Source organism: Arachis hypogaea, chromosome 15, assembly GCF_003086295.3.
Source record: "Arachis hypogaea cultivar Tifrunner chromosome 15, arahy.Tifrunner.gnm2.J5K5, whole genome shotgun sequence".
NCBI classification, from domain to species: Eukaryota; Viridiplantae; Streptophyta; class Magnoliopsida; order Fabales; family Fabaceae; genus Arachis; species Arachis hypogaea.
Genome location: NC_092050.1, coordinates 31696446 through 31768534, shown reverse-complemented (window position 1 = coordinate 31768534; position 72089 = coordinate 31696446). Strand labels below are relative to the sequence as shown.

General features: G+C 32.2%; 3 protein-coding genes, 1 long non-coding RNA gene and 1 other non-coding gene across 6 annotated transcripts in view; 2 read left to right on the top strand and 3 right to left on the bottom strand.

Moving 5' to 3' along the window:
* Window positions 1-3862: 3862 nt before the first annotated feature.
* On the top strand, window positions 3863-10807 carry LOC112750126 (UPF0481 protein At3g47200-like). Its single transcript, XM_029293203.2, has 2 exons — window positions 3863-3998; window positions 9164-10807. The coding sequence occupies exon 2, from the start codon at window positions 9218-9220 to the stop codon at window positions 10562-10564; it is 1347 nt and encodes a 448-aa protein (XP_029149036.1). The 5' UTR covers window positions 3863-3998; window positions 9164-9217; the 3' UTR covers window positions 10565-10807.
* Window positions 10808-19349: 8542 nt separating this feature from the next.
* Window positions 19350-19457, bottom strand: LOC112752453 (small nucleolar RNA R71). The gene has a single exon (XR_003176889.1). It is a non-coding gene; the product is annotated as a small nucleolar RNA R71 (small nucleolar RNA).
* A 6498-nt stretch (window positions 19458-25955) lies between these two features.
* Window positions 25956-26506, bottom strand: LOC140179494 (uncharacterized). Its single transcript, XR_011872976.1, has 3 exons — window positions 26236-26506; window positions 26100-26152; window positions 25956-26022 (listed from the first exon to the last, which is right to left on the bottom strand). It is a non-coding gene; the product is annotated as an uncharacterized lncRNA (long non-coding RNA).
* A 15373-nt stretch (window positions 26507-41879) lies between these two features.
* LOC140179188 (uncharacterized) lies at window positions 41880-42404 on the top strand. Its single transcript, XM_072217850.1, has one exon. The coding sequence runs from the start codon at window positions 41880-41882 to the stop codon at window positions 42402-42404; it is 525 nt and encodes a 174-aa protein (XP_072073951.1).
* A 29099-nt stretch (window positions 42405-71503) lies between these two features.
* The window catches only part of LOC112750125 (5-formyltetrahydrofolate cyclo-ligase, mitochondrial), a 4330-nt gene continuing 3744 nt past the window's right edge, over window positions 71504-72089 (bottom strand). For both annotated transcript variants that reach the window (XM_025798686.3, XM_072218995.1), the window contains exon 7: window positions 71504-72082. In XM_025798686.3, coding sequence (XP_025654471.1) covers window positions 71946-72082 — 137 coding nt within the window. In that variant the 3' untranslated portion in view covers window positions 71504-71945. The remainder of the gene's footprint in view (window positions 72083-72089) is intronic.

Below are 72089 nucleotides of genomic sequence, written 5' to 3'. Positions count from 1 at the left end.
CTGTGTTGTAAAGTGTTATTTTTTAATTTTATTTTTTATGTTCTCTTACATTTTTATTTTATTTTAAAAGAATTAAACTGGTATATTTTTAACTCAAAATATTAATAGTCTGTTTGAGAAGTTTTAAAAATAATTTTTTTGAATTTTTGACTTATGAAAAGTAATAGTATTAATATTTGGTGTAATTTTTAAAATCAAATTACAGCTTTTTAAAAAGCTATTTAAGAATTTATAGAGAAATTTAAAAAAATGACTTTTCTCATAATACTACTATTTTTTTTATTATATTTCTATAAAAAAGAGTATTTTTAAAACTAAAAACTCAAACATAAAATAACTTATTTATAAACTACTTTTAATATAATTATTTATTATTTAAATTATTTTTTTAAAAATAAATTAATTAAGCTGTTTATTTAAACTTAATCTAAATGAATCTCAAATGACATATGTTCTCCTTTTTTACTAAGAGGTCTTATCTTCAAACTTTATCTAATACAAACTTGACAAAAAAAAAAAAGATATCTTGTATGTGTATGATCTGAGTGAGTGTGTAACCTATGAGAATTCCAATCCAAACCAAAATAATAATAATAATAATAATAATAATAATCTAACTACCAACGCAGTAGCATTGAAATATGTGCAGAGCGGTGCACCATGCTCCCGAGTGAACGACAATGTGTACTGCGTAGAGCCAAGGTCAAAATGGAGGATTTGTTTACTGTGTAATTGCGTTCCAAGATTTACTCGATACCAATAGATTATTCATTGTTAGGTACCATACTTAGATTCCATGAATTTGTCTTGGATTTGTCTATTATGTAAAGCACATGTTAAATTTATAAATTAAAAAAAATATTTATTAAAAATATAAAAAATTTAAATTTTTAATATATTTATTTTAATTTTATTAAATAAAAATATTTAAATTTTTTATTAATAATAAATTTATCATATACTCTTAAATTATATATTAGTTAAACCCTTTTTTCTATGGTTTCGTGCATCGTGCTGCCTGTCGGGCTGTCTCGAGTGGGCTGTCATCAGTTATTGTATTTATTTTATTTTAAACATAATATTTATTTGATATTCATGTGATATATTTGTCTTTTGAATTTAATTATATTTAAAAAATAAAAAAATATTTTCAGACATACATAATATATTTAAATATTATTGTGTATCTGGTATTTATGGTCTTGTGTCTAAAAGAAATTAAAATTAATATATAAACATAAAAAAATTTAAATATTTTTAAAAATATTTAATTATATTACTATAAAAATATTTGGTTATTTTATTATAAAAGTTTTATTATTTCACTACCTGATATTTTCTTCAAAAATATATAAATACGTAATAATTAATTTAATAGCCGATATTTCTTATTCTTAAAACATTTGTGAGTCTTTTTTTTTTTTGGTGACTTGTGAGTCTAATATTCTAATCATTGTTAATAAAAGGATTCTAAAACAAATAAAAAAAATTAATTGATAGATATCTAATAACTTGAATTAAAATCCATTTGACATCCTAAAATTAGAGTTGGTTTTAATTTCAACCTTTAAATTTTAATTTACCCAATCGAACCCTCAAAAAATGCAATTATAATTTAGGAGGCACTCATACAAAGATATTAAAATTTTTTTAAAAATATTTTTTAGTTATTAAAATTTAACAAATATAATTAATTAAAATGTAGTATTTTTATTAAAATTAGACTGGATAAATTAGTTTAATTAAAAAATTGATAAACTAAATTTTAAATTAGTTTAAATTAATATTTTTTTTATAAAAAATAATTACAATACCTCTATTATAAAAAATAACTAAAATACTTTTATTATATATATATATATATATATACACATTGAGAACTCTAAATCTTAATCATTTTTTTTCTCTATATTGTCATAAGGTTAGTATTTAAGATTTTTAAAATTAATATATATGTAATAAAAATATTTTAGTAATTTTTTATAATAAGAGAATTATAACTATTTTTTATAAAAAAATATTAATTTAAATTGATTTAAGATTCAATTTACTGATTTTTCGGTTAAATCAATTTTTTATCTAATTTTGATAAAAATAATACAATTTAATCGATTATATACATTAACTTTTAATTATTAAACAATATTTAAAAAAAAAACGTTTTAAACGTCTTTATCTAAATAATTCCGTTATGATTTACGTCTGTTCTTTGAGTGATCTCTATTAACTAAAAGCTAAGTTATCACGTTAAACTACCATAAAATTTGAATTCAGGTTGCTTTTAAATTGTCAGGTGAAAAGATAACGGCTATATAATATAAGTTGGCAAAGTTTGATTTTACTCAATTTAGTCTTTTTAATCGCTACTAAAACTATAAATTGCAGCTTTATTTCTTCAAAATTGAACATTTGTCTTTGCTGAAAAGATGACGGGTTCAGTAGTTAAAATTGCTAAATACATATAACTAAAAAATTAAAACAGATAATTGCTTTAACTTTTTCGTTTGTCACTTTGGGTTCTCACAACTAAAAAGAGAGGAGGAGGGTTAAGGATATACAGATCTATTACCAACAATATCTATTAGTCTTTGGTTGATATAGACCATAACACTGGTTAATGTTGTTATTGTAAACAAGAAACTAATTTTTTCTTTCAACAATTAACCTTTTTTTTTACTTTTCTTTTTCTTCTACACCAATATTTCAAAATATTTTTTTTGTTCTGGATCCGATCTTCAGCACGGGCCAATAGGGTTCGAATATTTTCGAAGGCCTAACACAAAATAACCGCTAGATCCAAGGTAAACAACGGTCCAGAATTCTCTCAAATTTCCAAAATTAACAACTTTTTAATTGGGGTAGGGAAAATTATTCCAATTCACGAAATCAGGGATTTCCAAAACGATTTCCCAAATCATCATAATTCATAAATAGAAAATCCTAAATTTTTCTAAGAAAATGGAAGGAAAAAAAATAAAAGAAAAGAAAATGAAAAAAAAAATAAGAAAAATTGATTTTTTTATATTATTTAGATGAAGAGAAAATAAATTTAAAAAAATAAAAAAAAATTATAACCAAATAAAATTACATTAATATCTTTTATTTTTTTTTATTTTTTAACATCATGAATAAATTAATAATTTAACTTTCATTTTAGAATTATCATTTATTTTCATGGCAAGTTTGAGAGAAAAATTTGGGAGTGAAACTCACGCTACTGTTTTTCCTTTTCTTTTAATTTCTATTGTCATCCAATCAATAGAAAATAAAATTTTTGATCTGTTTTTTTTCCTTGCATTTTCTATTGATCCAAACAGTGTGTAAATCTTCTCTAATTTAAGCGTCCAAGTGTCATTAAAAGTGTCACATCCTGTCGTCCATCACCTTGTGATCAACGTTGGAGCTGACAATCTCGTTCACCCGCTCACTCGTTCAAGTCAACCCTCGAACATTTTCCTTTTCTCTCTCTCATTTGTTAGCGAATTGTTAGCATAAAAAGTTAATTTCCTATTTTTTTAATAAAATAAAAATAAAAATATCGGTTGTTGTACTAAAAAATAGTTAATTTTTTTTAAAGAACAATTTTTCTTAAACATATGAAGTTTTAAAATTCTACCGAATAAAATGACAAAATATATACGAAGGAATATAAAAAGGGACAAAAATATGCTTCAAAGAATTTAAAATACATCAATTATAATAATTATTTAATCACTATCATTTTCAATAAAAAATAATAAAACCGTTCAAATCTGCAATTAAAATGGCACTTACCCCCACACTGTATATTATTTTATCCATATACTGCACTCAAATTTTCCTTGTGGGATTACTATTACATAGAAGCTACATAGAATAATAATAGTGAGACCAACTGGGTAGTTCAGATTTGCGAAAAGTTGCAACGGCCAAGTGCATTCGCCTTCAAGTTAACACACTCTTTGAGAATCGAAGACAAAATTAAACTACTCAACTCGCCTCGTATAACATTTTACCAGGTGCGTTACTCACCATGACTTGAACTACTGCTATCTGCTCTGCTTTCATTTCATTCAATTCCTTAATCTTGAAGGACAGTATGGTAAGTCAGGAACCCGGTCATATGGCAAATCCCTCTATGCTAGTACTTTAATTTACTTCCTCCCATGTTCATTGATGTTCATGTAGTTTATCTTGATTAGAGTTGGTCTATTATGTCAATTATTTATTTCTAAAAATTTAAACTACTAGATAAAAATGTTAGCAGTATTGAAGTGGAGTATATATATATAGTCCTAACTGTGAACAATCCTATAATAGCTCTAACACCCATAGCAATAGCAACTAACTAATACTTCCAATACTCCTATAGTAGTGCTTCTCGATCAGAGTAGAGTAGCCAGTAATGGATTTTTGGTCATCCAAATCTCCTCCCTAGTCAGCATCTGCGAAAGCTAATATATACCCTATAGTTAGAACACTTTGTAAATCTTAAACCAGAATACACTGTACTCTTAACAACTTTCAAATGTTCTAATATTGGGTTTTGCATGAATTTTGAGACTTGGTTGACTACATCGGAGAGGTATAGTTTGGTGGTTGTCAAGTATTGGACAACACCAACTAAGGACCTATACCATTTATGATCTGCACAAGGCTCAGAATCATTAGAATGAAGCTTCAAAGGGGATATCATTGGTGTTGCCATGGGATTCCAAGTTAGCACTACTCTTGAGAGAGCAGAACACTTCCATTAGCCAAACAAGAAACTTCAAGTCCAAGGAAGTAGTTACACTTTCTAAGATCTTTTAGAGAAAAAATGGTGTTCTGTTATAAAATCAGATCCTCAGTTTCAGAAACATTATTACCGGTAACAACAATGTCATCGACATACACCAATGGGTAAGTTACAAATTTCGAATTATATCTAACAAAAAGAGAGTTATCAGTCTTAGTACTTAAAAAGCTAAATTGCATCAAAGTTGCTTTCAAAGTAAGAAACCAGGTCTTTGGTGTCTGTTTAATTGTGTTTGGATTGTAGCTGGTTTGCATAAAATTGATTTTGTAAAATTGATTTTGATGATAAGTAAGTTTGGATTAACGTGATTTATGTTTGGCAATCTTTATATTAAAATTGATTATAGTAAAATAAATGTTGTTTGGATTATACTATTCAAAATTACTTTTAGATGTAAAATTACTAAAAGAGACATCAATTTAAATAATTTTTTTATATACATGCAAAATCAGAACCTATCAAAAATAATATAAACAATATTTATCATATAAATAAAACAAATACAATAAAAAATAAAAATATAAAAGAGAGTACTATAAAAATAGAGTACATCAAAGAATAAAAAAAAAAATCATACATACAAGAAATAATAAAAATTTCATAAAACCAACAACATATATCATATGAACAAAAAGAATACCATAAAAATAATAAAAATAAAAAAATTCATATGAATAAAATCAAATAAAAAAAATAAAAAACATAAAACCAACAACATATATCATATGAACAAAAAAAATACCATAAAAATAATAAAAAATTATATAAAATTCATATGAATAAAATCAATAAAAAATAAAAGAATTTCATACACAACATAAATGCATTAAGGATAAAAAAAATTCATATAAAAAAGTAATAAAAATATCATAAAAATTAATAAAATACCTGAAAAATCAGAGCATTATAAAAAATAAAAGAAGTCAACAATATTTGTCATATAAATAAAAGAAATACAATAAAATAAATAAAAAATTATATAAACAAAGCCAACCAAAAATTAAAAAAAAGGATTTCATAAAAAATATACATATAAAAAATAATATAATAAATGATAAAAAAATTCATATAAAAACATAATATGAGAAATCAAAACACTATATAAATAATATAAAAATATTTATCATATAAATAAAAAATATAATAAAAAAATAAATAAAAAATATAAATAAAAAATACAATAAAAAAACATAAAAATTAAAATATGAAAATGAGTACTAAAAATAGTAAAAAAATTAAAATATTTAATTTATTATTGATTAAAACAAATCTAAACGATTTTGATAGAAAAAAAAATTGAAACTAAACAACTATGAAAAAGTATAGGAAGAACTACAAAGAACTGTGAAGGTAATAGTTACTGGTATCATTCTTATAGAAGAAAATGAAAGATAGGATTGGTAAAAATGAAATGAATTTTTTACCTAATTTTGTAAGAGTAATCACCAATCATAAATGTGAAACGCAGAAGCTACAAATTTTAACTTCTCCTAAACGTGCATTCAGAGGCAGAATCAATTCTGCGTTCAGAAAGATAAAGATTGCCAAACATCAAAGTGAAACTTTTAAGAAGTTCAAACGGACTTCTCTTCTTTGCAACGTGTTTACCAAACACACTCTAAGTCTATAAAGAGCTTAATTAAGCTTGCATACAAGATTAGGATCTGAATGCTCATGAGAGGTTGTTACATATATACCTGTCCTTCAAGTTTTTCATTTAGAACGGCATTCTTGAAGTTAAATTGTCTCATCACCGAAACCTTGGGTGTGGGCAATCGTTAAAACAATATGGACAAGGGATGGTCTTATCACAGGACTAATGATTTGGTCATAATCCACACCTTTCCATTGATGAAAATCCCTACCGACTAATCTGACTTTATATTTTATAATGTTTTCTTTTGTTTTTCTTGATAGCACAGACCCATTTGCAACCTATGATAGTTGCATTTGATGGAGGAGTAGTAAAAGCCGTGTTAAGCCTCCAAAGTGAATTTTGAAATTGGCGTATATCAAAATTATTTTTGAGATTTTAATTACTTTAATTATGTTTCTAATATTAACAAAAGTATGTCTTATTAGTTCTTTATTCATTTTTCGTTAATTGGTTGATGACATAGATTGTTAGTGACATGTGGCATGTTGATGTGAATGATTGTATCATGTGTTATAATGCTATTTAACCACGTACTGACTTGTATCACGTATCACAACATTATTTGTCCACATGTCATTTGCTATGTCATCATTATAAATGCACTAAATTAGCTCTTCATTTTATATTAAGTGACTCATTTTAGTTTTTGAAATTAAATGTTAGGTACCAAACTAATCATTTCACTAGTTTTTTTCTATTTTTTTTATAAATTCAAAATTTTTAATATTTTTAGATGTACTAATTTTAAATCTATTTTTTCACGGTTTAAGTACAAGAATTTTTATAAAATATTTTTATAATAATTTAATATTGATAAATTTTGTCATATATAAATATGTTATTATAAAAAAATTATATGATTAATTAGACACTTTTTTTTAATCCAAAAATATTCATGGTTTTAATAAGAAATTAAAAATCAAGATTCACGTTTTTTATTTTTTCGGTTACTATAAAATACACATTTTTAAATAACATAATAATGTTGGAAGACATACCTATAACTAATTGTTTGTAAATGGGTTCAACGAAAGAGGTTGGATATGGTGGTTAGGGATATCTGTAGTGAACTTCAATGACGAAATTAACAAGAATTTAAACTGGTTCATGTGAGAATTGGATTGAAAAATATCTAAGTTTATAGGAATATTTACAAAAAAATGATGACTTAGTTATATGAGTTGAGCTAAAGTGAGTGTGTGATTTCTTTTCTTATTATACAGGAAGTTAGTCCACATTGAGTAGTTATTAATATTAAATTATTATGATAAAAAAATTGTACGATTAAAATTAAAATCTTAAAAATATTTATCAAAAATACTTGTATTTAAATATGTGAAAAATTAAAATTAAAATTAATGCATTTAAAGTTATTGAAGATTTTAAATTTATAAAAAATTAGTGAAAAGACTAATTTGGTGCACAGTATTTAATTTTAGAGATTAAAATGAGTTACTTAGTACAAAATAAAAGATCAATTTGGTCTATCCATAATGAAGACATAATTGATGATATATAGATGAATTATATTATGATATATGACACAAACTAACACGTGGTCAAATAGTATTATAACATGTAACACGTGGTACAACTATTCATGTCAATATGATACGTGTCACTAGCGGTCTATATCATTAGTCCATTAACAAAAAATGAGTTAAGAATTAACGTGATACACTTATCAATTTTAGAAATGTAATTTGAGCAATTAGAATATTAAAAAAAAATTGGTGCATAATGCCAATCTCCTTAAATTTTTTTGCACTGTTTAAGGGATCTGAATTCAGTATCCATAAATGTCTTCCAATGTGGACATTGGAGGGCTCGAGAAATAGTTCTAGATATTTCAGTAACTAAATCAGGAGTGTGAGTGGCAGTGCAATTTCTTGGTTTATGAAACATTGACTTTGGGCTAGTGACCATAGAATGGGACATAGAGGAAGATGGAGTTGTAAGAGAGGGTTGAGGTAGAGGTGGTAGGCACATTTCAATGGCAATTGATAGATGTTTGATGAGAAGGTAACTATCGATGAGGTGCAGAATTAGGTAGCTCATTAGAGGTAGAATCTGAAATAGCTGAGGATGTTTTTTAATTTCTATAATAAATGAAGGAGTTGTGTCACAATTATCAGATTTGGAGATTGAGGTTGTGTGGAAGGGATATAAAAGGAACTCTTTGATAAAAGAGGTATCATGCCTTTATTAATTGAATAAACTGATCCACCAGAAATTGAATTTGCAAGATTAGAATTAAAACCAAATAACTCATTGTTATATGAAAAAACACCCTCATCAAATACATGTGTTGACAAATAAATTTTTCCTATTTTAGACATATATTTAAAGACATGATATTCTATATCATGTTCAAGAAAAAGACAATTTTCATATTTGTAATCAAGTTTATGTTTGGTGTATGGTCTAGAAAAGAAAAAGCAAGCACATCCAAAAACTTTTAAAATTTTATAATCTAGTTTCATGCCAAACGCTTTCAAAGGTGATAGAAATTGCAAAATGGCAGTAGGTATAGTCTATTGAATAATATATATACTCTAGTAATAAAGGCAACTTCTTAAGAGTTGGTAGAAAAAAGAGACTGTAGTTAATAAGCAAAGACCTATTTTAGTTGCAAGCTCATTTCTTTTTTTGTTTTTGGAATGGGTTGCAAGCTCATTTGAATCTTGAAAACCTGGGTTCTTAAAGAATCTTACTGTTTACCGTTCTAGATTCGTGAAGTTTTTGTTGCAATTCGAAGGCCGAGAAACGCTGACCGTTGGACAATGGCTGATGAGAAATTGAATGCTCGGATGGCCCAACTTTGGGAGCAAACATTTCAAGAGAATGGTCCATCTTCATCTCCCAACGTCAAGATCCAAAAGATTCCCCCTTTCTTGCGGCAAAACACAAACTTTTTTCAGTACTGCTTACCCAAGATGATTTCATTTGGACCCATCCATTACCGAAGGAAAAATTTGAAATTGGGACAAGAATTCAAAATTCTATGGGCGTCTTTCTATATTCAAAATTTAGAAAAGAAACAAGGGTTTAGCAAGGAACATACGTTCAAGAAGCTGCATGAAAAGGTAGAAAATGACATTGGTTTACTGAGGAATCTGTTTAGCGAAGATGTGACTAGAAGCTACGATGACGAGGAACTAACTTGGATGTTGCTAGTGGACGGATGTGCTTTACTCTATTACATAAACAACGTTGACGATCAGAATCCAAATGTATTGAGGCTAAAGCTTGACCAGTTGATGTACACTTGGAGAGATATTTTGTTGTTGGAAAACCAACTTCCACTAAGGTTGTTGGAGCTTCTAGTCCTTAGAGATGACGTGGCTCACTTGGAGAACATACTGTACAATTTCATATTCATGGGACTAGCAAAGCGAGATCCATTTACAATAAGGGTGAATAGAGCGAAGGCAATCCATCTTCTTGATTATATTCGCTCATTTCATACGTCTACTATCTGCAACGATGATGATGACGACATTACTCCCTTTCCAAAAGAAGGAGAGTCCTGGGAGAGATACAAGAATATCAGGGATCTTATAAAAGCAGGGATTAAAGTGAAGCCAAATGAGACAAATAAATGGGAATGGAATAAAATCTCTTTCACCTCCTACTGGTTTAGCGGAGAATTGAGGCTTCCAGTGATGGTCGTAAATGATGCCACGCCTTATTTCTTTCACAACTTGATTGCGTATGAGATGTCGCCGGATTTCCCTAACAATTTCGAATTCTGCTCGTACTTCTCCATGATGGATTCTTTGATTGATGATGCTGAGGATGTGAAGGAGCTCAGGTTGGCCGGGGTGCTCCGAAACTTGCTCGGAAGTGATGAAGAAGTGGCCAAACTCTTCAACGAATTAGGGCACGAATTGCCGGCTAAAATGTTCAATTACATGGTGAGAACTGATTTGGTGGCATACAGCAAAGAATATATTAAAGTGAAGCATCAAATCAACAAGCATTACGGAAATAAGTGGAAGACTTGGTTGGCTCAAGCACGCAACACTTACTTCAATACCCCCTGGTCTCTCATCGCATTTTTGGCTGCCGTCTTAGCATTGGCTCTCACTTCTATTCAAACCTGGTATGCTATACATCCAAAGTCGTAATACATTTGAACCATATCTAGGTAATTCTCAGTAATTAAGCGAGCTTTGCAGTTTGATACAAGAATGTTAAGAATTATTTTTATATATATTACCTTGCATTTAATAAGTCGTGGACTACTCTAGCCATTGTATTGTGATATGATCTCTTCTTTGCATTGCATGCACGTAAGATTGATCAAACTATTCTTGTTACCTTTGCTGCTTGCGCTGCTTTATATATATGCAAATAGTCATCTAAAGGCATGAATTGTGTGTGTGGCCTTTTTGATATATATATATATATATATATATGAAGGATTGTTTTTATTAGATGAAAAAGAGATAAATGACCGGTCGTAAAGATCAAAACATGCAAGAGAAGGGATATTCCATCTAAATAACAAAAAGGCATTATAACTGTTGCCAAGAAAACTATTGCCACAATTGGCGCGACTTTGGTGTCAAAATCTTTAGTCTAGCTCCCAAGTCATCATAGGTTTGTCCGCCAAGTTCACCACATTTATTTGCAGAGAAAGATCACATTTGTTTGTAAGTGTTTGGGTTTCAAAAGGATAGTACTTTGACGGATTTGTGTTTGATATGGTTGCTAAAACTAAAACGAAATGTACGTAGATGGACAAGTTACAAGAGTTGGAGTTATACAGTCCAATAAATTTGGAAACAATAAAATTTCGAAGTGTTAGGAGCTAGCAGATTTTGTGATTTGTAGCTATCAATTAGTTATCATTAATATTTTTAATGGTGTGAGATTACATCTAATAGTGTGGGATTACTCAATTTCCTTTTGATAGTTAAGTGCGGACCAAATTTTTAATAAAAAATGCTGCCTCCTAGACTTTTTCTAAAGCTTCCTCACAGAAGAAGCACGGCAAGCCATGATTACATGCATCAGTCATCCTCTTGAGATGGCTAAAATACACGAGAAAGGAGATTAAATCATGTTTAGAAACATTTTCTAAACCTACAACTAACTAAGAAAGTTTATCGAGATTTTGAGATTGTGAGCAATGAAAAATACGAATTCTACTTTTAAGAAAGCTAGCTTAAGTTAGATTTCTAAAGGACCAGTGCTTAGGCAAGTAAATATTATTATTTTGGACAAATATTTGGTTAATAATCATTTATACTTATATTTATAGAGATTTGCATATGTAATACATATAATTTATATCTATATTTACAAAATTTTATATATATAAATTAACACAATATACATCTATATTTATTAAAATTTTTACACATGAATCAATATTTAAAATAATATGGCATTTATACAGGCTAATTACTAGCCAAAATTGATAAAATATGTTGATCCTAAAATTGTTTGTTTCTAAAATTTATATATTTTAGGTGTTTAAGCAACTTGAATAGGACAATGTACAAGAGATCATTAAGGTTTATGTAGAAGATATTACACAACAATATATTGATTTGGCCAGCATTTGCCTACATCAAGTTGTCGTAGCTGAGATTTTTAATATAAAACAATATTATAAGGGTGATGAGTTCTATCCAACTTCCTCTAAATCAACATGTAAATTACCTCTCGTGACGTGGCACATTTTAATTGGATGTTTAGTTTTAGTTTGAGTTAATTTAACTCGATAAGAGTTAATATCTTAATTAAAGTAGGACAACTTTATAATTAAATATTTTTATAAGAGGGGTAAAAATATAATTTCTGTAAACATTAAAAAGTAAAGTTATATTTCTTAGAAGCTCAATGCCCCTTTGCCACATTCCTCTCTGAAATTGAAAGAAAAAATAACTCAACCTGTACCCACCCATCGATCCAGCCCCGCAGCCCGCAGCCAGCAGCCACGCCAACCACCGCAGCCATCTCAACCCCGCAGCTCCGTCGCATGTACAGGCATCACGTGTGGAAGATTGGCGCCGTCGCAGGAGCTTGAAGTCCTCTCCTCTGTTTGAGAGCACTCTCTCTGTGTTCACCGTGCCTCTGTCACCGTCACTGTAACCGTCACTGTCAAGAACTTCTTCGTGCTTCCCTCGCCGCCTGACATCTCTGCTCGTTCTGTCTTCATCCGTTAGCCGGAACCTTTCCTCGCCGCTGACATTTCTATTCGCTCTGTTCGTGCTTCAGGTAGGTCTTCTCCTTTTCTCCATTTTGAAAGAGTGATCCTTCTTGGTATTTAATGAACATTTCCTTTTTCATTTATATGGCAATGTGTCCCTTGGATTTGAGAAATTTTCATTTCAAACTTTCTTTGACTATACAATTTTCAGATCACTCTGTAAAATTTTGCTGAAGTCTATATCATGGCATTACTTGAATGTTCAACTGCATTTACTCATAATTTTCTTCAATTATAGCAATTTGAATGCAATAAAAACGGTAATCTAGAGGTAGAACAAGAGGCTTCTACCCTTTTTGATATATGTTTTGGAGTTATAAGTAAATACAAACTCTTAATTAAATAAATTCAGTTCCACTTTGATATGATGCCCAAATTTTCTTCCACTTATAAGTAAATACAAACTCTTAATTTTCTTCCACTTTTACTCATGTTTAAATTCTGTTAAGGAGCAAAGAAGCTCAAATGAAATCAAGTGCAATAAAAATCACCACTGGCTATATAGAAAAACAATTTCTGATGCAGTTGAAGCTTTGGTCGGAGCATTTATAGTTGATAGTGGCTTTAAAGCTGCAATTGTATTTCTTATGTGGCTTGGCATACAAGTTGGTTTTGAAGTCTCACAATTGATTAATGTTTGCCGAGGAAGTGTTGGCTATAGTCCTCTCTCTGCTGATGTATAAACATTCTTTCCCTCGAAGATAAGTTGGGATATCACTTCATTCATAAGGATCTGCTTCTTCAGCCATTTGTGCATCCTTCTAACAATAAGCATGGAGGAAGTTGCTACCAGGCAAGGCTCCTTTACTGTTGATCCCAATGTCTCAGTTATGATAGGAACTATTTCTGTACTCTATAAATCTGAGAACTCCGATAAGACATTGATTATTTATCTGTTGTAACCTGACTTTTCTTTTTTGCAGCGACTGGAGTTTCCTGGAGATGCTGTGCTAGATTTTTTTATTACTTCATACATGTACTCAGCTTATCCCAAGCTAAAGTCTGGTCAATTGACGGATTTGAGATCGTTGTCTGTTAACAATAAGGCATTTGCCTGTGTTGCTGTGGATTGCATTTTTGATAAATTTCTTTTATGTGATTCTAGCAACCTTTATTAGGTAGTAAAAAAGTATGTGGACTATATTAGAAGACCTTTATCAAGTAATGTCAATGAAGGGCCGTAATGTCCAAAGGTACTAAGATCTATTTACATTTACTTGCCATTACTGATCTAAGATGAGACTTCTAAAGTACTATACTTGAAACTTACTTTTGGAAATTTTTTTGGTCTACAGAGGTTAGCTATTATTTTTCAAATTCTTTTTGGGGTATCTTGAATTTGAGTGGCTTTATTAGCAATAATAGATTGAAAGTACCACAACCTTCTATAATTCAATTTCCAAATTCCTTTTGTGATTATCTGTTGTAAACTTGTAATATATTTTCCTTTACTGCGATATTGAATCCAATACGGTTTTATATGCCTTTTGTATTCGTTTCTAGCGATATGGTTCAATCTCTCTAAATAAATTGGTCATTTTTCTTCTCAATTAATTTTATCCCTTTGATTTCTTTCATTATTGTTTCTTTGATTTATAGTTTAATTCCAGTGAGTTCAGTGTATAAGTGAACACTTTTATTGGTGAGTATTTATCATAGTTAATTGCCATTAATTGAAAAATTGATTTTTATTACTATGATGTTGTTATGCCTTGTTGGTATAGGTAATGAAAGATGGGAAGATTACTCAATGTGAAAAGTATGCTGATCTGCTTAACAATGGAATTGATTTTATGGAACTTGTTGGTGCACATAAAAAAGCTTTGTCTACACTTGATTAAATAGATGAAGGAATAATATCCAATGAAATCAGTACCTTGGAACGAGATTCAAATTTTCCTATTTCTCATGGTGGAGAAAAAGAAGAGGAAAAGAAAGATGAGCAAAATGATAAAACTGGTAACAAAGGTGATGAGGCAAAAGGCCAACTTGTTCAAGCAGAAGAAAGAGAGAGTGGTAGAGTTGGATTTTCAGTGTATTGGCAATATATCACTATAGAATATGGAGGTGCTCTTGTTCCTTTCATTCTGTTGGCTCATACTCTCTTCCAAGTTCTCCAAATTGGAAACAACTATTGGATGGCTTAGGCAACACCAATCTCACAAGATGTTGAGCCACCTATTTCTGGAACAACTCTTATAGCAGGCTACGTGATTATTCTTTTTAGCTTCAAAGTAAGTTCATAATAATAGACACCAGATAAGAGCTACAAGAATGTTACTTTTTTCTGGCTATGCTGATCTCCACTTCCAAAGCCACACATGCACATACCATAAAACAATGACTAGAAACTCTTTCCTCTCAAAGATACTCAGCACAAAAAAGCAACAATGAGTGAGAATGCCTAATCAAAACCAGAGAGAACTAACAAAGCAAGCAAAGCACCAATGAAAATATACAAAGAAAAATGGAAAAAAGAAAAGAAAATGATATTACAATACAAAGTGGATCATAAGTATGTCATCTAAAGGTGACAAGAAATTATATTCTGCAACATCTTGGAGGCAATCATAGAAATGAGAGATATTGATATTTTCTTTGCCAGAATAGATAGCTTCTGCAGATCCACCTTGAGCCCCTTGTGCTGCTGATGAGCGGATAATTTATACGCTTTTTGACATTGTTTTTAGTATGTTTTTAGTAGGATCTAGTTACTTTTAGGGATGTTTTTAATAGATTTTGTGTTAAATTCACATTTCTGGACTTTACTATGAGTTTGTATGTTTTTATGTGATTTCAGGTATTTTCTGGCTGAAATTGAGGGACTTGAGCAGAAATCAGATTCAAAGGTTGAAAAAGGACTGCTGATGCTGTTGGATTCTGACCTCCCTGCACTCAAAGTGGATTTTCTAGAGCTACAGAACTCGAAATGGCGCGCTTCCAATTGCGTTGGAAAGTAGACATCCAGGGCTTTCCAAAAATATATAATAGTCCATACTTTGGCCAAGAATTGACGATGTAAACTGGCGTTCAACGCCAGCCTTCTGCCCAAATCTGGCGTCCAGCGCCAGTAAAGGATCCAAAACCAGAGTTGAACGCTCAAACTGGCACAAAAACTGGCGTTCAACTCCACAAATGGCCTCTGCACGTGCAACACTTAGGCTCAGCCCAAACACACACCAAGTGGGTCCCGGAAGTGGATTTATTCATCAATTACTTACTCATGTAAACCCTAGTGACTAGTTTATTATAAATAGGACCTTTTACTAGTCTTTTTGACCATCCCGGATTTTATTTTGATCCTGTGATCTCGTTTAGGGGGCTGGCCATCTCGGCCATGCCTGGACCTTTCACTTATGTATTTTCAACGGTAGAGTTTCTACACTCCATAGATTAAGGTGTGGAGCTCTGCTGTTCCTCAAAGATTAATGCAAAGTACTACTGTTTTCTATTCAATTCATCTTATTTCGCTTCTAAGATATCCATTCGCACCCAAGAACGTGATGAAAGTGATGATTATGTGTGACGCTCATCATCCTTCTCCCTTATGAACGCGTGCCTGACAAACACTTCTGTTCTACATGAATTAAGCTAGAATGAGTATCTCTTAGATCTCCTAACCAGAATCTTCGTGGCGTAAGCTAGAATGATGGCGGCATTCAAGAGAATCCGGAAGGTCTAAACCTTGTCTGTGGTATTCTGAGTAGGATTCAATGATTGAATGACTGTGACGAGCTTCAAACTCGCGATTGTTGGGCGTTAGTGACAGACGCAAAAGGAGGGTGAATCCTATTCCACCATGATCGAGAACCGACAGATGAATAGCCGTGCCGTGACAGGGTGCGTGAGCATATTATTCACTGAGAGGAGGGAATGTAGCCACTGACAACGGTGATGCCCTTGCATACAGCCAGCCATGGAAAGGAGTAAGACAGATTGGATGAAGATAGCAGGAAAGCAGAGGTTCAGAGGAACAAAAAGCATCTCCATTCGCTTATCTGAAATTCCTACCAATGAATTACATAAGTATCTCTATCCCTATTTTATTATATCATATTCGAAAACTCCATTATCACTTTATATCTGCCTGACTGAGATTTACAAGGTGACCATAGCTTGCTTCATACCAACAATCTCCGTGGGATTCGACCCTTACTCACGTAAGGTATTACTTGGACGACCCAGTGCACTTGCTGGTTAGTTGTATCGAAGTTGTGACAATCATGAATTAAGATCAGAGCACCAAGCTTTGGAGCCATTACCAGGATTTGTTCGAGCCTGGAGATCACAATTTCGTGCACCAAGTTTTTGGCGCCGTTGCCGGGGATTGTTTGAGTTTGGACAACTGACGGTTCATCTTGTTGCTCAGATTAGGTAATTTTCTTTTTGTTTTAGTTTTCAAAAAAGTTTTCAAAAACCTTTCAAAATTTTCTTCTTTGTTTTCGAAAAAAAAAATGTTTTCAAAAATATATTTTTCTTCAGGATTTTTAAGAATGAATTCTAGTGTTTCATGAAACATGTTGAATCCTATCTGGCTGTAAAGCCATACCCAAACTGCTTTGGGATTGGTATTCAACTAATCACTCCAGTCCATGTAATTATATGTTGAAGCTTGGCTGGCTATTAAGCCATGCCTGACCCTTTGATTGGAGCTTTAACACTAACATGGCAAGATTCCTGGAATTCATATTAAAAATTTTGGAATCCTTATTTTTTAATTTTCACAATAATTTTCGAAAAAAAAAATTAAAAGAAAATACAAAAGAATTAGAAAATCATAAAAATCAAAAATATTTTTGTGTTTCTTGTTTGAGTCTTGAGTCATATCATAAGTTTGGTGTCACTTGCATATGCATCTTGCATTTTTTCGAAAATATCATGCATTCATAGTGTTCTTCATGATCTTCAAGTTGTTCTTGGTAAGTCTTCTTGTTTGATCTTGATGATTTTTTGTTTTGTTTCTTTTCATGTTTATCATATGCATTCTTGAATTCTTAGTGTCTAAGCATTAAAGAATTCTAAGTTTGGTGTCTTGCATGTTTTCTTTGCATTAAAAAAAAAAATTTTCAAAAATATGTTCTTGATGTTCATCATGACATTCATAGTGTTCTTGGTGTTCATCTTGACATTCATAGCATTCTTGCATGCATTCACTGTTTTGATCTAAAAATTTCATGCATTGCATAATTTTCATGTTTTTCTCTCTCATCATAAAAATTCAAAAAAAAAATATATCTTTCCCTTTTTCTCTCTCATCAAATTCGAAAACTTGAGTTGACTTTTTCAAAAATTTTTAAAAAATCAAGTTGTTGCCAATGAGTCAAATCAAATTTTCAATTTGAAAATCTTATCTTTTTCAAAATCTTTTTCAAAAATCAAATCTTTTTCAAAATTCTTAGTTATTTTCAAAAATTAAAAAAATATTTTTCAAAAATCTTTTTCTTATTTTTATATCAAATTTTCGAAAATAATATAATCAATTAATGTTTTGATTCAAATATTTGAAGTTTGTTACTTGCTTGTTAAGAAAGATTCAAACTTTAAGTTCTAGAATCATATCTTGTGATTTCTTATGAATCAAGTCATTAATTGTGATTTTAAAAATCAAATCTTTTTCAAAAACTAATTTCTATCATATCTTTTCAAAAAAATATCTTCTTATCTTATCTTTTTCAAAATTTGATTCTCTAACTTCCCAACTTCTTATCTTTTCAAATTTGTTTCAACTAACTAACTAACTTTTTGTTTGTTTCTTAACTTTTTCAAAACTACCTAACTAACTCTCTCTCTCTAATTTTCGAAAATATCTTCCCTCTTTTTCAAAAATTTCTTTTTCATTAACTAATTATTTTTATTTTTTATTTAAAAAAAAAATTTCGAAAAAAAATACTAACCTTTTTCAAAAACTATTTTCAAAAATCACTAACTCTTTTTCAAAAATTGTTTTCGAAAATTCACTTCCCCCTCTCATCTTCTTCTATTTGTTTATTGATATACTAACATCTTTCCTTCAACTCTCCAAAAATCCGAACCCCCTCTCTCTCTGAGTTCAGATTTTCTTCCCTTCTTTTCTTCTACTAACACAAGGATCCCTATACTGTGGTATAAAGGATCCATATTATTATTACTATTTTTTCTGTGCCATCTTCTTTGTCATATGAGCAGGAGCAAGGACAAGAACATTCTTGTTAAAGCAGATCCAGAACCTGAAAGGACTCTGAAGAAAAAAATTAAGAGAAGCTAAAATACAACAATCCAGAGATAACCTTTCAGAAATTTTCGAACAGGAAAAGGAGATGGCAGCCAAAAATAATAATAATATAAGGAAGATGCTTGGTGACTTCACTGCACCTAATTCCAATTTACATGGAAGAAGCATCTCCATTCCTGCCATTGGAGCAAACAACTTTGAGCTGAAACCTCAATTAGTTTCTCTGATGCAGCAGAACTGCAAGTTTCATGGACTTCCATCTGAAGATCCTTTTCAGTTCTTAACTTAATTCTTGCAGATATGTGATACTGTTAAGACTAATGGAGTAGATCCTGAAGTCTACAGGCTCATGCTTTTCCCTTTTGCTGTAAGAGACAGAGCTAGATTATGGTTGGATTCTCAACCCAAAGACAGCCTGAACTCTTGGGATAAGCTGGTCACGGCTTTCTTAGCCAATTACTTTCCTCCTCAAAAGCTGAGCAAGCTTAGAGCTGATGTTCAAACCTTCAGACAGAAAGAAGGTGAATCCCTCTATGAAGCTTGGGAAAGATACAAACAGTTGACCAAAAAGTGTCCTTCTGACATGCTTTCAGAATGGACCATCCTGGATATATTCTATGATGGTTTATCTGAGCTATCAAAGATGTCACTGGACACCTCTACAGGTGGATCCATTCACCTAAAGAAAACGCCTGCAGAAGCTCAAGAACTCATTGACATGGTTGCTAATAACCAGTTCATGTACACTTCTGAAAGGAATCCTGTGAGTAATGGGACGCCTATGAAGAAGGGAGTTCTTGAGGTTGATACTCTGAATGCCATATTGGCTCAGAATAAAATATTGACTCAGCAAGTCAATATGATTTCTTAGAGTCTGCATGGAATGCAAGCTGCATCCAACAGTACTCAAGAGGCATCTTCTGAAGAAGAAGCCTATGATCCTGAGAACCCTGCAATAGCAGAGGTAAATTACTTAGGTGAACCTTATGGAAACACCTATAACTCAACATGGAGAAATCATCCAAATTTCTCATGGAAGGATCAAAAGCCCCAACAAGGCTTTAATAATGGTGGAAGAAACAGGTTTAGCAATAGCAAGCCTTTTCCATCATCAACTCAGCAACAGACAGAGAACTCTGAACAAAATGCTTCTAATTTAGCAAATCTAGTCTCTGATCTATCTAAGGCCACTGTAAGTTTCATGAATGAAACAAGGTCTTCCATTAGAAATCTGGAAGCACAAGTGGGCCAGCTGAGTAAAAGGATCACTGAAATCCCTCCTAGTACTCTCCCAAGCAATACAGAAGAGAATCCAAAAGGAGAGTGCAAGGCCATTGACATAAGCGCCATGGCCGAACCTGTGAGGAGAGGAGAGGACGAGAATCCCAAGGAGGAAGACCTCCTGGGACGTCCAGTGATCAATAAGGAGCTTCCCTCTGAGGAACCAAAGGACTCTGAGGCTCATCTAGAGACCATAGAGATTCCATTGAACCTCCTTATGCCCTTCATGAGCTCTGATGAGTATTCCTCTTCTGAAGAGAATGAGGATGTTACTGAAGAGCAAACTGCCAAGTTTCTTGGTGCAATCATGAAGCTGAATGCCAAATTATTTGGCATTGATGCTTGGGAAGTTGAACCTCCCTTGTTCATCAATGAACTAAGTGATCTGGATCAACTGACATTGCCTCAGAAGAGACAGGATCCTGGAAAGTTCATAATACCTTGTACCATAGGCACCATGATCTTTAAGGCTCTGTGTGACCTTGGTTCAGGAATAAACCTCATGCCCCTCTCTGTAATAGAGAAACTGGGAATCTATGGGGTGCAAGCTGCTAAAATCTCACTAGAGATGGCAGACAGCTCAAGAAAACATGCTTATGGACAAGTAGAAGATGTATTAGTAAAGGTTGAGGGCCTTTACATACCTACTGATTTCATAGTCCTGGATACTGGAAAGGAAGAGGATGAATCCATCATCCTAGGAAGACCTTTCCTGGCCATAGCAAAAGCTGTGATTGATGTTGACAGAGGTGAAATAGTCCTTCAATGGAATGAGAACTCCCTTGTATTCAAAACTCAAGGATCTCCCTCTGCAACCATGAAGAGGAAGCATGAAAAGCTTCTCTCAAAGCAGAGTCAACCAGAGCCCCCACAGTCAAACTCTAAGTTTGGTGTTGGGAGGCCACAACCAAACTTAGAGTTTGGATATGGGAGTTCAACACCAAACTTAGAGTTTGGTGTTGGGAGGCCACAACCAAACTCTAAGTTTGGTGTTGAACTCCCATATCCAAACTCTAAGTTTGGTGTTGGAGAGTCTCAACAAAGCTCTGCACATCTGTGAGGCTCCATGAGAGCCCACTATCAAGCTATTGACATTAAAGAAGCGCTTGTTGGGAGGCAACCCAATGTTTATCTAATTCTTATTTTTATTGTTTTTCATGTTTTCTTAGGTTCATGATCATGTGGAGTCACAAAATAAACAAAAAATTCAAAAACGGAATCAAAAACAGCAGAAGAAAAATCACACCCTGGAGGAGCATCTGTGTGGCGTTCAAACGCCAGAACAGAGCATAGTTCTGGCGCTGAACGCCCAGAATGGGAGCATCCTGGCCCTGAATGCCCAGAACAAGCATGGTTCTGGCGTTCAACGCCAGAAATGGCAGCAAATGGGCGTTGAACGCCCAAAATGGGCACCAACCTGGCGATGAACGCCCAGAGTTGTGTGCAAGGGCATTTTGCATGCCTAAATTGGTGCAGGGATGTAAATGCCTTGACACCTCAAGATCTGTGGACCTCACAGGATCACCTCAGGATCTGTGGACCCCACAGGATCCCCACCTACCTCCACTCACTCTCTTCTCTCTTCTCAATCATCCTCTATTCCCAATAAACACTCTTCCCTATTAACTCTTTACCACTCACATCCAAACACCCACTTACCTTCAAAAATTCAACATCTCTTCCCCACCCAATCCCACCCATATGGCCGAATACACACTCCCATCCATCTCCTCCATATCTTCTTCTTATTCTTCTATTCTTTCTTCTTTTGCTCGAGGACGAGCAACATTCTAAGTTTGGTGTGGTAAAAGCATAGCTTTTTTGTTTTTTTCCATAACCATTGATGGCACCTAAGGCCAGAGAAATCTCTAGAAAGAGGAAAGGGAAGACAAAAGCTTCCATCAAGGGTCTATAGCTCAGTGGTAGAACATTTGACTGCAAATCAAGAGATCCCTGAGATACCTCAAGGGATACATTTTCTTCCACACAATTATTGGAAGCAACTAAGGGTGGAACATCAAGAGCATTCCATCATCCTTCATGAAATCAGAGAAGATCTAAAAGCAATGAAGAAGGAGCAACAAAGACAAGGAAGAGACATAGAAGAGCTCAAGGACATCATTGGTTCCTCAAGAAGGAAACGCCACCATCACTAAGGTGGATTCATTCCTTGTTCTTATTTCTTCTGTTTTTCGTTTTCTATGTTATGTGCTTATCTGTGTTTGTGTCTTCATTACATGATCATTAGTAGTTAGTAACTATGTCTTAAAGTTATAAATGTCCTATGAATCCATCACCTCTCTTAAATGAAAAATGTTTTAATTCAAAAGAACAAGAAGTACATGAGTTTCGAATTTATCCTTGAACTTAGTCTAATTATATTGATGTAGTGACAATGCTTCTTGTTTTATGAATGTATGCTTGAACAGTGCATATGTCTTTTGAAGTTGTTGTTTAAGAATGTTAAATATGTTGGATCTTGAAAGAATGATGACTAAGAGACATGTTATTTGATAATCTGAAAAATCATAAAAATGATTCTTGAAGCAAGAAAAAGCAGCAAAGAACAAAGCTTGCAGAAAAAAAAAATAGGCGGAAAAAAAAAATAGAAAGAAAAAGAAAAAGCAAGCAGAAAAAGCCAATAACCCTTAAAACCAAAATGCAAGGGAAAATAAAAAGGATCCCAAGGCTTTGAGCATCAGTGGATAGGAGGGCCTAAAGGAATAAAATCCTGGTCTAAGCGGCTAAACCAAGCTGTCCCTAACCATGTGCTTGTGGCGTGTAGGTGTCAAGTGAAAACTTGAGACTGAGCGGTTAAAGTCAAGGTCCAAAGCAAAAAAAAGAGTGTGCCTAAGAACCCTGGACACCTCTAATTGGGGACTTTAGCAAAGCTGAGTCACAATCTGAAAAGGTTCACCCGATTATGTGTCTGTGGCATTTATGTATCCGGTGGTAATACTGGAAAACAAAGTGCTTAGGGCCACGGCCAAGACTCATAAAATAGCTGTGTTCAAGAATCATCATACTGAACTAGGAGAATCAATAACACCATCTGAACTCTGAGTTCCTATAGATGCCAATCATTCTGAACCTCAATGGATAAAGTGAGATGCCAAAACTATTCAAGAGGCAAAAAGCTATAAGTCCCGCTCATATGATTGAAGCTATGTTTCATTGATAGTTTGGAATTTATAGTATGTTCTATTCTTTTTATCCTATTTTGATTTTCAGTTACTTGGGGACAAGCAACAATTTAAGTTTGGTGTTGTGATGAGCGGATAATTTATACACTTTTTGACATTGTTTTTAGTATGTTTTTAGTAGGATCTAGTTACTTTTAGGGATGTTTTTAATAGATTTTGTGTTAAATTCACATTTCTGGACTTTACTATGAGTTTGTGTGTTTTTCTGTGATTTCAGGTATTTTCTGGCTGAAATTGAGGGACTTGAGCAGAAATCAGATTCAGAGGTTGAAAAAGGACTGCTGATGCTGTTGGATTCTGACCTCCCTGCACTCAAAGTGGATTTTCTGGAGCTACAGAACTCGAAATGGCGCGCTTCCAATTGCGTTGGAAAGTAGACATCTAGGGCTTTCCAGCAATATATAATAGTCCATACTTTGGCCAAGAATTGACGACTTAAACTGGCGTTCAACGCCAGCCTTCTGCCCAAATCTGGCGTCCAGCGCCAGAAAAGGATCCAAAACCAGAGTTGAACGCCCAAACTGGCACAAAAACTGGCGTTCAACTCCACAAATGGCCTCTGAACGTGCAACACTTAGGCTCAGCCCAAACACACACCAAGTGGGCCCCGGAAGTGGATTTATTCATCAATTACTTACTCATGTAAACCCTAGTGACTAGTTTATTATAAATAGGACCTTTTACTAGTCTTTTTTACCATCCCGGATTGTATTTTGATCCTATGATCTCGTTTAGGGGGCTGGCCATCTCGGCCATGCCTGGACCTTTCACTTATGTATTTTCAACGGTAGAGTTTCTACACTCCATAGATTAAGGTGTGGAGCTCTACTGTTCCTCAAAGATTAATGAAAAGTACTACTGTTTTCTATTCAATTCATCTTATTTCGCTTCTAAGATATCCATTCGCACCCAAGAACGTGATGAAGGTGATGATTATGTGTGACGCTCATCATCCTTCTCTCTTATGAACGCGTGCCTGACAAACACTTCTGTTCTACATGAATTAAGCTAGAATGAGTATCTCTTAGATCTCCTAACCAGAATCTTCGTGGCGTAAGCTAGAATGATGGCGGCATTCAAGAGAATCCGGAAGATCTAAACCTTGTCTGTGGTATTCTGAGTAGGATTCAATGATTGAATAACTGTGACGAGCTTCAAACTCGCGATTGTTGGGCGTTAGTGACAGACGCAAAAGGAGGGTGAATCCTATTCCAGCATGATCGAGAACCGACAGATGAATAGCCGTGCCGTGACAGGGTGCGTGAGCATATTATTCACTGAGAGGAGGGAATGTAGCCACTGACAACGGTGATGCCCTTGCATACAGCCAGCCATGGAAAGGAGTAAGACAGATTGGATGAAGATAGCAGGAAAGCAGAGGTTCAGAGGAACAAAAAGCATCTCCATTCGCTTATCTGAAATTCCTACCAATGAATTACATAAGTATCTCTATCCCTATTTTATTATATCATATTCGAAAATTCCATTATCACTTTATATCTGCCTGACTGAGATTTACAAGGTGACCATAGCTTGTTTCATACCAACAATCTCCGTGGGATTCGACCCTTACTCACGTAAGGTATTACTTGGACGACCCAGTGCACTTGCTGGTTAGTTGTATCGAAGTTGTGACAACCATGAATTAAGATCAGAGCACCAAGCTTTGGAGCCATTACCAGGATTTGTTCGAGCCTGGAGATCACAATTTCGTGCACCAGCTGCCATCTCAATCAACATGTAGAGCTTCCTAATAGGCATCTGAAAATCAAAATTTAACGCACAAGAGACCCAGTTAGAATCAGTTCTTTGCAACCACTGGTTTCCCATTGAATAACCAACATATACAAATAAAACGAAGCTTCAACAGACCCTACAACTAGTCAACTAAGCAAATGCAACATGAAATGGGTTACTCACATCATTCATTGCCTCTACAGCAGCATCAATATCTTCATGAGCAAAAACATTCAACTGTTCTAGGACCTGAAAGTTTAAAGAGGACAGAAAATAAGACTTGACAGAAAAGATAGTGTGGTTTGGAATATTGACCTAGAGCAGTGTTATGTTGTTCATGAATCAGAGAAGAGTCGTTCATCGTAATAATCAGGCTATGCATATAGCTTTTGGCTAATGGTAAAGGGTTTGATCTAATGATATGCATTTTAAAAACAAATATACTATTATGTATAAAGCTAACCTTGCAAACAGTTTCAAATGTGTTTGGATAGAAATAGTGATAAGATCCTCTCTGGTATGTATTTATTTTAACAAGCAGCTCCATGTTGGGAACTCTTATAAACCAGAAATGATTCTCTTTGTGATAATACCATCCTTTATTGTGCCTGAAAGCAACAACCACCTACCTTGTTATAAATTATTAATCAGAGGAAAACAATTTAGATTTTAATTTAGGAGTTCCTGCCAATATAAGTTTTGTTGTAGGAATACTTAAAATCAGTGACTGATAAACAAAGAAAGGTTACCAAGTATTGACTGATTTAACCATTAATTGCTCCCAAATTGTAACCATCCCAACATAATTTGGAAATAAGCCCTAACCACAGAAAAATAAAATATAAATAACAAAAAAAAAAAGAAGAATTGGAGGGCATGTGCATACAACTCATTTAATTTGCAGCATATAATTGTGCTTCGTCTTTGGGCATGCTGCAACCAAGGAAAAAACTGGTTAATTATAATACTAAGCAAGCCAATTAGAAATCAAGTAAGATGTAATTGCAAACCTGTAGAATATGTAAAACAATGTTTCCACTGAAAACTTTGAAAGGTAACCTTGCTGCATCATGCAACAAGCAGTAAGCCTAATGAAGGATTTGCAAATAAAGAAATCGATTCTATGGCATAATTAAAAAACCTCACATGTAAAGCAGGGGGCTGCTTTGCGTAATAACATTGTGGCACATTAAACTCTGGATCACCCTTTGCAGGTTCATCGGACCATGGAGACCCAAACGTCTTGTGTAGATTTTCAGATGAATTCAAATTTAATCCAAGTGTAGTAAGATCAATCCAAGTGCAAGAGATGTCAAGTCTGGATCACTCATCCTGATCACACTTAACAAGCCAAGCAAACCAAATGGATCTGGTGTGGATTGTGCAGTTTGCATAGCTTTCATGCCCTGATCCCCAAACAACTAATTTACGGTTGACATTTGAAGGCGGAACTACGACAACTTCTGGTGCTATTGATACTGCTGGAGGATCTGGTCATACTGACCCATACTAGAGACTGTATTTGGAGAATTTAATGGCCTTAATCCAATCCCAAGAGGTCCACTTGCCTAGAACAAATCCAGAAGTGGTTAGGATGTCTGAAATCTTGCTTCAGAATGAATATTAAAGTCAAGCAAACTGCAGAAAGAACGAGGCTTATTCATTACAACAGCAATTTAGAGAGTTTGCAGACCTGCGAATGATAAGTTGAATGCGTAGATGGAAAAATATCTGATCCATGTACCCCCAAAATACAAAGAAATTATGCTTATCATCTATCCATCCATGTATCGATCTTCATAATAATAATATTGGGTGAGAGGGAAGGATACCGTGAGGAAGGCGGCACTGCTTGTGACGACGGCGCCCAATGATAGTAACAAGTGTCCCTTCTTCTATAGCATCAGCATCATCAAAGGTAAAATCAATCTACAATGGAGCAATTGCTAGTGATTATGAACTAAGATTTCAAGTATTAGAGGAATAGAATGAAAAGAAGAAAAAAAATCCACTTTACTTTACACATTTCCACCTTTTACTTAAATTCAAGTTTCAGGCAACCAAGATCCTCTAAAACAAGAAACACTCAACATTAAAGAAAAATGTAGAAGCTAATTATTTTTATGCACACTTGAGTACTGTCTTGGTAGGTATCCAATGGTATCCCAGACTTTGCTGCCTCACTTGCACTTGCAACAGACTTGGAACAACCAATGCATTAAGGTTCAACAGTTCATTGGTTTGATTGAAATTCCCATTGTATAAAGATATTTTCATTGTGGAAAGTGACCAAAATTCAGAATATGGCTAATTCAAATAACTAACATCATTGAAACAACATAGTAATGACTGATAATATAAAAAAGGAAGGGAAGAAGAAATATAAAGTGCCAAAGAGAAAGAACTCACATAGGAATCCCTACTATGTCCTTCAAATTACCGGTACGAAGCTGGCGACCCAAATGCTGAATTGCCATACAAGAAGCGTGACCAAACCCCAATCTTACAGCCATTCCACTTTTCACATATGTGTCTACCTATCAAACAGCATATCTACAAAATCATTCATCTTCCAACAATGTGGAAAATCACTATGCATAAAAAAGGAGTTTTAATCCCAACATAAGCCTAGTAACCCTAAAATCTGGACAACAAAAAGCTGCATACATTACAACACTAGGCATCAACAACAAGAATGCAATACTGTATCAACTAATTCACAGAAAGCAACCCAACAAAAAGAGAAAGGATTTTTGACAAACATTGCTAAGTAAAACATGAAACTAGGGATTATGATAACAAAGCTAGTGAATTCTGAATTGGCATGCATGAAAAACCATACATTGATCACACATAGTAAATTGCAAAGTTGCAAACTTTGAAAGCTGCAGAACTGGGAATTCAAGTTTCATAGGCATACAGTGTATTGAGCTGCTCGGAGAAGTGCTGAACTATCATCGAGACAGGAACGAGTCACCATTCTTAAAAAATCGTGGTTGCTTCTTCTTCTTGTTCTTTTTAGAGGTGTTGAGAAATGAAGAGGAAGCTTTGTTGAGAAGGATGAAGACGATGAACAAGTTAAAAAAGCCATTTGATTAATGTTCATCACACTTGGTGGTTATTGCAGAATGGATAAGGGATTCTGCAACGTAATTTCATGAGAGGGAAGGATACCGTGAGGAAGGCGGCGTTGCTTGTGACGACGGCGGCGGCGATGCTTTCGAGCACGGAGATGGCACGACAGATGGAGAGAATGGGGCACCCAATGAGACGGTTATCCTCGGGTGGCGGCGACGGTGTCGGAACGGGGGAGGAAATACAGAAGATTAAGGTTCATTGTGTGGGAGGCTGATTTGGAAAAGAATAAAAGACTGAATTTTTAACATTTTAATAAATTATATAATTACCCACTTTGGGCTATAATTTAATTACCAATAGTTTAACTATAGTTAACATAGCAACCAATTAAAAGATGACATGTCATAGAGGGTAATATATATATTATTATAGAAAAGGTAGAGTAAAATTTACCTATTAAAAGAGATTATTTATTCAAATTTTCTCAAGTTAATTAAGTTCTCATTTAGAGACAACACAAAATCTAAGTACATTTGGTATATTTTTCATTAGCCTTCTATTTCAAGTAATTAAAGCAATGACTCGGATCAAAATAGATTAAAAAATTTTAGATATTCTTGTCACAAATAATCTTATTAAACTAAACTTTTGATTACTATTGAATTAGGATACAATAAATAAAAAATTTTGTGTATGAGACACATACGAAATCGGATATTTGTTCCAAAACATTATCTAGTTATGTTGTGATATATAATTTCAAGATCTAGATTACAAAAACTAATCTATATATCTTTATAGTAATACAAATGGGGAGCTCATTTGCTGATGTGGCGCTCATACGTTGAGTCTGGGAGTTTATTTGCTTACGTGTCGTCAATAGAAATTTTTAGATTTATATTTATAAATTATTAATTATTATTTGCTTAGGTTGTTATTTTCAAATTTTAAATTTGGGTTGTTTTAGTTACGTTGTTATTTTTTAAATTTTAAATTGTTTTATTTGTTTGGGTTGTTTTACTTAGGTTGTTATTTTTTAAATTTCAAATTATTTTATTTAAGTTGTTATTTTTTAAATTTTATTTAGATTTTACTTAGGTTGTTCTTTTTTATATTTTAACACTATTTTTAAAAAATCTGTTAATTTTTTTAGCATTATTTTTTAAAATTTTGTTGATTTTTTTTTTAAATTGCAGCTACATAAATTCTTTTAAAGAAATTTAGAGTTTTAAAAAAATTTACGTTAATTATTCTTCGGTTGTTACATACTAATATTACTATAAATAAATATTTATGTTAGTTTATAATTTTTAAATTATTATTTGTTTAGGTTATTATTTTCAAATTTTAAGTTTGGGTTGTTTTATTTTTTAAATTTTAAATTAAAGTCAACCAAATTTAAAAAAATTTAGTTATGATACAACTATAAAAGGATAAGTTATGAAAGATGTAAAGCACCACAATTTAAAGTACATCAATTCCTTTCTTTACATATATCCAAAATCTCCCTACTTATTCCAATGGCTGGTATTCACAAAATTGCTGATATCAATCCTACAATCAATAATTTGTGTGTACGTATACGGGTGATACGGTTATGGACACTATCAAGTTACGAAAATTATCCATTGCCATACTCAATTGAGATGGTTTGGCTCGATGAAGACGCGAATTTTCTACTAATATCCTTTTATCCATGACTCCAAGGTTATTTATTTATTTTTTTAAATTAAAGTCCATGTACATTGGATTAAATATTGAATAAGTTTATATTTAACTTTTTTTTATGTTATTTTCTTTTTTAAGTAGGTATCGAATAAAGTTTGGTGTCATTGATGATTCTGACTGTGCATGTTATGTAGTCTTTGACAAGGAGGCAAAACAAGTTTTGGGAAATAGCTGTGTAGAGATACTTGATCCACTCCTATTGGTAAGATCTAACCAATATTTATTTCTAAAAGCATTAGTGAAAATATTTTTATTGGTACTTTTTATATTATTTATTATTAATATATTATGTAATACCCTGCAGAAAGGAGATCTATCGGATACACCTACACTTTTGTTTAACCTAATTGATAAGATATTTCTCTTCATCGTTGAAGTTCAAATATCTGATGATCCACATTTTTCACCTTCTTATAAAGTTAAGAAGATGACTGATAATGTGGATCTCATAAATAAATTCAAAGAGGCTCACCCTATTCAAATTGTGAGTATATAAGTGTACTTTTTATTAAAAATCAATTTATTTTTTACTTCCTTGGTCATTAGTATTATCTAATTTATAAATAATAATTAATTATAATTTTAGGATGTTGACTACACCGGTGGTTTACTTCCAATTTCAAAGACATCCTCAATCATTGAAGGGGAGAAAGTAGAAGGTGCTAAGGTATTTGTTCAAAAAATATTTTTTTTTGTTCTCTCAAAGTTAGATCTTAATTTTATTCAAAAAATATTAGTGAGATAAAATCAAAGGTTAGAAAGAAGTCTTTAATTTAACGTGGTTTTTTGTACAGAATTTATTGCTTGAATTCCAATGAAGTTGCAACCAATGATGAATCCGAATTGTTGAAAAATGCTATTACACCAACTAAGCAACTATCCTCGGAGTCGGAAGATTCGAAGGTGGAAGGAGATACCTCAACTTGCAAGAAAATCAAGATTGAGAAAGAAACTTGAAAATTTGGATGCACATGTTTTGGAATCCCTTTTAGAGTCTATCTAATAGAATAATGCCAAGCATATGTTTGTTTTGGTGGAAACATTATCTTTTCTTGAGTTGTTATTTTTCTTTTGGTTCTTTTCGATTTTTATGTTTGGAATTTAGAATTTTTTTAAATATAAATTGAAGTTATTTGGTTATTACTTGTGGTTTTATTTTTAATTTGATTCTCACCGTTGATGTTCTGATAATTTTTAATTTGATATTTAATGTCATAAAGTTATAAATTTCTTCTTTAAATTATTGTTGATACAATTAAGTTAGTTATTAATTTTAATGTATACTTATTTAAAAAAAATCTAATTATAATTTTTAATTAAAGTATTATTTTAGAATTTTAAATTTAAATTCAAATATACTTTTTTTTTGAATTTTTATGTAAGCAATTGGATTTGAGAATATTTTTTAAAAATTTTGTATAATTTATAAGCTACTATGCTAATTACAAAGGATTATAATAAAGTAAATAGAATTATCAATCTTATTAAGATGTGAAGTTATTTATACTATTTAAAAAAAATATAATATTGTTTAAATTTTAGAAAAAGTATAATAAAGTTAATACTGTTTATGATGAAACTAAAAAAATTTTTTTAAATTAACAAATTTCTATATTCCTAATAGACAACGGACGTTTGATTAGAAAATTTTATTTAAAAATTTAAAATTTATACTAGCTAATTAGAAAATTCTATTTAAAAATTTTAAATTTGAATTTCTAATACTAATTTCTAATTAAGTTTTTAACCATTTCGATTTTTAAATTTAAATTTTTTTACTTGCCACATTTATAAATTTTTATTATTATCTTTTAGATTGTAGAAGTACTTTCATCTTTTTCTCTCTTTTTAAGTATTTTTTTCTAAATTTACGTAATTTATAAGGTTATTAATTTTTAGATTGTATTTAATTTTATTTATTTTTATCGATAAATAATAGGATTGATACTATTTATGACGAAACTAATAAAAATTATTTTTAAATTAACAAATTCCTATATTCTTAATGAATAACAAATGTTTAATTAAAAAAGTTTATTTAAAAATTTTAAATTTGCACTAGCTAATTAGGAACTCTATTTAAAATTTTAAAATTTAAAATTCTAATACTAATTCCTAATTAAGTGGCTTCTTAACCGTTTTGATTTTTAAATTTAAATTTTTTATTTGTCACATTTATAATTTTTTTCTATTTACTTCGTTTACATTGTTATTTTTTAGATTATCTCAACACAACAATAGAGGTACTTTCATCTTTTTCTCTCTTTTTACTTATAAGTTATTCATTTTCAATCTCTTTATTTAAGAAAATGAAAAAAAAATTAACTATAAGTTGAATTTTTTGATCGTGAGATTAAACTTATATTTATTTGAAAAAAGATACGTTTGTAAAAAAATATATATTATTTTTCGTAAAATATGTTTAGGTAACTAAATAAATGAGAATAAAAAAGAAATTAAAGCAGCCATTGAAAATAAAACATGTGCGATTTTACATAGACACAAGAAGACACTAATTTCATATTCTATTTGGTAAGTTAGACATGAGAAAAAATTGTAAAAAAATTAGTGTCTCAAGTTAAAAATTAGTGTTTCAGCATTTTAGAGAGACACAAAATACATGTTTTTAATGGGTGTTTGTGTATGACTAGGTCTTTCATCATTTTTGTCTCAGTAAACAAACACTATACATGTACTCCTGTGTCTATATTTTGATGGACATGTATACCAAAAACAAACGCTGTCATATGTGTACTACTTTATTTTTTTAATAATATAAAAAATTTGATAATAAAAATGTATTATGTATAATGTATATATATTTTTAATTGGTTAAAAAATTTATTTATTTAATATTTTTAGGTATATATTAAAAGATGCAAGAAGTCCAAAGAGAAGCAAGATTATATTGAAGAGAAAATTGATATTAAAAGACAAAGAAAATACAAAGCGAAGCACAATTCAAGGTAGATTTCATATAAAAAAATAAATTAATTATTTTATCATTTTTGTTTTTAGGTTAGAATAATATATTTTGGCCGTATGAAAGCCCATAAAATACAATGTTTTTTATATATTATTTAGCTATTGACAAGTAATAAATTATTAATTTACATTGTCTTTGTAATATGTTACTAAATTTGTTTATGAAAAAATTATAAAAAATTCGAGTGATAGTTCCAATGGTGTGCATTTTCAATTGGTGTTGTCGAACATTACAAATAGCATTAATACAGATTTATTTTTGGATGAATTTTTTTTGGAACTTACTTATGTGAATGTACATGCACTTTATGTATTTTGATTTTTCTACTATTTATTCAATTATAAACTTTAACAGAAAATATGTTCAAAACTAATATCTCGAGTTATCTTATTAGGTAATAACCCAACACTATATCGATCAAGGTCTCCAACTACTAATCTACACTCTCTAGATGAAAAAGAACGATATTCCAATATTAGTGATATTAGTAATTCGGGTATCACACGTGAAGCATATGATAGCCCATGTCATTAGAACAAGTCAGCAACATCTTCAACAAACATCAAACAATATCGACCAGTTACAAAGCCAGCGTATGTTAATATGTTTTTATTACTTAAAGACCAAATATTTGACTTTTCAATTGGTCTATTAAAAACAATCTTTGGTATATGCTAAATAATTATTATAGATTCATTGGAGTACACAAATCGAATTAGATTGCAAAGTGATGCAAGATTGAATGGGAAGACTATACTACTTCAAAAGAGACATGGTAAGATAAGCATGATAGATTGTAATTATCACAAAGCTAAAATTTTACTTCTTTTATCTTTAATACTACCTTCATAATATATATTCATAATTCAGCTTATTCAAACATTTAACATATATTCATTTTTCTTTTTTTATAATATAAAGTACTTGATGTATTATCTCTAATGATTACAGGAGCAAGTACATCTAATTCAAATTTAGATACTAAAGAATTAGAAGAAGTGTGTATAGCTGAAAAAGAAAGACACCTGATACAAAGAAAAATATTTTTGAAGGAATTGACTATAAATCTTTTAAAATTTTTTGAAGAAGTTGAGGATATTACTGAAAACACGACTATATTAGATGATTCTGTGCAAATTGAATACCTAGCCATATTCGATGTTGCTGAGAATACAGGTAATTTAAGAAGTAGCAATATCAGCACTCTATTATTTACTATTGTTATGCTTTTTATAAACAAAAAATTATCGTTTAGTGTTCAAGTTTTAAAATTCAAACTAAAATATGGTTATATATTATAATTTTTGTATTTGAACATTGATTTATTATAATTCTTATTGTTTGATTAACGTGCATGTAAAACTTAAATCTTGAGGTTGGCATAATGAAATTGTATTATATGATCTCATCTTTTTAATCCATAAATTGTATCTTCGGTAATCTTTTATAAATATTATTTTTATACTTAACATCGTGAAAGAAAGGTATATTTTATATAAAGTATTTGTTGCAGATATAACTGAAATAATTTATTATCTTGATAATTATTAGATGTGATAGATATTGGTGACCCAGAATTTTTTTCGGCATTGCGACGCCATGATGTGGTATGAGAAGAGATCAGAGAAGTCCAAAACAGGATCCAATTTTGAGTTCTCAATATGTTGTATGCGAGGGAAGGTACAACTGCCATTTTGAAGCACTTGATCGGACGCTCAGGGATCTTATGTCAGTTACCGATCAACATAAGACACATCAACCATTTGATGGTAAGGTTGTTGTTCTAGGAGGTGATTTCAGACAGATACTTCCGGTGATTCCGAAAGGAAGTAGACACGATATATTGGCATCCGCTATTAACTCATCCCATCTGTGGTCATTTTGTAAGGTTCTGAAACTGCATACGAATATGAGGCTTCTAATGTCTTCTTTGGATCAAGATGAAGGTGAAATGAAGAGATTTGCTAATTGGATACTTGATGTTGGAAATGGAAATATTGGCTCTGTTGTTGGTGATGAATCAGAAGTTGAAATTTCAGATGATCTATTGATTACAACTACTGATGACCCTCTCTCTCATTTGGTAGACTTTTCATATCCAAATTTGTTGCAAAATATGTCAGATTATAGGTATTTTCAGAGTAGGGCAATTCTTGCACCCACGCTTGAGAGTGTCGAGAAGGTAAACAATTTTGTCTTGACAATCTTTCTAGAGATGGAAAAGGAGTATTTGAGTTCTGACACAACATGTCAAGCTGATGAGAATGAAGATGTACAACAAGAGTGGTTCACACCTGAGTTCCTAAATGACATCAAATATTCGGGACTACTCAATCACAAGTTGACTTTGAAGGCAGGAGTCGCTGTAATGCTACTGCGAAACATAGACCAGACTTCAGGTTTATGCAACGGGACAAGATTAATAGTTAACGAACTTGGCAGCAACGTAATTGGAGCGACGGTAGTGACCAGTAGAAATATTGGAGATAAAGTGTACATTCCAAGAATGAACTTGATCCCTTCAGATTCAGGATTACCATTTAAGTTCCAACGGAGACAATTTTCATTAACAGTATGCTTTGCAATGACCATTAACATGAGTCAGGGTCAATCATTATCACATGTACGGCTTTATTTGCCAAAATCAGTGTTCACCCATGGACAACTTTATGTTACTTTGTCAAGAGTTAAGAGTCACAGTGGCCTCAGGGTTTTAATTCTAGACGAAGACGGCAATCCAAAGTCATCAACAAGAAATGTCGTGTTCAAAGAGGTTTTTAATAATATTTAGGTAAGAATAATATTATTTTCATTTTAATAACATGTTATGATTTACACTTTTGTACAAATATTTACTATAGATATAACTAATTTATCTACAACTCTTTTTTCAAATTTGAAATGAAATGTGTAACAAGGAGCACAACATCCTATGCCAATTGCTTTTCTAATGAAGTTAGTAAGATACTAGGTTGTCGATAAATTTTTATTAATTTTTTGATATAAAATTTAGGGTAAAATTAATATGCTATTATTACAGTTATATATGTTCTTATTTTTTTATGTCTCCCTCCTTATGGTTCAAGAATATTATAAACTTCAAACTCTTTTATTTATATTTTACTTTGAATAAAGATAAAACAACATATTTAACACGTTTATTATATAACGACGATGATAGTGTTATACTAAATTTAAAAAATATATGGTTATAAAATATTATTTTTAATTTAACTTATCAAATTTAAATATAAGTCCGTGCATCACACGGGTTTAACACTAGTACTTTTTTTAAATGAGAAGAGTTTTCTCTTAATTAAGAAGAATGAATGAAGAACTTGAAAGATTTTAAATACTTAGAATTTTTGTAGCATTTTTTTTAGTTACGCTTGTTTAGGGTTTTGACTTGCACATATAGTATGATGACGCCATTTGTTCATTGAAAATTCATTCTTCTTTTACTATCACTTGATTCCTTAAACTAGTAAACTGGAAAATTATTTCTTGGAGCTACAATATTTTTTTCCACACGAAACATGCTTTCTTACTATTCCGCATAGTGGCCAGAGAAACTATTTCAAACGGTTAGCTTATTGAACATGCTCATAAATATTTGGAGTTAAACATTTGTTTTGCATGTAACACCAATTTTGAGGTTTATTTTACACGTTATCGATTTCTGAGGTTTTTGAATTGTGACCGGTCTCAATGCCAAAGTTGACTGGTATATATCAAGAGCTCGTTCTGATATTATAACTTTGCCGTAGAGTGCTTTTCAGATTTTAAATTACTATAGCTAACAGTTATTACTTAGAAAAAAGTCTCTAGTAATTTAAAACAATTAAACAAACTGTAATATGTGTATATATTGGTGATTTCACTTATACTTATCTTTGTTAATTATTAAAATTCTATCTAAGATATATGGAGTTAATCTTTATCTTTATAATCTTTATAATAATACAAATGGGGAGTTCATATGTTGACGTGTCGCTTATACGTTAAGTCTGGGAGTTCATTTGTTTAGGTGTCGTCACTAGAAATTTTTAAATTTATATTTATAAATTATAAATTATTATTTGCTTAGGTTGTTATTTTTAAATTTTAAATTATTTATTTGGGTTGTTATATTTTTGTTGTTATTTTTTAAATTTTAAATTTTTTTAATTAGGTTGCTATTTTTTAAATCTTAGATTGTCGTACTTAGATTGTTATTTTTTAAATTTTAAATTGTTTTACTTATGTTATTATTTTTTAAATTTTAATACTATTTTTTAAAAATTTGTTGATTTTTTTAGCACTATTTTTTAAAGTTTTATAGATTTTTTTCAAAAATTGCAGCTAGATACGTAAATTTAAATATATTTACGTTAATTTAGAATTTTAAAAATTGTTAATATATTTATTTACTTTATCTACAAATTTAATTCAAATTTAAATTAAAGTCAATCAAATTTAAAAAATTTTAGCTATGAATCAACTATAAAAGTATAAGTTATGAGATATGTGTAGCACCACAATTCAAAGTACATCAAATCTTTTCTTTACATACATGCAAAATCTAAAATTTCTCTACTTATTCCAATGGATGGTATTCACAAAATCGCAGAAATCAAAGTTACAATCGACAATTTGTGTCTATGTATACGAGTGATACGGTTATAGACACTACCAAGTTACGGTAATTCTTCATTGCCATACTCAATTGAGATGGTTTGGCTCGATGAAGACGTGAGTTTTCTACTAATATTTTTTTTATTTTATTTTAAATTTATATTATTTATATTTTAAATTTATTTGTTTATCCCCATCTAATTGTTCTTTGATTTTTGTTTATCAATTCTAGGGAGGAAAAATACACGCTTCGGTTAAGAGGGTTCTTGTGTCTCGATTCGTGACAAGGAAGCAAAACAAGTTTTGGGAAAGAATTGTGTATAGATACTTGATCCACTCTTATTGGTAAGTTCTAACCAATATTTATTTCTAAAAACATTAGTGAAGACATTTTTAATGTTAATTTTTATATTATTTATTATTAATATATTATGTAATACCCTACAGAAAGGAGATCTATCGGATACACTTACAATTTTGCTCAACCTAATTGATAAGACTTTCCTTTTCACCGTTGAAGTTTAAATATCTGATAATCCACATTTTTCACCTTTTTATAAAGTTATGAAGATGACTGATAATGTGGACCTCATAAATAAATTAAAAAAAGCTCACCCTATTCAAATTGTGAGTACAGTTATAAGTGTACTTTCTATTAAAAAACAGTTTATTTTTCTCTTTCTTGGTCATTAGTAGTATCTAATTTATAAATAAATAATAATTAATAACTAATTATAATTTTAGGATATTGACTACACCAGTGGTTTGCTTCCAACTTCAAAGGCTTCATCAATCATTGAAGGGGAGAAAGTAGAAGGTGCTAAGGTATTTGTTCAAAAAATAAATTTTTTATTTGTTTGTTTTCTCAAAGTTAGATGTTTATTTTATTAAAAAAATATTATTGAGATAAAATCAAAGGTGAGAAGAAAGTCTTTAATTAACGTAGTATTTTGTATAGAATTTGTTGCTTGAATTCTCCAATGAAGTTGCGGACAATGATGAATCTGAAGTGTTGAAAAATGCTATTACACCAACCAAGCGACTATCCTCAGAATCGGAAGATTCGAATGTGCAAGGAGATACCTCAACTTGCAAGAAGATCAAGATTGAGAATGAAACATCAGAATTTGGATGCACATATTTTAGAATCTCTTTTAGAGTATATCTAATAAAATAATGCCAAACATATGTTTGTTTTAGTGGAAAGATTGTCTTTTCTTGAGTTGTTATTTTTCTTTTGGTTCTTTTGGATTTTTATGTTTGGAATTTAGAATTTTTTTAAATATAAATGGAAGTTATTTGGTTATTACTTATGGTTTTATTTTTAATTCGATTCACACTGTTGATATTCTGTTAATTTCTAATTTAGTATTTAATGCTATAAAGTTATAAATTTCTCATATGAATTATTATTAATACAATTAAGTTAGTTATTGATTATTAATGTGTACTTATTTTTAAAAAAATATAATTATAATTTTTAATTAAAGTATTATGTTTAAAATTTTAAATTTAAATTCAAATAAACTTTTATTTTGAATTTTTAAGTAAGCAATTGAGTTTGAGAATATTTTTTAAAATTTTATATAATTTATAAGCTACTATGCTAATTATAAAAGACTATATTAAATTAAATAGAATTACTAGTCTTATTAAAATGTGAGGTTATTTATACTATTCAAAAGAAAATTTTAATTTTTCATTTTTCTATATTTAATTCTGTTTCTAATGTTGTTCTGACAAAATTAAATTAATTAAAAAATTTTATTTAAAAATTTAAAATTTGTACTAACTAATTAGAAAATTCTATTTAAAAATTTAAAATTTGAAATTCTAATACTAATTCCTAATTAAATGACTTCTTAACCGTTTCAATTTTTAAATTTAAATTTTTTTACTTGCCACATTTATAAATTTTCTCTTTACTCAATTTACATTGTTATCTTTTACATTGTTTCTGCACAATAGAAGTACTTTTATTTTTTTTCTCTTTTTAAATATTTTTTCTAAATTTATGTAATTTATAAGGTTATTAATTTTTAGATTGTATTTAATTTTATTTATTTTTATCGACAAATAATAGGATTGACACTATTTATGACAAAACTAATAAAATCATTTTTAAATTAACAAATTCCTATATTCCTGATGAACAACTAACGTTTAATTAGAAAATTTTATTTAAAAATTTAAAATTTACACTAGCTAATTAGTAAACTCTATTTAAAAATTTGAAATTTGAAATTCTAATACTAATTCCTAATTAAGTGACTTCTTAACCGTTTCGATTTTTAAATTTATTTTTTTTATTTGTCACATTTATAAACTTTCTCTTTACTCCATTTACATTATTATTTTTTAGATTGTCTCTAGATGTACTTTCATCTTTTTCTCTCTTTTTAATTATAAGCTATTCATTTTCAATTTATTTATTTAAAGAAATAAAAAAATTTAACTATTAGTTGAATTTATTGACTGTGAGATTAAACTTATATTTATTTGAAAAAAAAAAACTTTTGTGAAAAAATATATATTATTTTTTGTAAAGTATATTTACGTATCTAAATAAATGAGAATGAAAAGAAAATTAAAGCCGCCATTGAAGTTAAACTGACCATTTAGTTATTTATTTATTGAGTAGAGATGCAGAGGAGTGAGGAGGTTGAATTCAAATAGTATAGTTGGTGAAATGGTTGAAAAAAAAATAGAGAGAAAATGAGAACTACATGGATATAAATATATAACAAAACATAATGATTGATTTAGAATTTTTGATGGAATAGGAACAGAGAAGAAGGAGCAAATGTGCGTGGTGGGTCATGGATATTTTAGCCAAATAAAATTTCATAAAATACAATATTTTCTATACATTATTTAGCTATTGACAAGTAATAAATTATTAGTTTATATTGTCTTCATAATATTTTACTAAATTTGTTTATAAAAAAATTACAAAAAATCCGAGTGATAGTTCCAATAGTGTGCATTTTGAATCGGTGTTGTCGGACATTACAAATAGCAGCATCAATACAGGTTGATTTTTGGATGAATTTTTTTAAAACTTGCTTATGTGAATATGCATTCAATTTTGGTGTGTGTGCGTGGTTGGGAGAATTATAAATAATTCCTAGGAATTTTAAGATGGGAATATCATATGCCTATGTTTGGTTCAAAGTTTGAAAAGCTATTTTTAAACAAGTTTGATTCCAGGGAATCAAAATCCCATCATTTCAATTCCCACCTTCCCCTTGAGTATATTTGATTCCCATGGGAATGGAATCTTTGTAACAAAGTAATACTTGAACCACACACACCCTTTATGTATTTTTATTTTCCTACCATTTATTCAATTATAAACTTTAACAGAAAATTTGTTCAAAACTAATGTCTCGAATTATCTTATTAGGTAATAACCCAACACCATATCGATCAAGGTCTCCAACTACTAATCCACACTCTGTAGATAAAAAAGAACAATGTGCCAATATTAATAGTATTAGTAATTCGGGTATCACACGTGGAGCATATGATAGCCCATGTCATCAGACAAGTCAACAACAACTTCAACAAACATCAAACAATATCGACCAGTTACAAAGCCAGCGTATGTTAATATACTTTTATTACTTAAAGACTAAACATTTAATTTTTTAATTGGTCTATTAAAAACAATCTTTGGTATATGCTATATAGTTATTATAGATTCATTAGAGCACACAAATCGAATTAGATTGGCCTTTAGTGATGAGATTAACCTTTCATTTGCCTGGAGAGCAAAATATCATCGTTAAAGACGATGATGATCTTGAGAAAATCGTGGAAGTAGAAGAAGAAAAATGTACGATGTTCTTAGCATGGATGGAGGCCAATAAAAAATTTGAATCAGGTCAAATTTTGACATATACTGAGTTTCCAAATCAATTTGTTTATGATAGAGAAGCAAGGGAACGACATCCACGCAAAAGAGGGTATTATATCGGGAGGTTAAACTATGTTCCATCGGGTACATGTGATATTTATTATATGAGAATTTTGTTAGCTGTTCAGAGAGATTGCACAACATATGAGTCTATTAGGACAGTTAATAGAATTACATATTCTAGCTTCTAAGATGCTTGCTATTCCATGGGACTATTGTGCGATGATAGGGAATTCATTACAGCTATTAATGAGGTAGCTGAACTTGCATCTGGTCATCAATTGAGAAAATTATTTGCGATGCTACTGATATCTAATAGCATTAGCAACCCAGAGCGTGTTTGGAATGCAACTTGGACATTATTAGCTGATGGAATACTATATGAGAGGAGATATTAATAGTTTTATATTGGAATTACTTATTAAATATTTCATAAAACCACCATGTGCTTTTGCTAGGACTAACATGACTGATGACGAATTGAAAAACCTCTGCCTTATTGAGATTGAGAAGATACTCAACAGCAATGTGAGATCTTTAAGAGACTATCAATCAATGCCATGTCCTGAGATGTCTGATGTTCGCCTTTTTCAGAATAAACTAATAGAGGAGGAGTTAGCATATGACACAAATGAGTTGACTCATACAAACTTATATACGGAACAAAAGATGACTCATGAGCAAAGATTAGTATTCGATGAGATACTCAATGCTGTTATTACAGACTTTGGTGGTTTTTACTTCCTTTATGGGCACGGTGGGTGTGGTAAGACATTTATTTGCAATGGAATTTCTTCTACTATTTGTTCTAGAGGAAAGATTGTTTTAAATATCGCATCCAGTAGAATTGTGTCTTTACTCCTACCTGGTGGCAGAACGGCTCATTCTAGACTTTCAATACCCATTACAATTACTGATAAATCTACTTGCAATATCAAGCATGGCAGTTTAAAGGTGGAGTTGCTCATCAAAAGTAGCTTAATAATTTGAGATGAAGCTCCAATACTCAATAAAATGTGCTTTGAAACACTTGATCGGACGCTCAGAGATCTTATGTCAGTTACCAATCAACATAAGACACATCAACCATTTGGTGGTAAGGTTGTTGTTCTAGGAGGTTATTTCAGACAGATACTTTCGATGATTCTGAAAGGGATAGTAGACATGATACATTGACATCAGCTATTAACTCATCCCATCTGTGGTCGTTTTGTAAGGTTCTGAAACTGCATACGAACATGAGGCTTCTAATGTCTTCTTCAGATTAAGATGAAGGTGAAATGAAGAGATTTGCTAATTGGATACTTGATGTTGGAAATGGAAATATTGGTTCTGTTATTGGTGACGAATCAGAAATTGAAATTCCAGATGATCTATTGATTACAACTACTGATGACCCTCTCTTTCATTTGGTAGACTTTGCATATCCAAATTTGTTGCAAAACATGTCAGATTACAAGTATTTTCAGAGTAAGGCAATTCTTGCCCCCACACTTGAGAGTGTCGAGAAGGTAAACGATTTTGTCTTGACAATCTTTCCAGGGATGGAAAAGGAGTATTTGAGTTCTGACACAACATGTCAAGCTGATGAGAATGAAGATGTACAGCAAGAGTGGTTCACACCAGAGTTCCTAAATGACATCAAATGTTCGGGACTACCCAATCACAAGTTGACTTTGAAGGCAGGAGTCGCTGTAATGCTACTGCGAAACATAGACCAGACTTCAGGTTTATGCAACGGGACAAGATTAATAGTTAACGAACTTGGCAGCAACGTAATTGGAGCGACGGTAGTGACCGGTAGAAATATTGGAGATAAAGTGTACATTTCAAGAATGAACTTGATCCCTTCAAATTCAAGGTTGCCATTTAAGTTTCAACAGAGACAATTTCCATTAACAGTATGCTTTGCAATGACCATTAACAAAAGTCAGGGTCAATCATTATCACATGTAGGACTTTACTTGCCAAGGTCAGTGTTCACCCATGGACAACTTTATGTTACTTTGTCAAGAGTTAAGAGTCGCAGTGGCCTCAGGGTTATAATTCTAGACGAAGAAGGCAATCCAAAGTCATCAACAACAAATGTCGTGTTCAAAAAAGTTTTTAATAATATTTAGGTAAGAATAATATTATTTTTATTTTAATAGCATGTTATGATTTACACTTTTGTACAAATATTTACTATAAATATAACAAATTTATCTATAACTCTATTTTCAGATTTGAGATGAAATGTGTAACAAGGAGCACAACATCATATGCCAATTGCTTTTCTAATGAAGTTAGTAAGATACTAGGTTGTCGATAAATTTTTATTAGCCTTTTGATATAAAATTTAGTGTAAAATTGACATGCTATTATTACAGTTATATATGTTCTTATTTTTTTCATGTCTCCCTCCTTATGGTTCAAGAATATTATAGACTTTAAACTCTTCTATTTGCTTTTTACTTTGAATAAAGATAAAACAGCATATTCAGTACGTTTATTATATAATGACGATGATCGTGTTATACTAAACTAAAAAAAATTTATAATTATAAAATATTATTTTTAATTTAACATGTCAAATTTAAATATAAGTTCGTGCATCACACGGGTTTAATGCTAGTAGTAATACAAATGGGAAGCTCATGTGCTGATGTAGCACTCATACGTTGAGTCTGAGAGTTTATTTGCTTCAGTGTCGTCACTAGAAATTTTTAGAATTATATTTATAAATTATAAATTATTATTTGCTTAGGTTGTTATTTTCAAAATTTAAATTATTTGTTTAGGTTGTTTTACTTAGGTTGTTATTTTTTAAATTTTAAATTTTTTTATTTAGGTTGTTGTTTTTTAAATTTTAGATTGTTTTACTTAGGTTGTTATTTTTTAAATTTAACACTATTTTTTAAAAATTTGTTGATTTTTTAGCACTATTTTTTAAAATATTGTTGATTCTTTTAGAAAATTGTAGCTACATACGTCCTTTTATATATATTTACGTTAATTTAGAATTTAAAAAATTGTTAATATATTTATTTACTTTATCTGCAAGTTTAATTCAAATTTAAATTAAAGTCAATTAAATTTAAAAAATTTTAGTTATGAGTCAACTATAAAAATATAAGTTATGAGATATGTATAGCACCACAATTTAAAGTACATCAATCCCTTTCTTTACATGTATCAAAAATCTAAAATTTTTCTATTTATTTCAATGGCTGCTATTCACAAAATTGCAGAAATTAATCTTACAATTGACAATTTGTTTGTACGTATATGAGTGATACGGTTATGGCTGCTATTCATCTAGCTTTGTAAGATTTGAAGAACCTTGGGGTAACATCAGTGGAATTCCAAATGAGGCTGCATTCTTAAAAATTTATCAAGACAAAATTATTGAGTAGTTAAAAGAATTAGATACGGTAATTTTTTTTCTAAAAAAATTGAGAAAAAATAATTTAAATTCGTTGTACATAGATGATTTTTGTTTATTCATCTTATTTATTTAGGTATATCTTTTAGATTTAAAAACTCACCAAATTCAGGGGATTTAAATCATTAAGTTTTTTTTTTAGAATGATGTTTGTGTTGTCTTAAGTACCATAAGTCATATTATGGATACTCCAGACTGGTGGTACGACCAATGTGAATACATCAGATCCACTTATGCTTTTACAAAAATTTTCAAATATTCAAGTTGTGGCTATCTCATTTTATCCATAACTCTAAGGTTATTTATTTATTTTTTTAATTTAAAGTCTAATCACAATTGGATTAGATATTAAATAAGTTTATATTATACTTTTTTATGCTATTTTTTATGAAGCAGGTACCGAATAAAGCTTGGTGTCATTGATGACTCTGATTATGTAAGTTTTGTAGTCTTTGACAAGGAGGCAAAACAAGTTTTAGGAAAGAGCTGTGTAGAGATACTTGATCCACTCCTGTTGGTAAGTTCTAACCAATATTTATTTCTAAAAACATTAGTGAAGATATTTTTAATGGTAATTTTTATATTATTTAATATTAATATATTATATGATACCCTGCAGAAAGGAGATCTATCGGATACACCTACACTTTTGCTCAACCTAATTGATAAGATCTACCTCTTCATCGTTGAAGTTCAAATATCTGATAATCCACATTTTTCACCTTCTTATAAAGTTAAGAAGATAACTGATAATGTGGATCTCATAAATAAATTAAAAAAAACTCACCCTATTCAAATTGTGAGTACAGTTATAAATGTACTTTCTATTAAAAATTAATTTATTTTTTGCTTCCTTGGTAATTAGTAGTATCTAATTTATAAATAATAATTAATAATTTATTATAATTTTAGGATGTTGACTACATCGGTGGTTTGCTTCCAATTTCAAAGGCATCCTCAATTATTGAAGGGGAGGAAGTAGAAGGTCCTAATGTATTTGTTTAAAAAATGAATTTTTTGTTTATTTATTTTTTCAATGTTAGATCTTAATTTTATTCAAAAAAATATTATTGAGATAAAATCAAAGGTGAGAAGGAAGTCTTTAATTTAACGTAGTATTTTTCGCAGATTTTGTTGCTTGTATTCTCCAATGAAGTTGCGGACGATGATGAATCTGAAGTGTTGGAAAATGCTATTACACCAGCCAAGCAACTATCCTCGAAGTTGGAAGATTCGGAGGTGGAAGGAGATACCTCAACTTGCAAGAAGATCAAGATTGAGAATGAAAATTGAGAATTTGGATGCACATGTTTTGGAATCCCTTTTAGAGTCTATCTAATAGAATAATACCAAATATATGTTTGTTTTGGTAGAAACATTGTCTTTCTTGAATTGTTATTTTTCTTTTGGTTCTTTTCGATTTTTAAGTTTAGAATTTAGAATTTTTTTAGATATAAATTGAGGTTATTTGGTTATTATTTGTGGTTTTATTTTCAGTTCGATTCATACCGTTGATATTTTGTTAATTTCTGATTTAGTATATAATGTCATAAAATTATAAATTTCTCATATGAATTATTGTTGATATAATTAAGTTAGTTATTAATTTTTAATGTGTATTTATTTAAAAAAAATCTAATTCTAATTTTTAATTAAAGTATTATGTTTAAAATTTTAAATTTAAATTCAAATATATCTTTTTTTTTTGAATTTTTAAGTAAGCAATTGGGTTTGAGAATATTTTTAAAAAATTTATATAATTTATAAGCAAATATGCTAATTACAAAAAATTATATTAAAGTAAATAGAATTACCAATCTTATTAAAATGTGAGGTTATTTATACTATTTAAAAGAAAATTTTAATTTGACATTTCTCTATACTTAATTCTATTTCTAATATTGTTTCGACAAAATTGAATTAATTTAGTATTTTGAAAAAATTTAAATATTTTTTCTAAATTTACATAATTTATAAGGTTATTAATTTTCAGATTGTATTTAATTTTATTTATTTTTATCAACAAATAATAAGATTGATACTATTTATGATGAAACTAAAAAAATCATTTTTAAATTAACAAATTCCTATATTCCTAATGGACAACGAGCGTTTAATTAGGAAATTTTATTTAAATTTTTAAAATTTGTACTAGCTAATTAGGAAACTCTATTTAAAAATTTGAAATTTAAAATTCTAATACTAATTCCTAATTAAGTGATTTCTTAACCGTTTCGATTGTTAAATTTAAATTTTTTTACTTGTCACATTTACCAATCAACATAAGACACATCAACCATTTGGTGGTAAGGTTGTTGTATAGGAGGTGATTTCAGACAGATATTTTCGATGATTCCAAAAGGGAGTAGACATGATATATTGTCATCAGCTATTAACTCGTCCCATCTGTAGTTGTTTTGTAAGGTTCTGAAACAGCATACGAATATGAATTTTGGTAGACTTTGCATATCCAAATTTGTTACAAAATATGCCAGATTACTGTTATTTTGAGAGTAGCGCAATTCTTGCACCCACGCTTGAGAGTGTCGAGAAGGTAAACGATTTCGTCTTGAGTATTTTGGGAAGGTATAGGAGTATTTGAGTTCTGATGAGGATGAAGATGTACAATAAGAATGGTTCACACCAAAGTTCCTAAATGACATTAAATGTTTGGGAATACCCAATCACAAGTTGACTTTGAAGCCAGGAGTCACTGTAATGCTACTGCGAAACATAGACCAGACTTCGGGTTTATGCAACGGGACACGATTAATAGTTAACGAACTTGGCAACAACATAATTGGAGCGACGGTAGTGACCGGTAGAAATATTGGAGATAAAGTGTACATTCCAATAATGAACTTGATCCCTTTAGATTCAGGATTGCCATTTAAGTTCTAACGGAGACAATTTTCATTAACAGTATGCTTTGCAATGACCATTAACAAGAGTTAGGATCAATCATTATCACATGTAGGACTTTACTTGCCAAAATCAGTGTTTACCCATGGAAAACTTTATGTTGCTTTATCAAGAGTTAAGAGTCGCAGTGTCCACAGGGTTTTAATTCTGGATGAAGATGGCAATCCGAAGTCATCAACAACAAATGTCGTGTTCAAAGAAGTTTTTAATAATATTTAGGTAAGAATAATATTATTTTCATTTTAATAGCATGTTATGATTTACACTTTTGTACAAATATTTACTGTAGATATAACTAATTTATCTATAACTCTGTTTTCATATTTGAGATGAAATGTGTAACAGGGAGCACAACATCATATGCCAATTACTTTTCTAATGAAGTTAGTAAGATACTAGGTTGTCGATAAATTTTTATTAGCCTTCTGATATAAAATTTAGTATAAAATTGACATGTTATTATTACAGTTATATATGTTCTTATTTTTTATGTCTCCCTCCTTATGGTTCAAGAATATTATAGACTTCAGACTTTTCCATTTACATTTTACTTTGAAAAAAGATAAAACAGCATATTTAATACGTTTATTATATAATGACGATGATAGTGTTATACTAAACTTGAAAAATTTATGATTATAAAATATTATTTTTAATTTAACATGTCAAATTTAAATATAAGCCCATGCATCGCACGAGTTTAACACTAGTACTTTAACATATCTTGGCGGATTAGAACTTTTAAACTTTCTATTTTGGCGGGGCAGCTGAGTTTTTGGTGGCACAAGACAGGATGACCTTGCTTCTTTAATTTGGCACCCCTAGAATTAGGAGATTTTTTTTAAATAAATAAAATAAATATAATAATTACTAGAATAAATAATTTAAAAAATATTTACCGATTTGTATTTCTCTTTCATATCTCGTTTACACTGTAAACGAGATGAAATTGCATGTATCTCGTTTACACTGTAAATGAGATATGACACGTCAGCTCAAACGTGGCTACCTCATTTACAGAGTAAACGAGATAAGGCCGAATGACGCCTATAAGTATAAGTCGTTTACAGCCTGTTCCTGGACCCCATTTTGACTTAGTCAAACTATTTCTCCCCTCTTTTTACCATTTTCAACCATATTTGAGACCGATACGGTGAATGCACGCTAGGCGGGGAACGACGGGGACATCAACAGACTAAACGAGACGTCGCATTACGCCGGGGCGGCCGACTTCGAGGTTAGTTGCGTTCTGTTCGGTTAATCTAAGTATGTGGACATTATTAGGGTAGTCTCGTAGTGACAAGTACTGAGTAAAATGCTAATTAGGGTTTGGACTGTATGATGAATTTAGAACAATATTTGCTTGTGTAAGATTGGTATGACTTAATTAGGATTTGCTTACCGACATAAGTAATTTAGAGACATCTGTAGAGTAGAGACATGATAGTATGATCTTAAGTAGTAGTATTACTTTGTTTTTAAGTAGAGTACAAAAATTTATTATTATCTCTTTATAAGTTAAATTTTTTTTAAATTCCTCATACGCCTCGCCTTCTACTGCCCCGACGAGTCAGCCATACCCTTCCTCCACCGGACGCCATCGTTCCGTATCTGGCTGAGGCCGGATTCAGTGACACGGTGCCCCTCACGGACTTCACATTTGACAATTCCCTGATTTCGACACTCGTTGAGCGAAGGCGTCCGGAGACGCACACGTTTCATCTCCCGTGGGGTGAGGTCACTATCACCCTACAGGATGTGGCATACCACCTAGGCATACGCACACACGAGAACCCCGTTGGGGGTGCCTTTGTGACTTTGGTAGGTGGTACGGCACGGAGACGTGGGCCATGGTGGAGCAGCTGCTTGGTGCCAGGCCTCCGTTGGCAGCACAGTAGGCTGCATAGAGGAAGGAGTCGTTCACGCTGAAGCTAGTTTGGTTGCGTGATCGTGTCCGCTAGATGCCCCCGACCGACGATCCTGAGACCCTCCGACAGTATGCCCGATGCTATATTATGTTACTGATCGAAAGGTATCTGTTGACAGACAAGTCTAACAACCTGGTTCACGTACGGTGGCTACCGCTCCTCTGGGACTTTGCAGAGTGTAGGGCGTTAACTTGGGGCTCTGCTGTGCTGGCCTGGACTTACCAGTCACTCTGTCTGGCAGCACAGTGGGGCGTCACGAACATCACCGGTTGCACTCCGCTTTTGATGAGTTGGATTTATCAAAGGTTTCCTCAGTGGTGTCCACCAGATAGAGGAGTCTACCAGTATCCGCTAGCTACGAGGTAACCAAATATTACTTTTTCATTTTGCGTTAAACATAGTTGTTAATTCGTATGGTTTGTTACTTAATGAATCGTATATATCTCTATTACTATCAGGTTGGTTGGATTGCAGCAGCAGAGTAGGGATCAGCATCAGGCCAGGGTCCTGTACTGGAGGGTATCAATCGATCGGTTACGGTTCGATGAGGTTAGTCATGAAATTAAATATTTTATTATTTTAAATACTTGCTGTGTTGTAATACGGTATTTCTTCGATTGTTAGTCACATAGCGTATGGTAACTGACGTGGGACACATTTTTTTATTCAGTTTGCATGGAGTTAAGCACGGCCTTGATAGCCTGAGATCTGTCGGAGATAACCAGCAGGCCGTCTTGTGGGGTGATGTGGCATCTCAGATTAGTTAGAAAGAACGACCATGACTCGGTGCTCTCAGACTCCACAATGGCAAAAGTAATAGGCAGGATGTTGCTATTCCCATCTTGCGCCACCGCAATAAGCAACACACTACCGTACCTGTCATATAGATGCGTACCATCCACAGAGACAAATGGCTTGCAATGCTTGAAAGTCTCGACACATGACGGAAAAGACCAAAATACCTTGTCGAACATACTGCAGTCATGTACCAGGAGGTGTCCATCATATAACAGTTTGACGCGTAGGTCACAAATGGTACCAAGAAAATAGATCTGCAGTGCCTAAAGCAACTTCGGAACCTTATTGTACGACTCTTTTCAATCCCCATAGATTTGTGCAATTGCCTTCTGCTTGGCCATCCACACGTTTCTGTAGGATGGTTTGAAGTGATAGCTTACTTGGACCGCACCTTGCAAAATCGGAATGCTTACAGAGGGGTTGGACTAAATCAACGACAAGATGATCCTGCAGATCAGACTGCTGTCTAACTGACAATGGTCTTGAGACATGATGGGTGCTAGACAATTGTGCACTCCACCCACCCTCCGAACCTCCCTGAACACAACAATACAGGATTGCTTCAACCATGTCGTACACCTACTCAGTATATCGTATAGAAGTAATGAAAAGCACAAGTAAACTTAAGCTTACTAGTATCCGAGGTTCTGCCGAAGGGCCACACGGAGGCTCCATTGACACCCATTCTCAGCTTGACGGCACCGCACATGGTACTTTAACCGGTCCGATTCGATCACCCGGTACTCCGCACTCCTCCGAATACTGTAGTTCTTCACACCCTGAAGCACTGCCCCTCGGCTTCCAAACTTGTGGCCAACCCGAAACTCTACACCGCCGTCTAAGTTGTAATCCTCTTCACCCGTGTCAAGAAATAGAGTCCTCTCATGCATGGCGTCCAGATCCAGACTGTGATAGTGAGACGGAACTGCCGAAAGCACCGGTATTGGAAGAGGCGGAGGCAGGACTTGGCGGGCCACAGTCTGAATAGGTGTCTCCGAAACACACTCATCCTCATGCCCACTATTGGTCAAATCGCTGTCACCACTGTCCGCCACGTAATCCTCGTCCGACTCCTCCTCTTCCTCTTCTACCTCATCCACTGGAACGGCGACATGAATAGGCGGTGGTGCGAGGGGTCGGTCGTCTTACAAGTAGGTCGAGTGTACGGAAGGACCACCACCACTGTGTCCCATCGCAGAAAGCTCCATTACTTGCTCCACCATAATCCTCCCATGGATGTCGAACATCAGTCGGACATGCTCGTCCCCTAGAAGTCGGAATTGTCAAAACCGGAAGACTCCGTTACCCATGGGTGCCAGTAACCTATACACCACCCTTCCGATTTCCCTCGCTTCTGTACCACCGAACTTGCTCAATATCAAACTCCTCAAATTGGACAACGTCTCCACACGCTGAGTGCGAAACAATGTCGGATCCTCACACTCAAATGTCACCCCGTTGTCGCCGTTTCTCATACGACAGTTGGGATAAACAAACACAACTATGTATGGACTATTACTGGCCATTAATGCCTTGTATTTGTGAGAAATATGAGACACAGAAAGAATAGAAAAAATTTGTGAAGAATACAAAGGGTTACACATCCTTTTATAGCTTGTGGGATTCTACTCCATGTATTTCATTTATACTGTAAACGAGATATGAAAAGGAAACGCAAATCGGTAAATATTTTTAAATTATTTATTTCGGTAATTATTACTTTTATTTTATTTATTTAAATAAAAAAATTCTAGAATTAGGTGTCATGAATAAAGAATTTTCTAAAATAAAAAAATTAGTAAAATAAAAAAGTAAGAATTTATTGATCATTAATTTTATAATTTACATCATATGTGAGTTCTATTATTTTAATTTAACTCTGGTTATATTCTTTCTTTCTCATATAAAAGGGAATAACACTTGTCAAGTATCTAATAATAAAATAATTTCCTTCTCTATATATTTATTGTACAATTTAAATAAAGATATTAAACTAATAAGAACAACCACTACATTTTTTCTTAAAATGAAGAGTAAAATCGCACCCACAATCTCTGTCTATTTTATGAAAGGATTACCTACTTCATCACAATTAAAAATAACAATCTGGTTTCTAATGATCAACTTCATAGGGTAATTAGACATTTCTAATCTCTTAATAGTAGAATCCTACGTGGCATGTTAGCTGAAAATATGTCATTCGACCATTGAATTCGAACCAATAATACCATCATCAAACATTAACCTAAAACAAATAGCCCCTTCACTAAAACAACGTCATTACTTCTTATTCTTCCTCTTTATCTTGCAATTCTTACTTTTTCTTCTCCACCAGAAGAAACAAGAGAAACAAAAACAACTTTTTCACTTTTGGGTCCTTCTTAAACGTAGCTACAAATGCCTATAAGTGCGCCACCTACAAATGTCACGAGGCTTCGCGCCTAAAAAATAGTAACTCCCAAATGTCGGATCCTCGTAGATAAAGAAAGAGTCAATCTCATAGAACATTACTCTTGTCTCCATCTGAAGGGGGTGAAAAGGGGTAAGAACTTGGGGTTCTTAGTAAGGTCGAAGTTGTTATTTAAATTCATTATTTCTGTATAATTACTAGTCGATAGTGCTTGATCATAAGATACAAGAACAACAGATAACATAAAACACAGAGTAATAGTAAACAAATAGGAAATACAGGAAGTAAAAACAAGTAAACACACACAAATACAAAAAGTATAACAGGCAAATATGCGACAAACAAGTATGATGCATGTCTAGTCGTAATGTAGGTCATGAGTTCATGTGTCAGTTTCTACCCGCTCCCAGCGTAATTCAGCAGCTGGTTCGGGTAAGATTTTTCGAGAGCAAAACCAAATTAGGCACGTTGGCAATAACTCTGTAAGCAACTCTCTTACAGGAACAACTTTCTGGCTGAGTATTCACGTCATACCTCTGTAAGCGATCACACCTTACAAGAACAGCTTGTCAGGCTGAGTATGTCTAGAAAATCAACTCCAATCCATGGCGTCCCCATCCTTATATTCAATCCAAAGGCTGAAACAACATTCACCGGTTTCTATAAGCTGTAAAACTTGAGAAATTAGTAAATAATTAGTGAATAAATTAATTATTAATTCAAAAAAATTAGAAAATAAAATTTTATAGTTTAATGAGGTAGAGCTAATTAAAATAAGAATTTTGACACTAATTTTAAAGAATTTAGCCCAAAATTGAGCCGAACGGGCCAAATCAGTTGAACCGAGTCAAAATGGGCCCAGAGCCCAACCCAAGCCCACAATTAATAAGAGCTACAACTCTTCTTCCTCTCCAAGCCAAAGAAACACACTGAACTTCAAATCACAAACCTTTGGCTCCAATTTCAATTCCTCATAACTTTTTATCCGGAGCTCTGATTGACGGGTCGTCAGTAGCCACGCATTCATATCAAAATCCTCTATAAAACCCACTAAATAATTTGGTAAGACACTTGATTTTTCTCACTCAGATCTTCTCATCTCATTTTCAAAATTTATTGAGCTTTGGTGTTGAGAATTTGTTAAATTTTGGTATTTATGAGAAAATTAGCTTTGTGGATTTGCTGGGTTCTATCCCTAGCTTCCGTTGGTAAGGTGAAAAACCTCTAACCCTTGTGAAATTATTCATATAGAAAATGGGGTGTTGATTTAGTAATGTATATGTTATATTAGATTAATATATATGTTATGGAGGCAAATTAATGGAATTGGTGGTCAATTGGCGGTGTTAACAGCTTGAGATCGGACAATTGTTGATGAATTTCTATTTGAAAGAGGATTGGAGCTTTGGGTATTTGCGAAACAACGATAATTTGTGGTGTTCCGAGCATTAGGGAAGAATCAGCCAGGGTATGCTTCGGTTTCTCGTAACTAAAATATACTGTATTGTGAAAACGTAGGTTAATTGACCGTAAGATAAGATTTAAATTATTGATCATGTGAATGATTGAGATTAGTTAATATGTATGTTAGTTAGCAATTTTGATGTGGGGATTGATGCTATTATGAATGATGTGTTAAATCTTGTATATGAGGTTGAAAAATGATGATGAAGTATATTATGTTGAATTGAATGGGAATGGTTGAGTTGGTTGTTATTTGGCATGAGGGAGTTATATATATGTATGAGTTGTTGATATGAATTATGTTGTTGTTAGAAATAAATTATTGTGTGGGAGTGATTATATATGTAAAATTGGTGTGTTGAGGAGTGTTTGGACTTGGTTTGATATGGTTTGGTAAGTTTTAAAAAGGGTTGAAATTGAATTGTTGTAAAGATTGAGGTTTAGAAATCTTTGTGAATTTTTTTGGGAAAAGTTAAATTTTGACCGAGTTTCGGTAAGCCATAACTCGGCTTCCGAACCCTCGATTTTTCTAAAATTTATTTTAAATGAAAATTTGGTTTGTGAAGTATATGTCATTCGAAGAACTGGTGAAAAATGTTTTAAAACGACAAAGTTATGCGCGTCGAAAGTTTGATGTATAAAGCTGAAATTTTGCAGCATTCAAGATTTTTGCCAACTTTGCATAACTCGCGTACATGAGTCTCCCATGCGGCGCGGGCATTCAGTTCAGGTTGGCTATCCTGCGCTCGTGCGAGGTTGCGTTCGTATGCGAATAAGCGAATCATAAGTTCAAGAGAAAAATTCTCACCTTGCCAAAACTAGTACGGTTGAAAAGAGAAGAAAGAAAAGAACACTTTAATCGGTTTTAAAATCTTCATTGAAGTTTTTATTTAAATGACCAAGCCTCAAAAGTTTGCTGAATATGGAGGTTTTACTTTTCTCTCTTTCATATTCCCTCTCCGTATTATTACATGCGTAAAAAGAAAGAAAGTGAAAGTTACTCTTGAAGGCTAATCACAAATAACGGATGCAAACAAGAGGTGACAATGTTAGAGGGAGGGGCTGAATGCCTAGGTGATTATTCACCTATGCTAATTATTAAAATATCTTTAAGGAGATGATTACTAAAACTATATATATTAGATCACAGTAATTATATTCCTAGAATAAATAAATGAGCTACTAGTATAAATGACACTAATAACGTGATTATCTCTAATTCAACTATAGCGGGTAAAATAATAATATAATAATATTATATTATTATTTTTGTTCTCTCAGGATTCAAATCCAGCTCGTCAAAATGAGTGAACCACGAAAATCAAAACTCCAAATTCCTAACCGTAGTGACTCGAAAATGAAATCATCGCTAGTTAGTAACTAGTGATGTGGCGATGTGCCTGCTTTAACTAGTCCATTACAGGCAACACCAATAATTTTCTTTCTTTTCTTATCCTTGATAAAACTAACAAGAATACTTTTCTCTTTCAGGAGCAATTGGCCCTTCACATCATTGGAACTAATGGTCTAGAAGATCATATCCTTACAAGAGCAAGATTCTTCCACAATACGGTATTGATGCTGAGGGAGATGCAAGCATTGAAACAGCTAAATACAAGGAGTGAAAAATTGCATGATCATTACTTAATGACATGGTTACTCACTTCCATGGTTTCGTCTTTCAAGAACAAGATGCTAGATTGTAAGGTCGCTTAGGAAGTTTGGGAGAAGTTTTCAAAATTTAGATTACTCAACTCAAGGCACAACTCATCTGATCTATAAAAAAAAAAGTGGCTCCACTACTCAAATATCTTACCAATATTCAAAAGATTGTAGATGCATTATCCTTAATTAGTTATATTCTCTCTAATGACGATCACATTAAAGCAATTTCACAAGGATTGAGAGGAATATGCATTGTTTCTCTCATCTATGATGGGAAAAGCTGAGAGCATCACTTTGGCTGAGGTTGAGTCACTTCTTCCTATATATGAACACATGATAGAGCGCTTCAAGAAAACTGAACAATATTTGATTAAGTCAAACTTTACTCAAGCTTCTTATAATAATGGATGAAATTTAGGATGACGTTTCTTTGGTATAAGAGGACGTAAAGCCGGACGTGGCTATAGTAAAGGTGAAAGATTTAAAAATTCATCATTATCAAAAATCCAATTCCAAGTTTGTCAATTTTGAACATTCTGTCCTCACATGCTTTCATCGGTTCAATCAACAAATTTAGCAACAATCCTTTGTTTCAGTACCTTCTACACTAGCTCAGAATTTATCAGTCCCACCACCATCAATGTATCACAATCCACAAACTTATCTCACATCTACAACCAATATGACAGATAGTTCTTAGTTCCTTGACATAGGCGCTTCACACCACATCATTCCAGATCAATCCAATCTTCTTACAGGTTCTGAATTCTCAAGCATTATCATGTTCTCTTAGACACATACTACTCATGTTGGCCAAAAATATTTAATTTCTCTTGATATTAACAAGAAATTTTTAATACGTAATGTTATCCATGCACCTTATATGTCTCGGAATTCGATAAGTGTGCAAAAATTCGATGAGGTCAATAATTGTTATTTTTAATTCCATGCTAATAAATATTTTTTTTATTTCTCATGCAACTCAAATAATTCTCCTTCGAAGAGCACTTAAAAATGGAATCTATAAGTTTGAAAGGGTGGCTATTGCTTCATCTAATTCATCTGAATCTGAGCCTTATAATGTTTATTCTTTTTTTAATAACAAACTTAATTATGCTATACCAACAACCTTTTACTACCAGATACTCTTCTTTTTCTCTTTAGCATAATAGGTTAGGACATCCCACTTCTATCTTGTCAAGAAGGTTTTCTCTTCATGTAATATTCCTATTTCAAATTCTTCTATCAATAACAAAGTGTGTGAATTTTTTTTGTATGGACAAGATGCATGCTTTACCCTTTAATCTTAATAGTTTTCAATTCAATGCACCACTTGAAATAATTTATATAGATGTATGAGGTCCTATCCCAAATCTGTCTTACCATGGATTTAGGTATTATGTTTCATTGTTAGAAACTTTTACTAGGAATACATGCAATATAAAAATCAAATTGAAAACTATACTGGCTATAAAATAAAGTCCCTCCAATCTGATTATAGAAAAGAATATTTATCAATGTATTTTTTTACTTTTCTTGTATTACAAGACATCTCTCATAGATTTTCATTTTCCCATATTCACCAACAAAATGGTAAAGTGGAGAGGAAGCATAAGCACATAGTAGAAGTAGCACTAGCCATGTTAGCACGATCATATATCCCTTTTCTCCATCGGGATGAAGCTTTCTTGTCTTCAATATATCATTAATTGTCTCCCATCATCAAACACTGATTGTAGATATCTTTTTGAATTTTTGCATTAGCATCCTTCTGATACTCTTTCTTGAAAACATTTGGTTATGCATGTTATTTGATGAATAAAAATTGAAGCTCATGGATACAGGCAAGTGTATCAGATTATTCAATTAATACCTCGGTAAGTGGATATTATTTCTACGAGGATTAAAGGATTGAGCAAACAAATATCATATTAAATACCTAATTAGATTAAAAGAACCAGATTTGAAGAGGGTAAGATTAAGAGCTTTAGAACTTGAATGCTTGAATATTTACGAACAAAAACCTTGAATGTTGATTTTAAAGAAGACAATGATGGTGAGAGTCAAAGGCTTTGGAGATGTTTATGCTTTTAGAGAAATCAAACCTTGTTTACTTATCTTGAATGAAGTTTGCAAAGATCCTTTACGAAAAATCTTTAGTAACTGCTTTCCAATTATTTAGTTCCTCAGTTCTCAAGCATTAATTAGTTGTCAATTAATTAATCAAGAGGATAAGTACAAAAACTGATTTAGTTTTCTAATAAGATTTAAAAGTAGTTCTTAGATCGAAATTATATATCACATATTCAAGCTAGTCCTATCAAGTTAATTCTTTAGAAGAAAAATACAATTTTCATTCTAATCCAAATTATATGTCACTTATTTAAAATTAGAGTGATTGAAAATCATGTATGTGTCGTACAATAATTGAACTACTATTCCAAGCTGAATTCAAAGCGTATTGTGAAAGAGTTTTCAAGTTTTAATTCAAATATCAAAATTTCCAATTATAATAAAAGAATTCAAAAGGGATTAGCATGCCTTCCAATACCACTAATCTGAATGAATTAAGAACGAATAATTCAATCAGGAAATAGATCAATGCAAGACTTCAAAATAAAATAAATGTAGATTAATAATCTATAGAAAATATAAACAGATCTCTTAACCCTTTTGTAGAGGATTAGTTAGCAATGGAAAAGTGAAAGAAAAAAAAAAGAAAAAAACTATGCTGAGGAACGGAATGTCTCATTCTGTGAACTAAGTTTACTTATTTATATCCTAAATTCTAGAATTTAAATTCAAACTATCATAATCTTATCTCTCAGAGAGAAAGATAAGATAACTACTTACTGACTTCAATTTCAAATTCAAAACAATAATTCAAATAAAATCCTAACAACCAAATCTCTTATGTTTCTAAAAAGAATTAATAACTAATCTTCTAAAGTCTTCAATATTTTAGATGTGATTAAGGCTTCTAATGATGTGGATAATTAAGCTTAGGTCTTAATTGTTGCTTTCTGAGAGTTGTAATTAGCTTCAAGTTGGGCTTGTATTAGACATAGGGCAAAAAGCACAAAAATACCTTCCAAGATGCACACGTACATCGGGCATAGAGCATAAACTGCGGAGCATGGATGCAGCTACATGGTATTCCGCCAGGCGTGGGATAAAACCGCTGGGTGTGGGGATCATTCGCGGGAGTTGGGATCATCCGCCGGGCATGGAGCCCATCCGCCAAGCGTACATGTTGTCCATTAGGCATGGGAGTTGGTCCACCAAGCGTGCTCCATTTACTTGTTCCTTAAGGAACGCTTTCTCTTCCTTACGCCACGATTTTTCTATCTTTATGTTTTCCGTATGGAAAAGCTTTGCTTCTTGCTAGTTTTTAGCCAAAAACTCCTAAAAATACAAAAACACAATCCCAACTCCAAATATTTGATTATTTATTAAATTATATTAGAAAACATTAAGAAATTTGATTAAAACCTAAGAAAATGAAATAAAAAAAAGAACTAAAAAATCTCTTAAGATGGCGTGTCATCATCACAACACCAAACTTAAAACTTTACTTGTCCTCAAGCAAAAAAGAAAGATAAGCGGAGTTTAGCTTAATGAAAAAGATTTGAAAAGCTTTTAAGATTGAAAACAAAAGCGGAATTTAGGATAATTCTTGTGGTTACATTCAGCTTCTCTTATCCTTCATAAATCTTGCATACTTAGAATTTAGGAATTTTCAAAACTAAAATTCAAATTATATTATGAGAATCCTTTGAATTTGTATGAATTGAAGGCAATTTACTTATTTGGGTTGGGAGAAAGATCTTTGCGAGCTTTTAACTATTAGTATTTTGTCACAAGACAGTTCTTAACAGACTTTCAATCAATAATTTCGGGCCAGTTGGCCTAAGTTACTAAATGATGAAGCACCCCTTGGATCCAATTATCTAAGCCTCTCCTTGACACAGTCACACCACAAGCACATAATTAGGGTTTTGATCCAAACGTTGATGCCCAGAGCCTCTTTGGACTTATTAATCTTTTGTCTTAAAGCAACTCTTTAAGCAAACTTTCAATCGATAATCCCGTTTCAGTTGGCCCAAGTTATCGCGTGATAAGGTGCCTCTCGAATTTACTAGCCCAAGTCTATCCTTAAAACAGAAACATCACAGGCACATAACTGGACCCTAATCATTGGTGCTCAGAGCCTTGGAACTTTTTATTTCTTTGATCTTTCCACACTTTTTTTTGAAATTGCTTCAAGTAATTGATGATGATTGAATTCTCATAATACTTCTTTAAATCTCCATTCTTGAATATTCTTTTTCCATTTTCTCAAGATTCAAGCATTTCAGATTTCTTCAAATGTGACCATATATATTTAAACACCTCTATTGTTTGCTTTTGAATTATTCAATTCAATCCTTTCATTAAGATATCCTCCATAAAAGTAGTTATTGAAGGAACAAGCATTCAAATTTTAAGTTTTTAGAGAAGAGATAAATAGAATAAGCAAAAAAAGATAGATTATGCAATGCATGCCAAGAAAAAAATAAACAGAAGAGAAAACAAAACAAATATAAAGAAAACTTAAAAGCAGAAGGAAAAAAAACAAAAACAAAAGGAAAGAAATAACTGACCACCATTAGAGAGGATTCATCTTATTCTTGATCTTACCCAAGTTTATTCAATTATCAGCACTACTACTTCTTGTGCCAGTTCTTTATGATCCATGGTGTTACTAACATCAAACTTAAAGGTTTATACCAAACTTAGATATTTATATTAAACTTAAAAATTGACAGAATAATGAGTGTAAATCATGGATAAAAGCATATGTGCATGAAAAGAAAAAGAATAAGATAAAACCATAATCATTGTGATTTTATATGAGGGGTATTTGATTTGAAAATGCCCGGCATCAGTTGAGGACGTCGGGTGTCTTTGCATGCATGTTCCCCTAGGAGCTTTCCTAATTCATGTGAGCATGGCCGTTTGGCATATAACCCAAAAAAAAAAATTTTGACGTAAATCAAAAGAGGGTAAATATATATGCAACAGAGGAGGAAGAGGAAGAAGAAGAAGATGATGGTGATGACTAAGACATCCTAAACAAAAAGAGCGAAAAAAGAACGAAAAAGAAAAACTAACTATAGTTGGGTTGCCTCCTTTCTTTATCATCACTAGCTTGACGTTGATCTTCTAGATTGGTTCAAATTGTTTCATAGCACCCCCCAGTGTTGTGTGTCTTAGTCAGCTCTTTGTGGCTTTCCTTCCTCAAATTGTTTGTTGTAATTGCTATTGCTACTAATACCTCTTCAGATGTCCTTTTTATTAATGAACCTCTTACTAATGAATCAATTATCGTTCTTGAGGTTTGAGATACCCTATCATAAAAGAAGTAGATTATCATCCAATCGGATAGGGCATGATGTGAGCATCCTTTGAACAGTTTTTTATACCTCTCTCATGCTTCAAAGAATGATTCACTCTCCTTTTCAGAAAAAGAAGCGAGGTTCTTCCTTAATCAGATTATATTTTTATTATCAGCCATCCTTTTTTTTTTCTTCCTCTCCTTGCATGTGCAATGAAAACAAAATCAAACTTACCTTGCGGTATAAAGAAGAATAAAGATGCAAAAAAAATTTAAATAAAATAAAAAAACTAAAAGAACGTAAAAAGAACCTAAAAGAAAGGAAAAGAAAAAAAAAGCAAAGAAAAAGGAACGTAAAATAAAAGAAAAAAAAATAAAAAGAAAATGAAAGTATAGAAGAAAAAGAACGTGAAACAAAAGAAACACAGTAAATAAAGATCAAAGTAAAAATTTAAACAGACGTTTATGTTGTCATTCTCAATTAATCCCTGGCAACGGTGCCAAAAATTTGAAGAGCAAAAATTGAAGCTCACGGACACCGGCAAGTGCACCGGATCGCTCAAGTAATACCACGATGAGTGGATATCGTTCCGACAAGGACTAAAGGATTGAGTAAGAAAATATCAGATTAAATACCTAATTAGATTAAAAAAACCTTATTTGAAGAAGGCAAGATTGAGGACTTTAGAACTTGAATGCTTGAATGCTTACGGACAGAGAACTTGAATTCTAATTTTAAAGAAGATAATGATGGTGAGACTTTAATGTAAGACTTCAAAATAAAATAAATATAGATTAATAACTCATAGAAAACATAAACAGAGCTCCTTTTTGTAACACCCTACCACACAAAACTTTACACCTAGGATGTAAAATAGAGGTAACGAGGCGCTACGACTTCTAAAAATAAAAACTTATATATAAAATATAATTGAAGAAGATTTATTCTAGGATCCTTTGAAGAAAAGTTAAAATCGAAAACGGTAAAACGAAAAGCGCAACACTCACGACACGTAAACAATAAATGGAAAAAGATAAGAGGAGCTAACATAGATATAACCGAAAGGGAGTTCCAAGGTACAAATATCAAAGCTCAGGACTCAGGTCGCGAAGATAAACCGGCTTGAGCACATAAGTATATAACATATATATACGAGAACCCAAAATAAACCCAAATACAGAGTTACAGAACCTATTTCTCCAAAGTAACCTCTAAGAGGAAGTTAATACATTAAATACATAAGCAGTAGAGATAAAAGTATCTACATATATACATATATCCAAAATAAAGCCCCAAAGACAAGGATCTCTGCTATCAGAAGCTTCCAGCATGCCTCAGCGAGGAGCCTCACATCCTGCATCTAAAAACCACAAAATATGTATGGAATGAGAACCGGAGGTTCTCAGCATGGTAACGGTGCCCACATAACTAACATATAAGATCCCGGGAAAGCCGAAGGCGATCCTAGAACTTCCGACAATAGATTCAATTTTAAACCATAAACAGGGTGAGGTATCTAAGGCTTCTTGGTTCCATCTCAAATCCTAACTTAACCCCTAAGCTCATCATCCCTTTCTCTAATCCTCCAAAATACTGATGCACAGACAAACAAAGCAGACAAAGCAAGCACAAGTAGATATTCAAATATAGCAAATAAGCATAGATATTCAAGTAAGCAAACCATAATGCAAAACCAAACAAGTCACATAAATACATATGATGCATGCCTTTCCTACTGGCTGTGAGCTCACGTGTCGGTTACTTGGCCAAAACCTGACACATCCCGTAGCTAACCTGGATATCGTCCTCTTGAAAATCGGTGAGCAGTACACCCCACGAACCCCACCATTGCAAGCAGTACACCACCACGAAGCTCGCAAGATTTTCAATTAGAAAAACAATACACACATGTGGGCAGTAAACCACCACGAACCCTACAAAACATTCATTTTTGAAAACATGTGGGTGGTACCCCACCACAAATCCCACACCAGTCTCTTTTAAAAACATGTGGGCGGTACACCACCATGAACCCCACATACTTCTCGACACTGGACAAGCGGTAAACCACCACGAACTTTACCAGGTCAATCACAAATAATTTTGTTTTCAAATCATTATACATTATACATTATTCATTCATATCCATTCATAATCATTCAAAGTCATTCACTAAGGCCAGATTCTTCATATACATATCACATTTACACACTTCTCATTCATACTTCTCCACTTTTCCAACTTTTTTCATCTCCAAGTTACTACTCATCTTTACCTTCTACTCACCATTCACCATAAAATTGAGGTTTAGAGGCTAAAAGAGTGAAAATAGAGGTTTAGAGGTTCAAAATTATATTTTAAAAGGTCACGCGTATGCGTGGGAGTGAAATTTGCCCATCACGCGTACGCATTGCCTCATCCGCGTACGCATGCATGCCGAACAGAAACTCCCATCCGCGTATGGAGGGGTTTGCATACGCATGCACATCAGATTAGTCAAAAATGGCTAAGTCTGCAAAATTTTAATTTTACATGCCGAACTTCCGACGCACATAACTTTTTCATTTTAAAATATTTTTCATCCGTTCTTCAAACGGTGTAAACTTCACGAACCCAATTTTCATATGAAATAAGTTTAAAACAATTTGGGGGTTCGGAAGCTGAGTTATGGCTTACCGAAATTCGGTCAAAAATTAACTTTTCACAAAATTTTCACAAGATTTCTAAACCTCAATTTTCACAACACTTCAATTCCATTCCTTTTAAAACTTACCAAACCACATCAACCCAAGCCCCAACATTACTCAATATACCAATTGCACCAATTTTACAAGTATGGTCACTTCCACACAATAATTCCTTCTCAACAATAATATAATCCATACCAACAACTCGCACGCACGCACGCACGCACGCATACATCATCAACACCATCAACTTTCTCATAACAAATGACAACCACTTAGCCAATCCACATTCAATTCAACACAATATATTACAAAATACATCACCATTATCATATCCAAGTCCAACATACATCACCATCATTATTATTATCAAAACATCATAATTATCATTGTTCAACACACAGTCAAGGCTAGTTCTCATCATTCACATCTTCCAATCCCAACAATAAAAATCATGCAATACAAATCATGAATACCATCATTCCTCACCCAAGTTCAAGATAACTCAACATTTACTTTAAGGTCACTAACCACTAATCATACATACATGCTTCAACCTATTTTATGGTTACCTAGTCTATGTTTTCACAAGACATTACATTTCAGTTACGAGAAACCAAAACTATACCTTGTCCGATTCTTCGCTAAACCCGAAACACTATGATTAGCACCATTCTGCTAAGACCCAAGCTTTCAAAGTCACACCAAATGGATCTCCAGCTCCCCAAAGTCCAACGTCAAGTCTCCAACACCACCAATGACCACTAACATGCCCCAAAACAACCTACAACTTAATCTAATACAAATAATCATCACTAAATCAATATAGATTCTTCTTAATCACAGATTTCACAAGGATTTGGGGATTCTTACCTTTCTCAAGCATCAATGGAGCAAAGCCCAATAATTTTCTCAACTTAATTCAAGCCTATAATATCAAAGAATAAAAAATCTCAACACCCACATATGGAATTTTCGAAATTGGGGAGAGAAAATTCGAATCTGAAAAGGTAACCTCCTTACCAAATTACTTACTGGGTTTTGTAAAGAATTCCAAGATAAACGCGTAGTCGTTGACGGTTCGTCAATCGAAGTTCCAGATTGGGAGATATGTCAAATTGAATGAAGAACAAGGGTTTGTTAATGGTGTTCTTCCTCTCCTCAAGTTTCCGGTGTGAAACATAATGAGGGAATGGAAGAAGGGTTGTTGCCTTTCACTTAATCAATGGTAATACGGATCCGGTTCGTACGGTTTGACCCGTTCGACTCAATTTTATGCCAAATTCTTTAAAATTAGTGTCAAAATTCTTATTTTAATTAGCTCTATCTCTTTAAATTATAAAATTTTATTTTTTTTAATTTTTATAATTAATAATTAATTTATTATCCAATTATTTACTAATTTTGTGGATTTTACACTAACCCTTTGACAGAGAATTAGTTACCCATAGAAAAGTGAAAGAAAAACAAGAAAACTATGCTGAGTGGAATGTCCCACTCTGTAAACTAAGTTCACTTATTTATATCCCAAATTCTAAAATTCAAATTCAAACTATCCTAATCTTATCTCTCGGAGAGAAAGATAAGATAACTACTTACTAACTTCAATTTCAAATTCAAAATAATAATTCAAATCAAATCCTAAGAACTAAATCTCTTATATTTCTAGAAAGAATTAAGAAATAATCTTCTGGAGTCTTCAATATTTTGGATGTGATTAAAACTTCTAATGATGTGGATAATTAAGCTTGAGCCTTAATTGTTACTTCCTCAGAGTTGTAATTAGCTTTAAGTTGGGCTTGTATTAGAGACAATTGAGCAAAAAACCCAAAAACATCTTCAAGGACGCACACATACACCGAGCGTGGAGCATAGACCGCCGGACATAGATGAAGCTGCATGGGAGTCCGCTGGGCGTGGGAGAAGGCTGCCGGGCATGGGGATCATCCGCGGAACGTGGAGCCCATCTGCCAGGCGTGCATGTTGTCCGCTAGGCATGGGAGTTGGTCTGCCAAGCGTGCTCCATTTCCTTGTTCCTTATGGCACATTTTCTCTTTTTTATCCCACACTTTTTCTGTCTTTATGTTTTTCTTATGAAAAAGCTTTTGATTCTTGCTAGTTTTTAGCCGAAAACTCCCACAAAACACAAAAACACTATCCTAACTCCAAATATTTGATTATTTATTAAATTCTATTAAAAAAATATTAAAAGATTAAATTAAAACCTAAGAAAATGAAATAGAAAAGAACTAAAAAATCGCTTAAGATGACGTGTCAATAATAATAATAATAATAATAATAATAATAATAATAATAATAATAAGTTTACATATAAAACTACTCAATTTTTCTCGGTTACGCATGTAACCATAAAATGTTATAAGTGCTTAACCAAAACTAGTAATATCATCATTAGTAGACATGTAATTTTTTATGAGACATTTTTTCCTTATGTTGTTCTATTTTGAACTAGTTCTGCCCCTTCAACTCACAATCAATTTCCAAAAACATCTCTTACCATACCGCTGTTATCAACTTCTACCGCTTCATCATCTCCCTTAGATCCTTCACCTCTTACCAATCATTCCATCTTCAACCACTCCCTCCACACCTATTCCAGGTGACACTCCAGCGGTCCAACATCCTCAGTTGCTAATGATATTGACTCACCACCAAATGTTGCTACACCAATTCCAATTTCAGGGATTGAAATTCAATTACTAGCAGCCCAACACACTCTACTACTAAGAATGTTCATCTTATGATAACTAGATTCAAATATAGCACGTCAAAACCCAAAGCCTTATCTACAATTTTATCTAATACCCTTCTTGACCCTTAATTCTTACAGTATCCTCCTGTAAGTGCTAAACAAGCTGTGGCTCTTCCTTATTGGAAGAATGCTATGATCTATGACCTTGATGCTTTGGCCAAAAAGCAAACATGGAATTGGTCACTCTTCCACCACTACAAATAAAAAAGGCCTATGATAGCTAGTAAAAAGGGTAACCATAGATTTATGGTCACGGTTTTGGACCTATGGTCACGGTTTTTTATCGTGGCCTATTCTCTCGTGGCCATAGGTTTATGGTCACGGTTTTTTTATCTATAGTCACGGTTTCTATGGTTACAGTTTCAATTTTCAAAATTTGACACTTTAGACAACATTTTTTTACCGTGACTATAGATTAATCTATGGTCACGTGTAAAAACCGTGACCATAGCCTCTATGGTCACCCCTCCCTAAAACCGTGACCATAGCCTCTATAGTCACCCCTCTCTAAAACCGTGACCATAGTCTTATCTATGGTCATGATTTTAGCCGTGACCATAGCCTCTATGGTCACCCCACCTAAAACCGTGATCATTGCCTCTATGGTCACCCCTCCTTAAACCGTGACCATAGCCTTATCTATGGTCATGGTTTTTCGCCGTGATCATAGCCTCTATGGTCACCCCATCTTAAAACCGTGACCATAGCCTTATCTATGGTCACCGTTTTCACCATGGCCATAGCTTATCTATGATCACCCTATTTTTAAATGGTGACCATAGCCTATTTTGTTTTATCAAATTTAATTTTTTTAAAAGTATAATCACATCCCAAAATGATGATAATCACAAAATAAATCTAAGAATGAGAAATTCAATAAATCTAAATCATAAAAGTTTCATTAAAAACTAGATATCCATTACAACACTAATCAAAATAAGGTGTAATTTATCCATTACATGTAATATCGAATAAAGTTTCTTATCAAAAAATAAAGAACATTCAAAGTTGTTATAAATGGTGTCGCAGCAACTAGTCAACTCCTGTTGTCTTTACCAGTACGAAAAAATTATCGTGTACACAAAACAAAGCCAAAACAAATTTCAAGAGAAGGTAAAGAACATTCAAGAGTAGGAAAACAAAATAATCAATTAACAAACACTAATCCTAAAAGATCCTTTTAGGTCACCTCCTAATACCGTGACCATAGACCCTTTTAGGTCACCCTTTTTTGAAAAATCGTGACCATAGACCCCTTTTTTGTCACTGTAAAAAACAGTGACCATAGGCCCTTTTAGGTCACCCCCAAAACTGTGACCATAGATCTTTTAGGCCACCTCCCAAAACCGTGACCATTAGACCCTTTAGGTCACCCTCCAAAACCGTGACCATAGACCCTTTTAGGTTACCCTTTTTTGAAAAACCGTGATCATAGACCCTTTTAGGCCACCCTTTTTTAAAAAACCGTGACCATAGCTTTTTTTTTTTGGTCACGCTGAAAAACTGTGACCATAGATCCTCTCTATGGTCACGGTTTTTCACCATAACCAAAAAAACCGTGGCCATAGACTCAAAATATTGTAGTGCACCAAATTCAATTGTTATAGAATCCAAATGGGTTTTTGCTATTAAGAGAAACCCAAATGGGTCAGTTATGCGTTATAAGGCACGTTTGGTTGCTATGGAAAATCATCAAATTGAAGGTTTAGATTACACTAAAGGTTTTAGTCATGTCATATAGCCAGCAACTATTCGAGTTATCCTTACAATTGCTCTATCTTTTAAATGGCAAATCCAACGATACCATTTTAATAATGCATTTTTCAATGAAAAACTCAACAAAATTGTGTATGTGAGGCAGCCTCCTGAGTTTGAAAATGGTGATTCAACTCAAGTTTGCAAGTTACAAAAGGCCATATATGGTCTTAAGAAGGCTCTTAGAGCCTAATATATCACTTTTTCTGCATCATTAGCTGAATTCGGCTTCTGAAGCACCGGTAAGATCCTTCCTTGTTTCAAAAGAAAACTTCTTATGTAAATTTTATTCTGGTTTATGTTGATGATATTCTAGTTACAGGTAATAATTCAGATGCTATAAATACTTTAATGTCCAATTTGCATAATATGTTTTCATTAAAGAGTCTTGGAACCTTTAACTACTTAGGAATTGAGGCCACGAAAATGGCTTCTAGTGCATATCACCTACTAGGGGTGTACATTAAAAAATCAAAATGTGGTTAATTGATTAAAAAATCATAATCATATTTTAGTTAACTAATTTAACAAAATAATTTTAAAATTATATCTATATATTTTAAAATTAGTTAACCAAATTCAAAAATATCAATTTTTAACCAGTTAACCAAAACTAAAATTAAATTTTAAAATATTTTAATTTAATTTTTTAGATTAAAAATTCAATTTAAAAAAATGATTTTTTTAGAAAACCGGTTTTTTGATCCAAAAATCTTTTTTTATATCCAAAAACCGGTTTTAATTTTCTATAAACCAATTTTTCTATTAAAAACCAGTTATTTTTTCAAAACCAATTTTTTTTAATTAGTTTTTAAATTTTATAACCAGTTAATAACCAATTTTATCATATAAAACCAATTTGATTAATTAGCCAAGATTAAATTTTTTATTAACCAAAAAATAGATTTAATTTTTAGATTAACTAAATCATGTTCAGCCCTATCACCAATCTCAAATTAAATACATCAAAGAATTGTTATTTAGGGCAGACATGAGTGATGCCAAACCTGCCCCCATCCCCCATGCTTTCATCCAAAAAAAAAACTCTCTAAAGATGGCTCTGAGAGCTATCCGGATCTAACATAATATAGATCAATTGTTGGTGCCTTACTATATTGTACTTTAACAATGCCAGGACTATCTTTTTCTGTTAATAAGGTAAGTCAGTTTATGCAAAGTTTATTGCTCTCTCATTGGAAATCAGTCAAAATAATATTAATAAGGTATCTTGTTGGTTCCACTAAGAAGGACTTATTGTTTCATCCTTCCACTCATTTTTGTAATGCAAATTGGGTATCTGACATTGATGATAGAAGATCATCATCAGGCTACTATGTCTTCCTTGGAAGCAATCTGGTTGCATGGTCAAGCAAAACACAACATGTTATAAGTAGGTCTAGTGCAGAATTAGAATTTTGAAGTCTGACGGCGGCTACTTCTAATCTCATTTGGCTGCAGAATCTTTTGAGCTAGGTCTCAAGCATTCTAGAACTCCAACAATTATTGTGACAATGCAAGTATTCTGCAATTGTCAGCAAATCCAATTCATCATAGCAGGACAGAAGCATTTTGGGCTCAACATTCACTTTGTGAGAGACTTAGCCTTTCAGAACAAGCTTCACATAATTCACATTCTAGGAATGGATCAGATTGCTGACATCTATACTAAACCTTTATCTCTAGCAGCCTTTGATAAATTTAAAAGCATGCTCAAAGCAACACCAAAAGTGTCATTGAGTTTGAGGGAGGATGATAAAGTTAAAGAAAATTGAGATTCTATTCCAATAACAGACTCAGTTAGCTAATAGTTTTCACTTTCCATGTTTAGTGTGTTAGTTAAGTTAGGTGTTGTTTTGTGTCTATATATAGCTGTTAGCATATTGTGATAACTAAGCTTTGTAATTTTAGAAACAGAATTCTGTTTCCCATTCCAATCATTAAGTGACAATACTCAAGATTCAATTTACTCTTCTTCCATTCTTCTCTCCTTCACTTTCTTCTTTATCACTGCTGCATAAACTTCTTCAATGTGGTACGTGAAGGTTGAAGGATAAGAAGTTCTTTGTAGAAAATGTATTTTATTCCTCCACATATTATGAGAAAAGGATTTGCGGTAAACTTTGATTTGACCGTGTAAGATCTACCAAGAAATAATGGGTTAATAGTCAAATTAGTCCCTCAAAGATAAGACATTCTTTAAATTCATTTCTAAAAAATTTTTTCAATCAAATTGGTGCTTCAAAAATTACGAATTAATCATATTTATTCTCTAGTCACTCCATTAACAATTTTCTTCAAAGATTGATGATGTAAAACTTTAATTGATAACATATATAATATCCGATATGTCTAATTGGATATTGACCAAATATATTTATGAAAATTTATTAATTTAGTCATTTTCCCAATTGCAAAAATCCTATTCCTAATATGACCTAGTGACTAAATTGATAAATTTTCATAAACATATTTAATCAATGTCCAATTCAACGTATTATGTGTCATGTATGCTATTAGTTAACATTTCACATCACCAATCGTTGACAAAAATTGTAATTGAAGTAACTGAAGAACAAATATGATTAATTCGTAATCTTTGAATGACCAATTTGATTGAAAAAATCTTTCAGAAACGAAATTGTTCTGAAATTGAAGAATGTCTTATCTTTCAGAGACTAATTTGACTATTAAACCAAGAAGTAATCCTTCACTAAAGATAGAGACTTGAAGATCCCCCGCTGCACAACTGAGTTTTGAAGCTCTGAAAGTTTCCCTTGATTAAAACTGCTGTCTGTTAAAAACGCAGCACTTTCTTTGACACCAATATGACAATATATCTATTGTCAATTTGTCATGGTCTAAACTTTTAATATGCTGCATTATAATTCATTTTAAAATAAATCACTTAATTGCAATTTCGATGCCTTCACAAATCTAATATAGTTTAAGGCTTAGTCAAGGCTAAGCTTGAGGCTCCAGCATTAGAAAAGAAGCAGCTCAAGTGTGGATAAAATGCATTCAAGTTATCTGGTTTACAGAATCGAATTTGCCATCCAAATCAAACTATATTGCATTATAAAACTTTGTCAAATCTTCAAAACGTCTAAAGAAGATGCAAGATGTGTTCCCATTGGCAGTAATTATTGCTTCAAAATAGCCCGAGACTGTAAAGATTCAATGAAGCTTCTGATAGCATGTTCATTTTGGACCACAATCAGGATTCCAGGCAAACGAGTAAGAATGTATTCTCCTGCCTATTAAATCATTTTAACTGCTAGCCAACTGATTCACAAGATAAAAAAAGAATTAAAAAAAAGAAACTGCTCATCAGTGACAATATTTGAATGCTACTGAGCTGATGGGTATGAAGCCAGAAGCTGTTACAAGAGCATCAACAGGAACATCGTAGGGAGTGGTAGGTATTCGCTCATTCTCTATTATTTGTAGAGAGTATGACAGCGCAACTGCAAT

Coding starts and splice junctions, on each gene's coding strand:
- LOC140179188 (XM_072217850.1), top strand. CDS start 41,880: ATGACTGATGACGAATTGAAAAACCTCTGCCTTATTGAGATTGAGAAG.
- LOC112750126 (XM_029293203.2), top strand. CDS start 9,218: ATGGCTGATGAGAAATTGAATGCTCGGATGGCCCAACTTTGGGAGCAA.